The 69,419-nt window shown below is 36.6% G+C and overlaps 2 protein-coding genes across 2 annotated transcripts; both read left to right on the top strand.

Annotated features, from left to right (window-relative positions):
* Positions 1-28,657: 28,657 nt before the first annotated feature.
* Positions 28,658-32,151, top strand: LOC134855142 (26S proteasome non-ATPase regulatory subunit 4-like). The gene is made up of 4 exons (XM_063871558.1): positions 28,658-29,275; positions 29,759-29,911; positions 30,669-30,899; positions 31,578-32,151. Exons 1-4 carry the CDS (start codon positions 28,666-28,668, stop codon positions 31,811-31,813), a joined length of 1,230 nt encoding a protein of 409 aa, XP_063727628.1. The 5' UTR covers positions 28,658-28,665; the 3' UTR covers positions 31,814-32,151.
* A 6,016-nt stretch (positions 32,152-38,167) lies between these two features.
* LOC134855428 (MAP7 domain-containing protein 2-like) lies at positions 38,168-41,262 on the top strand. Its single transcript, XM_063871955.1, has one exon. It carries the CDS (start codon positions 38,171-38,173, stop codon positions 40,970-40,972), a length of 2,802 nt encoding a protein of 933 aa, XP_063728025.1. The 5' UTR covers positions 38,168-38,170; the 3' UTR covers positions 40,973-41,262.
* Positions 41,263-69,419: the final 28,157 nt, after the last annotated feature.

Below are 69,419 nucleotides of genomic sequence, written 5' to 3'. Positions count from 1 at the left end.
AAGAAAATAGGCCGAAGGTTTCGTGGTATTTTTCAAATTATGAAGCGGCAGACTGACATCAAGGTGTCCACAGAAAAAAAATATGTGGTCGACGTATCGAATCTTTTCACAGGGGTGCGGTAGATTTTTTTAGATCCTCAATACAACGCTTTGAAAGAAGTCAACCAAGGTAGCGCCGATTGTTGAATGAGAAGTTCTTAGCCCAAATTGTTTGCTGGTTAGGAGGTGGCAGGATTAGAGGCGGTCATTTGTTTGTTTGCAGAATATATTTTTGAAAAATTTGATAGTGCTTCGTTGATTGAAATTGGTCTGTAGTTCTTCCAATCTTCAGCTTTTTTTTGTAGGTTGTTTCAACAATCACGTTTTTCAGTAACCCTAGACATTGGTTTTTCGGGAATTTGTTTACAATGAACGTCAGATGCATGTAGCAATGTACCCATCTTTCCGAACCCATGCGTGAATCTCTAAGGGACATGACTATTAAGACTCAGCGGTTCTTTTTACTGTCAGCGCTTGTGAAGAACTTGAATAAAAAACTTTTTTTCCGAAAGAAAATCAAAATTTTTTTTACAAGTCTGGCTCATTTTGTTTTTATTAAGGAAAAACCTATTGCTGAACGTTTATAATGCTCTAAGAAGTCTGCAATTTTGAATTTGTTCTTTATTGCTTTTTTTCGAACTAGTGTTAGAAGAAATTTTTTTTTGAAGTTCTTGTGTCATTGATGATGTTCCAGTTTCCCTCTCTTGTGTTCATTGTTTTCTATAGAGATAAACTGTGATATAAAATGATTTTTCGATGATTAATTTCAGTTTAAGATTTATATTATGAATCGTTTTAAGTGGTGCTCATTTTTGTATTGCTTTGACAACTTTGAAACGGAATATTGGAGTGGTTCAATCATCGGTGTTGTCCCAAATTGTCGTTGCTACCGCTGTTTTGCAAATTTCATTCCAGTTTTTTAAATTACCAGACAATATGCGTTTTACATAAATTTTTGATTGAGCAAGTTCTAGGAAGCTAGCCAATTTCCTAATGATTCAAAACATGATAATGGCTTTATTTGGTTTGAAGTTTGATGTTGAGTAATGGTCTTTCACTCTTTTTCGATGATTTTTTTACAACAACCCAGATGCTATCAGCTTTTTGCATTGTTTTCAAGAACTGAAGAATCTTTTGATTCAGGTACCTTGTTACACTTAGGCAAAACCCCTCATTTTATTTTTTTGCTGTTTTTAAAGTTTAATCAGGTCTAAATGCTATAACTTTAGAACGAACTATTGCCCTCAGTTTGCCGTCATTTTCATCTTTAAAGCAGTTTTTCGATCCTAATTTGTTTTCTTTCCTAATTTTTGCACCAATGATTTGGTTTCTCTCTGCTTTCGTTTCAAGTTTCTGCTGTTTAGATTAAAATTTTCAAAAACCTTTGTAGCTCTCCAGTGTTTTGTAATCTTTTCATAAGTTTTTAACGGTCCCGGGTAAGGGTGATTGTCGTCGGCTTGCTGTAGTTTATTTCTAAGAAATATTGATGATCGTCAAGACAATTGAAAGAAAAATTGAAATAAGAACCAAAGCTAAATTAATTGTCAATAACCGAAACTTTTGACAAACAAACTAACAAGAGTGGTGCTGTTTATATAAAACTCTGAGAATAGATTTTAACAGTCTATAAAAAATTAATTTTTGTTATCTTTTCGAAGGATTGCAAAATACAATTCGATCGAGCTCATTCATTGCAGAGATACTAATTTTTTTCTGAAACATTTTGTTGCAAGCAGAGAACAATTACCACGTTTTTGAAGAAATTTATCTCAACTGGTAACCACGGGAATTTAAAGTTGTCAATTGAACCGTTTTCGCAGATTATGAGCATTGTGAGGTTTTTAGAATGAATGTTTTAAAAGCTAAATTGATAAAAGCGTCTTGGTATCTTGAAATTAGCATCGTGATTATTGAAAATGATGGCTATTTCACCTAGTACAAGTATTTCAAAAGTTACCAGCATTTCAAGTGGTACTTTATCTACAAGAATGCGCAATGGTATCATTTAGTGAATTTCTAGTTTTAACGCGAGCTTTTCTGCTCAAACCATAAATTAATTTTTTTTAATTTGGGGATTGGACAAGGCAAAAATCCGTCCTTAAAACGTTTGTCGCGCAAATTCGAACCGTTTTTTTTTTGCTGGAAGCAGACACGCTGATGATTGCCGCTATAAGTTTTAAAGAAACAATATTAAAATGATGAACGTTTTCTGAACTATGTTCATCGTCAGGTTTGCCTTAAAGTGGTTTACAGTGGTTGAAACATCATAGAAGACAATTAATTGGTTATAAACAAAACATAAAATTTATCCACCAAACAAATTCTTATTAGGTAAGATTAGTTTTCACTGTGTAAATTTATCTTTTTTGAACTACCGCCCTCTGGTTTTAAAAGTCTGAATATTTAGTGAAAAAGGGGCATTTAGTGGACATTTTTCTATGCATTCAATGAGCAAATTAATCCCGTATCGATATAAAGTTAAATTTATTCTGTAAATTCTACTTTTTCTATAATCCGAATCTATACAATCTCAAATTTTTTGAAAAACAATATGACGGGCTGCATTTTAAAACTTTAAGGCATTAAAACTGAAATTACGAACACATTTGCACAATTTTTCTCTTTAAATAAAGGAAAAAAATCGCTCGAGATAACTGCTAGGAAAACACATAGTTACTTTGTACAACTCGAACAAGGCGTGTACAAGCAAAAACCGGTTAAAACCTTCGGGACTTTTCAATTGGATTAGAGGTTATTGTTGTTTTAATTGGTATCATATCAATTAAGTAAAAATAATTCCTAGCGACTCTAAGAATATCCAGTAATTTCAATGTTTTATGTGTGAAAATGTGGAATCTGTCAATATTGCCTTAATTGGTAATGACTTAGAGCAAGATAATTATTTAAAAAATTATATCCATTTCTAATATTCGAGGGTTCAAGAGAGTGCCTAAGGACTCGCGTGTTTCCTTGGCAGAAGCTCTTTTGGATAAAATAAATAATGATTTCTACAATGTGGAAATGTTTTCTATTGGCTGGTTTTTCCGACTTTTTCTTGTTTTTCTTGAACAACCCAAAAGAAATGGTCGTAAGCAAACGAGAACTACGAGCTCTTTATAAAACAAAAAATTGAGGGCCAATAACGTTTCACTGCCTAAACCGCTTCATCAAGGGTCAAGACCTCCCTCAACAGATAACGAGCAGACAATTAAGCTAATCAGAGGCGATCTCTGTGAGAAAACTATAATGGGAGGAAAAAGCTGCCTACTTCAGATGACAAAATTGCACTTTGATGACCCTCAACTATTCTCCTGGCATCTAGTTACCCAAAAAGAGCTGATATTCAGGCGTCCTAAACACAGAATATGTCGATAGACTTTTCGTAACGATAAAACTAGTTATATTTTTTACGGAAATTTCATCATTAGGTCGGACGATGGAGCACAACTTTGCTGTAAGAATACAGACGCTCTTACAAAATGCTTGAATCCAAAATAAACGTTCGGTATTTAAACGATGGGAAACTGGCCAAAGACTACAAGGCAGTCCTCCGGGACTTTAAAAAACACTGGTCTCATAAAAACAACTATGACTTAAGACTAAACACAGATAAAATTGAGCTATGTTTTCTAGGACAGACCACAAGTGCGCAGTACACTACTATTATAGGTCAATTTTAGAAAAAAATGTCTGAAATAAAAATCCAATCCAAGGAAGTAACTTTAATAATGATGGGCTCACCAATAGGCGAATCTTGTTGCAAACAAATGCTAAGCAAAAAGATAGCTGAGCTGGAACAAAATTTGGAGCTTATTGATAAACTGGACGCTCATTATGGTTTTTGCCTCCTAAAAATTGCTTCAGCATGGAAAAACTCTTTAAGTCCTTGTTACTTGAGTGCAAGTCCTGTTTTCTTGCAAAAAGATCTTTTGGAAAAAAATTGAACTTCATGAAGCTTTTTATGTAAAGTGACAAATGTAAAAAAAAATGATAGCCAGTTTTTGCCAGCAGTTCCCCCGGCAACCGAAGGTGGTTTGGGTGTTTCTATCGCTCGTCTGCTAGCTTTAGCCGCTTTTTTAGCCTCAGCATTAGAAACGAAAGCTATCTTAAGTGGAATTTTTTGGCTTGGAGCATAAGGATAGAACATACAATGATGCAGTAAAATTTTGGTTTGAGTCAGCAAAACGTGAAGTGGCCTCAAAAAACGAAAAAGAAAAAAGTGGACGGAGGCTATTTTTGATGCAGAAATTTCTCAATTGATTTTCGAACCAGAAACTACTGACGTAAAATGGTTCAATGCTTACCAGAATAAGTTCAATCGCAATGGTTGAATTTCATACCATGTACAACTCTTTTATTGAAATTGTCAGTTCAGCAGATTAAAATTCCAATTTGACTCGGCCTAGAATCAAAGTTTGTGAAAAAATAGATGTGGTTGCGGAAAAGTTGAAACCGAAGACGGATGGCATGACTTTTTTGTCTCAAAAACACGGAGATTCTCAAGTGATTCAAATTTGATTGCACTTATAAAGCAAAGTCTCACTTTTAATCTAATTCCTTCTGTTTTAGAGCCACGACACTTCCACAAGACAGATCAGAAGCGACCAGACGGTTTGACATTTGTCCCAAGAGCTGTTGGTAGGAAGCGCCTGTGGGATGTTACGGTAGTTGACTCCCTAGCCCTTAGTAGAATAATTGAGGACTTGGTTTGTACCCTGAACGTTCGAGGCCGGGGCGGAAGATCAGAAACATGAGAAATATAGAGATTTAATTGATGATGGCAATATTTTTCAACCAATAGCTTTTGAAGTTCAGGATGACGCCGGCCTAGCAATAAATTTGTAAAAACTTGAGCACAGAGGTACCCAGGGCAGGTAGATTTCATAAGCAGAGAATCTCCCTCGCAATACAAGTTGCGAATGCTGCCTGTGTACTCGGTACTTTTAATGATAAAACTAATTTCGAAGAAATTTTTTTACAGCGCCAAGAGAACAAAAGCATAGCTTTATATAATTATTTGATACACCCGTAGTCTCATATCAGGTCAGTCTTTTTGAGTCACTTTCAATTCCGGTGTTTTTCTGCAAGTGTTACTTTTCTCAAATTGGTTAACTTGATCTTCAACCATCTGACTCTTTTTACTTGTATCAACATCATACCTTTATCTTCCATATCTACAAAACTCTTGGGTCTTCTGACTGTAATCTGGTTTTTCATGATATTTTTGAATTCCGATTATAATTTGAAAGAAGATTTTTAAAAAAGAAAAGAAATGAGAAGTTCAAATGACGAGCACAATGTTCTGACGAGCTCGATGTCACAACATCTTTAACCCTACTGAGATTCAAAATGATTAAAAGAATCAGGTTTGAAACAATCATATTTTCTTTCTTAACTTTTGAATGATTGCTAATAATTTTTCCTTCATCTATAAAACCCCATTCCTTTTGTTATGGGTCAGGTCAATTCAGTCCTCCTTTACCGCGCCGTCAAGATGAAGAAAACATCAATGAGTGTACAAGCAAAGAATGCTTAAAACCTTCAGGACTTTCAAATCATATCGATTGCGTAAATATAACTCTTATGACTCTAAGAAAATCCAATGGTTTCAATGTCCTTTGTGTGTTAATGAAAAATCTGCCAATAATGCTTCGATTGGTGACAACTAAGTGCTAGATAATTATGTGAATACAGCTGTTTCTAATCTTCGAGTGCTCAAGAGATAGCCTAAGGACTCAAGAGTGTTCTCGCAGAAAGTCTTTCTGATAAAGTGAATGATATTTTCTACATTGTAGAAAATGTTACTTATTGGCTGTTTTTTAAAAACTTTTTTTTTCTTGAACAACCCAAGAGAAGTAATCGTAAGTAAACGACAGCTATGACCTCTATAAAAAAAAACAAAAATAAATAATGCCAATATTGTTTCACTACCTAAACCCCTTCTCCAAGGGTTAAGCCCGTCCCAAACAGATCGCTAGCAGAGAATAAAGCTACTCATCAGCAAGCTCGACGAAGAAAACATAAAGGGAGGAATAAGGCTGGCCGCTTCAGCTAACAAGGTTGTACCTTTTGCGATTCCTAACTATGAAAAAATGGTATCTGAACACCCAACAAGAGCTGATATAAATGCCCGGGTTACGTCGATAGTTTTTTTTGTAACTGATTTTGATGTGTACAAAGCAGTTATGTCTTTTCCAAATGGTTCCGTACCCCAGTTTTTAAAGACTTTTTTTAGTAAGTCAAAGGGCAATGCGGGTCTCAATGTCTTGAAATGCTTTACATGGCTCCTTAACCTTATAGGTGAAGGGAAAAAAACCCGAAGAGCTAAAATATTTTTCTTGAAGCAAAACGTATCGCCCTCATAAAGATAGATGGAGATTTGTGGCTGATGGCCATCGGCAACACGCTCAGAGCATCAAGTTTAAATGTGCAGGAAGCGAGGTTTTTGCAGATTGACAAAGCTTTTTGAGAAGTTTGAGGCAAGATGTGGTACTAATTGAGGACACGAAATTTTGCACACTCTTTTAGAAACTTGATAGAGTGTGATGACAACCCGAAGTGATCTTTTTTATGTAAGTTAGATGATATCAATGCATCTAATTCGCTTAATGGAGAAACTAGGCTGAATCACGTTTTTTCAAACCGCCCGGAGTTGTACAAATATACTCATTGCGCTTATAGTCAGCCGAGTTAGTTATAAGTAAGTTCCATCATTATGTCCAAGGATCGAGCACAACAATGTGATCCCCAGGCTCCTCCGCTTCTTGCTGAAACAATACAGGCGCTAGTAAAAAATCTTGAATCCAAAATAAACGTGTGGTATTTAATTGATAGAAACCTAGCCGACAACATCAAGATAGTGCTCCGAGACCTTAATAAATACAGAAAAAAAAACTATGGCTTAAGCTTAAACACAGGAAAATGTGACCCTTTCTTAGGACAGACCACAAGTACGCAGTACAAAACAATTATAGGTCAATTTCAAAATCTATGTCTAAAAATTAAAAAAAAAACCAAGGTTAAACTTGTAATCTTGGGCTTCCCCAAAGCCGAATCTTGTCAAATAGAATTGCTAAAAAGAAAAATAGCTGAGTTAGAAAAAATTTCGGAGGTTATTGATAAGCTGGATGCACATTATGGTTTTTACCATGTAAAAAAATGCGTTAGCATGCCAAAAATCTTTATCTTTTGCGTACCAGTCCTTATTTTCGCAAAATGATTTTTCGGAAGAAAAAACGACCGGATTTTAGAAAAATCTTCAAGTAATGTAACAAATGTAAAAATGAATGATGCCCAATTTTTGCAAGCAGTTCTCCCGACAGCCAAAGGTGGATTAGGTGTTTCTTCCGCTCGTTAGCTAGATTTATCCGCTTTTTTAGCCTCAGCATTAGGAGCGAAAGCTACCTAGAGTGAGTTTTTTGGCTTGGAGCATGACGATAAAACATATAATGATAAAAATAAATTTTTAGTTTGATTCAGCCAAATGTGAAGTAGCTCCCGAAAACGAAATTCAAAAAAATGGATGGAGCTAATTTTTGATGAAGAGTTTTCTCAAAGGATTTTGAAACTAGAATCTTCCGGTGTAAAAAGTTTCAAGGCTTACCAGGTATTCTGGTAGCAAGGGTTGAATGTCATACCGCATAAAAATCTACGACTGAAATTGTCGAATTAGCAGCTTAGAATTGCAATTGGACTTTGACATTCAACCAGAATGGCGTCCAAAATGCATGGCAGAATCGAAAAATTATCTGAAGCAATTTAGTGGGAGAATTAGCTGTTTCAGAGAATTAACGATCTTGTATGACCATATGAACAAAGAGGTCGGTTTTAACTGCAATGTAAAAACTTTTTAATTGGTTTGTAAAGACACGTGACTATTTCTATTTTCGCGAACATAAAAAAAAAAACGCGAAAATCAGAACAATGATTTTTGCTAGTAGGAATAAGAACGAAAACTTTTGCGGAGAAAACTAAAAGCAGATGGAGATTTATTATCGAAGATATTAGCGGAAGAGCATTCCAAATTGTAACGATTGTGCAGTTAAAATCGTTACGGAGTAGTTCCCGAGAATTCGGGGGGTAATTGAAATGTTTTACTACTCTTCCTCGGCAACAACAAGACAGCTCTGCGACCGGACTCAAGAATCCGGAATGGTCTTGGGAAGAGTTTTGAAACTCATTTTAAACAATTTTTAGCTTCAAAAATATTCTGAATTGAATTGATTAACATCAATCTGTCTGTCACACCTGATATGTAAAAAGGACTATTACCTTTTTAGCTTTATTCTTATGCATTGTGTGTGACCTAATACGAATTTACCCTGGTAAGCCTTGAAACTTTTTACATCGGAACATCAATCTGTCTGATCAGTCTGTCACACCTAATATTTCACTTGAAGATGTTAATTTAACTGTCGACGACGTGGAAAAGCATTTACATGATATGAAGGACTCTGCTAGTATTGCCGCCGACTATATTCCTCCATTTATTTTTAAAAATTGTGCCTGTTTTCTTGCCTTTCCTGTTTATTAGCTTTATAGCTTTATTCTTATGCATTGTGTGTGGCCACAGCAGTGGAAGTGTGCTTTTATTAGTCCTTTATTTAAATAAGGATGTAAAACGAACGTGGAAAGTTATCGGGTTTTAGTATTCTCCCGCACAATTCAATTATCCTTGAACGAATTTTATTAAATGACATTTATGAACGTGTTCGCCCATTTCTGTTCTTGATTTATATTAATGATTTACCCAATTGTATTGCTCATTCTAGTTGTTTTCTGTTTGCAGATGACTGTAAATTATTATGTAAATAAGCAGATCTTCTTCAATTCGATGTAAATAATATTTTTAATTGGATGAATGATAATTATCTACATATGCACCCCAGTAAAACAAAGCATTTCAGTATTTTTGAAAATAATGTAAATTTGTATCTAGACGTACTGCCAATTGATAAAGTTTCAACTATCAAAGATTTGGGTATTTTTTTTCAAAGAAGCTTTCTTGGTCTAATCATATTAGCAACAAACTTGCTAATTGTAACCGCAGCCTATTTTTTGTCAAGCATAATGTACATTTTAGTGCCCCCGTTAAAACTAAGTTCAACATCTACGTGGCCGGTGTAAAGAGTATCCTATAACACAACTCGTCAATTTGGTGTCCTGCAATTTCTGATTTAAACAAGATGGAAGCCTTACAGAAAATAGCTTTCAAATGGGTGATTGTTCGCCCGGATTATCGCGATAGTCTTATTAGCGTGGGTTCCTTACCTATTTGTTACGAGCTTATTTTATCTGATCTTATTCTATTTAGTAAACTGTTCCAGGGGTTTTATGAATTTGATAGTTCCGATTATGTTACGATGGCTAATACGCGTCCGGGTTTGCGCTCAGATAGTAGAATGGTTTTTCAATTACATCCTTTTAAAAAATTTTGTTCTCGCACTTCTTATTTTTATAGAACTGTAACAAGACTAATTTAATTTTATGTAACTCAGATATAATTTTTTGGGCAATATTTCCTCACTTTAACGTGAACTCAAGAAATCAATATTAAGCCGTGTATCTACTGTTTTAAATTGTAATTATTCTTGTACATATTTCTTAAAATGTCCTTGTTCACATTGCAGAAGCTATCTTTTATTTGTTTCCGTGCAGTTTTAATATTAATTGTAATTCACTGACGGGTAATTCAAGTCATACTCTCTCTCTCTCTCAAATTTGTTTTCATATAATGAGAAGATAGGAGTTGAGGGAAAGGGTTGATCCATCTCCGATGGACTTGATGACTCTTATCTACTGAACAAAAACAATCGTAATATGTTATTAAGTAGAAGCCCTGTTTTTAAGATTGACCTCGAGCTCTGGGGATACTGAAACCCAGCCATGAGCTCACTGTTTTTGCATGTAACTAAGTTAATTTTTCTCAAATAGTAACGACCGTGTGGATCCGATGTTATAAAGGACACTGCTAGTATTGCCGCCGATTATATTCCTTCATTTATTTTTAAAAATTGTGCCAGTTTTCTTGCCTTTTCTTTTTATTACCTTTATAGCTTTATTCTTATGCATTGTGTGTGGCCACAGAGGTGGAAGTGTGCTTTTATTAGTCCTTTATTTAAAAAAGGATGTAAAAGAACGTGGAAAGTTATCGGGGTATTAGTATGCTCCCGCACAATTCAATTATCCTTGAACGAATTTTATTAAATCACATTTATGAACGTGTTCGACCATTTCTGTCTAGTAAACAATTTGGTTTTAGATCTGGTAGAGGTACCACTTTTCAATTTTTGCAATCTGTTGATCAATTATACAAAAGTTTTGATGCCAATGACGATATGCATGTTTTTTATTTCGACGTACAAAAAGCTTTCGATACAGTTTGTCACAAAACATTATTATCTAAATTACAACGTATTGGTTTTGATGATAACTTTTTAGCTATTATTAGTTCGTATCTTGACTGTCGCACTCAACAGGTTAAGATTAACAGGAGCTTGTCTGTCTCTGCGCCTATTATTAGTGGGTTTCCCCAACGTAGTGTCTTAATGCCCTTACTTTTCTTGATTTATATTAATGATTTACCCAATTTTATTGCTCATTCTAGTTGTTTTCTGTTAGCAGATGACTGTAAATTATTTTGTAAATAAGCAGATCTTCTTCAATTCGATGTAAACAATATTTTTAATTGGATGAATGATAATTATCTACATATGCACCCCAGTAAAACAAAGCATTTCAGTATTTTTGAAAATAAGGTAAATTTGTATCTAGACGTACTGCCAATTGATAAAGTTTCAACTATCAAAGATTTGGGTATTTTTTTTCAAAGAAGCTTTCTTGGGGCTAATTGTAACCGCAGCCTACTTTTTGTCAAGCATAATGTACGTTTTAGTGCCCCCGTTAAAACTAAGTTCAACATCTACGTGGCCGGTGTAAAGAGTATCCTATAACACAACTCGTCAATTTGGTGTCCTGCGATTTCTGATTTAAACAAGATGGAAGACTTACAGAAAAGAGCTTTCAAATGGGTGATTGTTTTCCCGGATTATCGCGATAGTCTTATTAGCGTGGGTTCCTTACCTATTTGTTACGAGCTTATTTTATCTGATCTTATTCTATTTAGTAAACTGCTCCAGGGGTTTTATGAATTTGATAGTTCCGATTATGTTACGATGGCTAAAACGCGTCCGGGTTTGCGCTCAGATAGTAGAATGGTTTTTCAATTACAACCTTTTAAAAAATTTTACTCTCGCACTTCTTATTTTTATAGAACTGTAAACAAGACTAATTTAATTTTATGTAACTCAGATATAATTTTTTTGGGCAATATTTCCTCACTTTAACGTGAACTCAAGAAATCACTATTAAGCCGGGTATCTACTGTTTTAAATTGTAATTATTCTTGTACATATTTCTTAAAATGTCCTTGTTCACATTGCAGAAGCTATCTTTTATTTTTTTCCGTGCAGTTTTAATATTAATTGCAATTCCCTGACGGGTTATTCAAGTCATTCTCTCTCTCTCTCAAATTTGTTTTCAGATAATGAGAAGATAGGAGTTGAGGGAAAGACTTGATGACTCTTATCTACTGAACAAAAACAGTCGTAATATGTTATTAAGTAGAAGCCCTGTTTTTAAGATTGACCTCGAGCCCTGGGGATACTGAAACCCAGCCATGAGCTCACTATTTTTGCATCTAACTAAGTTAATTTTTCTCAAATAGTAACAACCGTGTGGATCCGATGTTATGAAGGACTCTGCTAGTATTGCCGCCGATCATATTCCTCCATTTATTTTTAAAAATTGTGCCAGTTTTCTTGCCTTTCCTTTTTATTACCTTTATAGCTTTATTCTTATGCATTGTGTGTGGCCACAGCAGTGGAAGTGTGCTTTTTTTAGTCCTTTATTTAAAAAAGGATGTAAAACGAACTTGGAAAGTTATCGGGGTTTTAGTATTCTCCCGCACAATTCAATTATCCTTGAACGAATTTTATTAAATCACATTTATGAACGTGTTCGCCCATTTTTGTCTAGTAAACAATTTGGTTTAAGATCTGGTAGAGGTACCACTATTCAAGTTTTGCAATCTGTTGATCAATTATACAAAATTTTGATGCCAATGACGATATTCATGCTATTTATTTCGACGTACAAAAAGCTTTCGATACAGTTTGTCACAAAACATTATTACCTAAATTACAACGTATTGGTTTTGATGATAACTTTTTAGCTAATATTAGTTCGTATCTTGACTTTCGCACTCAACAGGTTAAGATTAACAGGAGCTTGTCTGTCTCTGCGCCTATTATTAGTGGGGTTCCCCACTGTAGTGTCTTAATGCCCTTACTTTTCTTGATTTATATTAATGATTTACCCAATTGTATTGCTCATTCTAGTTGTTTTCTGTTTGCAGATGACTGTAAATTATAATGTAAATAAGCAGATCTTCTTCAATTCGATGTAAATAATATTTTTAATTGGATGAATGATAATTATCTACATATGCACCCCAGTAAAACAAAGCATTTCAGTATTTTTGAAAATAATGTAAATTTGTATCTAGACGTACTGCCAATTGATAAAGTTTCAACTATCAAAGATTTGGGTATTTATTTTTCAAAGAAGCTTTCTTGGTCTAATCATATTAACAACAAACTTGCTAATTGTAACCGCAGCCTATTTTTTGTCAAGCATAATGTACGTTTTAGTGCCCCCGTTAAAACTAAGTTCAACATCTACGTGGCCTGTGTAAAGAGTATCCTATAACACAACTCGTCAATTTGGTATCCTGCTATTTCTGATTTAAACAAGATGGAAGCCTTACAGAAAAGAGCTTTCAAATGGGTGATTGTTCGCCCGGATTATCGCGATAGTCTTATTATGGTGGGTTCCTTACCTATTTGTTACGAGCTTATTTTATCTGATCTTATTCTATTTAGTAAACTGCTCCAGGGGTTTTATGAATTTGATAGTTCCGATTATGTTACGATGTCTAAAACGCGTCCGGGTTTGCGCTCAGATAGTAGAATGGTTTTTCAATTACATCCTTTTAAAAAATTTTACTCTCGCACTTCTTATTTTTATAGAACTGTAAATAAGACTAATTTAATTTTATGTAACTCAGATATAATTTTTTTGGGCAATATTTCCTCACTTTAACGTGAACTCAAGAAATCACTATTAAGCCGTGTATCTACTGTTTTAAATCGTAATTATTCTTGTACATATTTCTTAAAATGTCCTTGTTCACATTGCAGAAGCTATCTTTTATTTTTTTCCGTGCAGTTTTAATATTAATTGTAATTCCCTGACGGGTTATTCAAGTCATTCTCTCTCTCTCTCAAATTTGTTTTCAGATAATGAGAAGATAGGAGTTGAGGGAAAGGGTTGATCCATCTCCGATGGACTTGATGACTCTTATCTACTGAACAAAAACAATCGTAATATGTTATTAAGAAGAAGCACTGTTATTAAGATTGACCTCGAGCCCTGGGGATACTGAAACCCAGCCATGAGCTCACTGTTTTTGCATGTAACTAAGTTAATTTTTCTCAAATAGTAACGACCGTGTGGATCCGATGTTATGAAGGACTCTGCTAGTATTGCCGCCGATCATATTCCTCCATTTATTTTTAAAAATTGTGCCAGTTTTCTTGCCTTTCCTTTTTATTACCTTTATAGCTTTATTCTTATGCATTGTGTGTGGCCACAGCAGTGGAAGTGTGCTTTTATTAGTCCTTTATTTAAAAAAGGATGTAAAAAGAACGTGGAAAGTTATCGGGGTATTAGTATTCTCCCGCACAATTCAATTATCCTTGAACGAATTTTTTTAAATCACATTTATGAATGTGTTCGCCCATTTTTGTCTAGTAAACAATTTGGTTTAAGATCTGGTAGAGGTACCACTATTCAAGTTTTGCAATCTATTGATCAATTATACAAAAGTTTGATGCCAATGACGATATTCATGCTATTTATTTTGACGTACAAAAAGCTTTCGATACAGTTTGTCACAAAGCATTATTATCTAAATTACAACGTATTGGTCTTGATGATAACTTTTTAGCTATTATTAGTTCGTATCTTGACTGTCGCACTCAACAGGTTAAGATTAACAGGAGCTTGTCTGTCTCTGCGCCTATTATTAGTGGGGTTCCCCACTGTAGTGTCTTAATGCCCTTACTTTTCTTGATTTATATTAATGATTTACCCAATTGTATTGCTCATTCTAGTTGTTTTCTCTTTGCAGATGACTGTAAATTATTATGTAAATAAGCAGATCTTCTTCAATTCGATGTAAATAATATTTTTAATTGGATGAATGGTAATTATCTACATATGCACCCCAGTAAAACAAAGCATTTCAGTATTTTTGAAAATAATGTAACTTTGTATCAAGACGTACTGCCAATTGATAAAGTTTCAACTATCAAAGATTTGGGTATTTATTTTTCAAAGAAGCTCTCTTGGTCTAACCATATTAACAACAAACTTGCTAATTGTAACCGCAGCCTATTGTCAAGCATAATGTACGTTTTAGTGCCCCCGTTAAAACTAAGTTCAACATCTACGTGGCCGGTGTAAAGAGTATCCTATAACACAACTCGTCAATTTGGTGTCCTGCAATTTCTGATTTAAACAAGATGGAAGCCTTACAGAAAAGAGCTTTCAAATGGGTGATTGTTCGCCCGGATTATCGCGATAGTCTTATTAGCGTGGGTTCCTTACCTATTTGTTACGAGCTTATTTTATCTGATCTTATTCTATTTAGTAAACTGCTCCAGGGGTTTTATGAAATTGATAGTTCCGATTATGTTACGATGGCTAAAACGCGTCCGGGTTTGCGCTCAGATAGTAGAATGGTTTTTCAATTACATCCTTTTAAAAAATTTTACTCTCGCACTTCTTATTTTTATAGAACTGTAAATAAGACTAATTTAATTTTATGTAACTCAGATATAATTTTTTTGGGCAATATTTCCTCACTTTAACGTGAACTCAAGAAATCACTATTAAGCCGTGTATCTACTGTTTTAAATCGTAATTATTCTTGTACATATTTCTTAAAATGTCCTTGTTCACATTGCAGAAGCTATCTTTTATTTTTTTCCGTGCAGTTTTAATATTAATTGTAATTCCCTGACGGGTTATTCAAGTCATTCTCTCTCTCTCTCAAATTTGTTTTCAGATAATGAGAAGATAGGAGTTGAGGAAAAGGGTTGATCCATCTCCGATGGACTTGATGACTCTTATCTAATGAACAAAAACAATCGTAATATGTTATTAAGTAGAAGCCCTGTTTTTAAGATTGACCTCGAGACCTCGGGTTCCCAAACGTAGTGTCTTAATGCCCTTACTTTTCTTGATTTATATTAATGATTTACCCAATTGTATTGCTCATTCTAGTTGTTTTCTGTTTGCAGATGACTGTAAATTATTATGTAAATAAGCAGATCTTCTTCAATTCGATGTAAATAATATTTTTAATTGGATGAATGATAATTATCTACATATGCACCCCAGTAAAACAAAGCATTTCAGTATTTTTGAAAATAATGTAAATTTGTATCTAGACGTACTGCCAATTGATAAAGTTTCAACTATCAAAGATTTGGGTATTTACTTTTTCAAAGAAGCGTTCTTGGTCTAATCATATTAACAACAAACTTGCTAATTGTAACCGCAGCCTTTTTTTTGTCAAGCATAATGTACGTTTTAGTGCCCCCATTAAAACTAAGTTCAACATCTACGTGGCCTGTGTAAAGAGTATCCTATAACACAACTCGTCAATTTGGTATCCTGATATTTCTGATTTAAACAAGATGGAAGCCTTACAGAAAAGAGCTTTCAAATGGGCGATTGTTCGCCCGGATTATCGCGATAGTCTTATTAGCGTGGGTTCCTTACCTATATGTTACGAGCTTATTTTATCTGATCTTATTCTATTTAGTAAACTGTTCTAGGGGTTTTATGAATTTGATAGTTCCTATTATGTTACGATGGCTAATACGCGTCCGGGTTTGCGCTCAGATAGTAGAATGGTTTTTCAATTACATCCTTTTAAAAAATTTTGTTCTCGCACTTCTTATTTTTATAGAACTGTAAACAAGACTAATTTAATTTTATGTAACTCAGATATAATTTTTTTGGGCAATATTTCCTCACTTTAACGTAAACTCAAGAAATCACTATTAAGCCGTGTATCTACTGTTTTAAATTGTAATTTTTCTTGTACATATTTCTTAAAATGTCCTTGTTCACATTGCAGAAGCTATCTTTTATTTGTTTCCGTGCAGTTTTAATATTAATTGTAATTCCCTGACGGGTAATTCAAGTCATTCTCTCTCTCTCTCAAATTTGTTTTCAGATAATGAGAAGATAGGAGTTGAGGGAAAGGGTTGATCCATCTCCGATGGACTTGATGACTCTTATCTACTGAACAAAAACAATCGTAATATGTTATTAAGTAGAAGCCCTGTTTTTAAGATTGACCACGAGTTCTGGGGATACTGAAACCCAGCCATGAGCTCACTATTTTTGCATGTAACTAAGTTAAGCTTTCTCAAATAGTAACGACCGTGTGAATCCGATGTTAATGGACCACATACGGAACTGGCTTTGGTAGAGACGGTTAAAAGCATAAGAAGCTGTGTTTAGACGCGAGCCAGTCGTGTCAGGACCTAGCTTAATTTTCCGTCGGTTTTTACTTGCGGGCGAATGTTACAGACTCCGCCTACATTCGAAACTTTGCAAAAAACAGAGATGCGTTTGCGGAAAAGATGTAACCAAAGATGGATGGCATGGCCTATCTTCAATCAAAACTGCGCGGAGATTCCCCAGGCATTTAAACTTGAATGCCCTTATAAAACAAAGTCTCACCTTCTCTCACATTCCTTCTGTTTGAGAGCCACGACACCTCCACAGCACAGATCAGAAGCGACCAGACTGTTTGTCGCTCGTCCCATGGGCTGTTGGTAGGCAGCTCCTGTGGGATATAATGGTAGTTGATTACGTAGTCCCTGGTAGAAAAAGGGCAGGTTTGGTTTGTACCCCGGAACGGCAGCAGAAGATTTTTTTTAAAGAGCCAAGGGAACAAAAGCGCAGCTTTATATAATTATATGATAGACCCGTAGCCTCATATCAGGTCAGTCTTTTGGAGTCAATATCAACTCCGGTTTATCTGTGCAGGTGTTAGTTTTCTCAATTTGATTGGCTTGATTCCCAACCATCTGGCTCTCTTTTCTTTTATCCACAATATACTTTACCCTTCCATATCACGAAAATTCCGAGAATTTTGACTTGATAATGTGATGAAGGGACTCCTTACTGTAACCTCGATTGCTATACTTTCGACGGAGTGCATCCAGTATTTAGACAGCCGCGTATTCATACTCGTCAGTATTTATACAGATACTGTATGAACCAATCAGAATCGAGAAAAGACATAAACAATGCAAAATAAATAATTAATTAGGCTTTTAGCCTAATTGTTGTGATAAACTTATTAAATAGATTTGTTATGTTTGATGTTTGTGCCTGTTTGTGGAGCGCCCTCTGAGGGATTTTAGAGACATGTCTGTCAAGTGGCTTTCTGTGGGGAGTTGGGAAACTGGAACTGGCTTGAGGAGACTGATGGTGCGCCGTTGGACCTACTGAGCTCGGGTGAGATGGTTCCTTGTTTTTGATTTTAATAATTCAATTTTAAAATTTAAATTAATTTAATCGTCTTTTATTTTTTTTATTTGTTGATTTGTAAAATTCCCACTAACCGCTTATCATGGGTTATTTCAGTCCCCTAAAATCCAGTCAAAATCCTTTTTTTAACCTTTATGCTGCGTCAAGATGAGGAAAAACAACAAAGAGTGTACAAGCAAAGATTGCTTAAAACCTTCAGGACTGATAAATTGGATTAGATATGATTGTTGTTCTAGTTGGTATCATATCAGTTGTGTAAATATTCCTCTTAGCGACTCTAAGAAAACCCAATGGTTTCATTGTCCTTTAAAAAAGTAACAATAGGTAATGATTTAGTGCTAGACAATTTTGTTAATACAGCCATCTCAAATGTCCGAGTACTCAAGAGAGTACCAAAAGACTCGCGTGTTCTCTTGGCGGAAAGTCTGTCGGACAAAATAAATGACATCGTCTACAATGTAGAAGATGTTAGAAAATGGCTAATTTTTTTAACGTCGTTCTTGTTTTTTTTGGAGCAACCGAAAAGAAGTGGACGCAGACAGACCACAAGCATGAGCTCTTTGATAAATAAAAAAATTCGAGCAAATGACGTGTCACTTCCAAAACCCCATCCCCAAGTTTCAAGCCCGCCTCTGAGTGACCTCGAGCAGAGAATAAAGTTAATAAGTACTAAGCTCGATGAAGGAAATGTAAAGGGAGGAATAAGGCTTGCTGCTTCGGATGACAAAATTGCTCCTTTTTCAACTGATAAATATCAAAAATTGTTGTCTAAGCAGCCTCAGCGAGCAAATTTGCAGCTCTAAATCCAGAAAAGTTGGATCGTTTTTTCGTAACCGATTTCGACCTATACAAAGCGATAATGTCCTTCCCGAACGGATCAACAGCAGGTCCTGATAAAATAGTTCCTCATATTTTTAAAGATCTTGCTAGTAAGTTGAATGGCAGTGCAGGACTTAATTTTTTGAAATCGCTTACTAAGCTGATAAACCTCATTGGAGATGGCAAAATACCCGAACCACTAAGACCTTTCTTTTTTGGCGCAAAGCTTATCGCCCTCATAAATATAGACGGAGGGTTGAGACCGATTGCCATAGGCAACACGTTGAGACGTATTGCGTCTAAATGCGCTGGAAGCAAAGTCCTCTCCGAGCGACAAAATTTTTTCGGAAACGTACAGGTAGGTTGCGGTACCAAACGAGGAGCAGACATAGCTGCGCACTCGTTTCGAAACCTAATTGAACGCGACGACAATCCAAAAAGCACTGTTCTCTTAAAACTAGATTTTAAGAATGCCTTAATCTCTCTAAACAGAGAAACAATGCTGAATCATGTTTATTCAAATCGCCCCGAATTGTAAAATTATACCCAGTGCGCGTATGGTAAACCTAGTAACCTTTTTTACGGAAGCTCCGTCATAATGTCAGAAGACGGAACTCAGCAAGGTGATCCTGAAGCACCACCCCTTTTGCAGAAACAATGCATACACTATTCAAACAGTTGGAGTCGAAAATTAACATCTGGTATTTAGATGATGGGAATTTAGCCGACGACTATAAGGTAGTACTCCACCACCTTAAAAACATTCTGAAATCGGAACAAATTTACGGCCTGAGCTTGAACTCTGAGAAGTGCGAACTTTATTTTTTGGGACCGACTACTAGTACGTACACAGTATATTCTATTTAACACAATTTTGAAAATATGCCCCAAAATAAAAATAAAAACAAAAGAAGAACTCCTCATTTTAGGATCTCCAATCGGCGAACTTTGCCGAAAAGAATTACTCGACGAAAAAATTAAAGAGCTTGAAAAAATCTCGGATGTCATTGACAAACTAGACGCCCATTATGGTTTTTACCTCCTGAAAAATTGCTTTAGCATGCCAAAACTCCTATATTTTTTGCGTACGAGCCCTTGTTTGTTGCAAAATGATTTTTTTGGAACGCTACGATAAATTACTAAGAAATTCGTTAAGCAATGTCACTAACGTGAAAATGGATGATAACCAGTTTTTACAAGCAGTTCTCCCAACAGCCAAAGGTGGCTCGGGCGTTTCTTCCGCTCGTCTTTTCGCTTTACCCGCTTTCTTAGCCTCAGCAGTAGGAGCAAAAGATGCCTTGAGCGAAATCTTTGGTTTGGAGCATGTGGATGGAACCTATGATGATGCGCTTAAACGGTGGTTTGAACTTTGAAAAATTGAAATGTCTCCGGAAAATTGGACGGAGCCAATTTTTGACAGCGAATATGCAGACTTGATTTTACGACTTTAACCAACGGACGTAAAAAGATTCAACGCGTTCCAAGATTGATTTGGCTCCCAGTGGTTGAACCTCATCCCGTGCAAAAATTTAAGGTTAAAACTGTCGAACCAACAACTCAGATTTGCGATAGAACTTTGATTAGGCTCAAAAATATGCGAACGGCATAAATGCGTGTGCGGCAAAGACGTTACCGAGGATGGTTGGCATGGTCTTTCTTGCCTCAAAAGTGCAGGGAGATTCTCTAGGCATTCAAATCTGAATGCCCTTATAAAGCAGATTTTATCATCTACTCATATTCCGTCTGTTTTAGAACCACGACACCTCTACAGGACCGATCAGAAGCGACCAGACGGTTTGACGCTCGTTCCATGGGCTGTTGGTAAGCAGCTTTTGTGGGATGTAACGGTAGTAGACTCCTTAGCTCCTTGTAGAATTATTGCCGGGTCTGTTTGTAACCCTGGTACGGCTGCCGCTGAAGCGGAAGAGCAAAAAATTGACAAGTATAAAGTTCTTGTAAATGATGGATATCTTTTTCAACCGCTAGATTTTGAAATTCAGGGCGCGGCCGGCCCCAGCACAGAATTTTTTTGAGCAAGCTTTGTAAGAACCTAATCATATGTACTGAGGAACCCAGAGCAGGCAGCTTTTTAAAACAGAGAATCTCCCTGGCAATACAGATTGCGAACGCCGCTTGCGTACTCGGAACAATAAATAGCAAAATAACTTTCGACGAAATTTTTTATGTAACATTCGCCCGGAAGATACATATCGACGGAAAATAAAAATAGGTTCTAAGACGACTGGCTAACGTCTAAACAGAGCTCTACATGCTTTTCACCGTCTCTACCAAGCCAGTTCTTTTGGTGGTCTTTCTAACATCGGGTCGACAAAAACGTTAATGCTTTCGACTTCGGTCAAAACACTCAAATTAACTAGATTACATGCAGAAATAGTGAGCTCATGGCTGGGTCTCAGTATCCCCAGACCACGAGGTCACTTCTAAAAACAGGGCTACTACTATTTATTGAATTATTATTGTTTTTGCTCAGTAGATAAAAAAAATCATCTCCATCGAAGATGGATCAACCCTTTCCCCCAACTCCTAGCTTCCCATCCTAGCAAAATGAATTCAGATGTTAATGAAATTCAATTCAGGACATAATAGGGAAGCTAAAAATTTATGTAAAACAATTTCAGTCCAAATCCCGAGACCCCTCTGGATTCTTGAATCCAGGGAAATAAGACTCTTCTTCTCCTTCCAGAAGGGTGTCTTCCACCCTTCACCGTTGTTCGCAACGGCCTTGCAACTATTGTAGCGACACAATAGTTGCAACTCGGAGCGGTCTCTGTTACTTCTGTTTTTTTGTTGTTGTTTTCCAATCACAATTTTCGTCGTTATCGCTATCGTAACTAATGTTGTTGTGTCCAGGCATTTCGGGTTCGGGTTCGGGTTTTTGGGTATCGGGTCGGGTTTTCGGGTTTTGAGACAAATTTCGGGTTTCGGGTCGGGTTTCGGGTTCAACAAATTTTCGGGTTCGGGTTCGGGTTCGGGTATTCAATTATGTCGGATTTCTAAAACCCGACTTTTGTTTGCTGTTTTCGGTTTCGACAAAAACTTTCCCAATTTTTCTTTTGTTTGAGGTTTTTTACTTTTTTAATTTTTATTTCTATTTCATTTCTGAACGCGATTGCATTGTACGATGAAGGAAGAGTGGCGGATATTTGAAACCAAAAATCCAAAGTTGAAAGACAAGTTTCTGTGCGGTTTCACAAGATAGCAACAACGAGAACGACACCGACAAGGCCGATGAAGACTTTGACACATTGAATACCCGTAGCATCGAACCGTTTGATTTTTCCAATTTTGTGAATGAAATACGACAAGCTGTAAAAGACATCCGCACACCCAACAATAATGCAACCTTCATGTTTATGCAAAAACAGTTCCAGAAATCAGAACTAGATGTTGTCCTTGACAACGAAACACGATGGAACTCCACTTATTTGATGCTAGAACGTTTTCTCAAACTTCGCGGGTCAGTGGAAAAGTTTTACCACGAACGACGTTTTGTTTGGCAACATTTAGACTGTTTAGTTAAGGTGTTGAAACCATTTTACGAAGTAACACTAGAGCTGCAAAAGAAAGAAATACCGAAGGACTTTGACTTCTATCTCAAGACCGTCGAATATGTGCGAACATTTGTCGAACGTGAAAGTGGTTTGGAGATGGTCCGTGATGACATGTTACAACTACTTGACAAATGGTGTGGTTCCAAAAACGCAGTTGTCCAGGCGTTTAACAAACGCGGTAATTTATACAAGCGGTTGGCGAAAGAAATTGATGACAATATTGAAAACTTGCAACAGACCGAGCATACTTATGCAACGCCGAATGTCGAATGTCACATTATTTGTAACACTTGTATATTTTATTATTTCGTGTCGAGTTGCGTGTTCTTATTGAAGAAACGTAACACGTATCGATTTTAATTGAAAAGGACTTAAACACTTGTCATCTTCTTTTATCATTATCACTTCCATATCTAGAAAATTCCAAGGATTTTGACTGGAATACGTGATGAAGGGACTCCTGACTGTAACCTCGGTTACTATGATACGTTTGACCATAATTGTTTCTTAATTTCTTCTTTGTCTCGTTTCTGAATGGTTGAAACAGTATTTTTCTAAATACTGACCAGTCTGAATACGCGGTTGTCTAACTACTACTACTACTACTAAAAGAATTTATTCCCTTTAAAATATAAAGGCATCAAACAAAAGAAATGGTATGATTATGTACACAAGACATCACGAACGGCAATTTATGCAATGGCAACAAAGTAGCATTGAACAAGAGTTGTTTAAGTTGAACATATCAATTCTATTTTTCAGATAGATTTTCAATTTTGCTTTGAAAATTTCAGGCGATGAGAAAATGTCGGCTATGTTGTTTGCTGAAATCATGTTGGCATACCGACAGACGCGATAGAAGAAAAATTGCTCTGTAAAGAAGAGTCGACAATTCTGGGTTGTTGAAAGCTTAGGGCGTGAGCTATTGCGAAGGTCTTTGGCTGCAAAGGTAAAATTTATGTATCTGTAAAGGTTGAAATCAAATTGATCAGTCAGGACTCGATTAAGAAAACACATATCATGTAAAGCTATAGTGAAGGAAATTGGCAAGGAATTCGTTTTTCTAAGTTGTTCTGTATAGTCGTTGACTCCCGTTACCCATTTCAAACATTTTCTGTTAAATAATTCTAGTTTGCGGCGATATGTTAAAGATGGAAACCAGACCTGACTACCGTATAATAAAATACTCACAATACATAGCTGGTAATATTTGAATTTGGTTCTCATGGATACTCCATAAGGGATTGAACGTTTCAAGAAATGGAAAGCTTTGTTAACTGCAACCAGTTTGGTTTTAATGTGGATGTCCCACTTTAAATCACTAGATATCGTTACTCCGAGATCTTTGATAGATGAAACTGACGGAATTGGGTAATCATTAAGGCAAAGTGTAGATTTGGGGGAAGTTGAGTTAAAACAAATAACTTTGCATTTATCAGAATTAAATGTCATTTCGTTTTCAAGCGTCCAATTGATAAATAGATCAATGTCTATTTGAACTAAGGAAAGGTCATATTTTGAATAGAGTTTGCTGTCATCAGCAAACAGAAAACATTTAGAGGTTTTCAAGACAGCTGGCATGTCATTAATGAAGAGTATAAATAGTAAAGGGCCGAGTACACTTCCTTGCGGAACACCACTTGTTACATGGCCTTTTGGAGATGCTTCATTGTTAATTAAGACATTTTGCGTGCGGTTTGTGAGATAGGAAGCAAAAAGTTCAAGAAAGCTAACGTCAAAGCCTAAATTACCAAGTTTCAAAATAAGTATATGATGAGGAACTTGATCAAAAGCCTTGCGAAAATCGAAGTACACAGAAAGACATTCGCTTTTTGCCTCGACGTCGTTATAAATCTGATCTAGGTATTCAAGAAGCTGAGTAACAGTCGATCGCTTGGTCATAAAACCATGTTGAGCAGGTGTAACTTTAGCCCGAATTTTAGGATAAATGAAATCGAAGATCATTCTCTCCAGAACAATCGATAATTGAGGCAATATGCTAATCGGGCGATAATTTTCAACATTTTCGGGATTACTAGATTTAAGAACTGGCGTAATAAACGCACATTTCCAAAGTTCTGGCCACGTTTTAGTTTCCAAAACCTTGACAAAGAGCTGCACGACTAGAGGAGATATTAATTCACTGCAGTAGTTAAGAATAAAGGTTGGGAGGCGGTCGTTGGTAATACAAGAAGTTTTAGCAAATTTGAGAGCTTTCTCGACCTTTTTAAGGTTGACATGGAGATCGGATAGAAAAATGGTGGGTTTTTCGGGTTGTAAGATTTGAATTTCATGCTTTTCTAGAAACACTGAACAGAAGTAATCGTTCAAAAGAATGGCTATTTCAATAGAAGTGGATGCTTTTCTATTCATCCAGTGCATTTGGTTTGGTAGTTTCCTTCTGGTAAAAGATCGAAGGTATTTAAAGCAATCACGGGTAGAATTTGGTCTTAAAGATTCAAGGAGACAAGTTTTATCCAATTCGATTGAATTGTTAAGGTCTTGTTGGATCGAAGCTAAATGATTTGTGTTGGCTGTCCGTTTAGATATGGAATGATGCTTATTCAGTAAATGAACTGTATGCGACGAATAATAATAGGGAAGTTGCTGGCGTCTTTTAGTTTTCTGAGCGCATGATGAAAGAATTGCATGATTGATCTGAGCGTACCAGCTATCTACATAATCATTAGTGGTGGATATGGAATAACATGAGTTTTGTTCCACAATGAGTTTGGTAAAGCAAGGGCTGATGTTAGTATTGAAGATCGAATGAGAAAAAGATGATTTAGATAGAGAGGTTTTCATAAAATTCCCACTCACAGTAGGCGCTGCTTCAGGAATGGTAAAAAAAGCAAATAAAGGAAAATGGTCTGAGTAAAGCACTTCATTTACAAATGCAGTGAACAATTCTGTGTGCGAAGTTAAAATGATATCAAGAGTGTTGCCTGAGCGATGTGTGGGTTCATATATAAGGGGCATTAAGCTATGATCCTCAATAACCTCTAGGAACAGTTTCGAGTAATCACAGCCACCATCAGAAGATGCCCAACAGATATCCGGCAGATTTAGGTCACCTAAGATTGTGTACGAACTAGAACCATTAATCAATTTGGAGTTAAAATAACGTATTGAATCAGTAAGCATTTTGGCAGGTATCCGAAACTGCGACGAAGCGGGGGGGTTGTAAATAAGGAGGAAAATATGATTAACTGCACCCGAATATATTGAAAGTCCGATGCAGTAATCTGCATCGTATGATAGAGTTGAATAATTTAGAGCAAAACTCCTTTTTGTAGCAATGAGAACACCTCCGTGTTCTCCAGAAGTGCGGTCTTTTCGAGCAATAACCGAATAGGGAGAATTCATAGGAAAAATTTCGGGATCAGTAACTTCTGGTTTAAGCCATGTTTCAGTAATGAACACGATATCAGGAGAATGTAAAGAAAGAAAATTGATTAACTTCAGACGCTGATTTATGCTCAAGAGACTTTGTGCGTTGATAAGGCATAACTTTGATTGTAGTCAGTCAAGATTGATCTTGATACCATTTCGTTCGAGGGTCAGACCACGAATTTTTAGCTCATCGCGTGGAACTTTTTCATTGTTAATCATGTCGTACCGTTTCTTGAAGATTTTACGTTTCAGAATCTGTTCTTCTTGGTTCAGGGACTTCGATATGAAAATCTTTTCTTTGAAATTCTTCAGTTTGTAAGATTTTGCCAGGCATTTTCTAGCATTCCATTCGGATGACAGACGAACAAGTAAAGGACGCGGTCTTCGTTGTTGGGGATTAGCTTTACCAAGTCTATACATTTGGCAGATACTGAGATTTTCTTCGCCTATATGATCAAAAATTTCGGCCACTTTGGCTTCTTCGGCCTCTATATTGGATGTAAACTGTCCGTTGTCTTCGCAGACCCCGTCGATGATTATCTCGTTTTCACATGTGTTGGCCCGGTGACTGTTATTAATACGACTATTAACCGGTACATTCGATGATGTTGTCTTGGTTGGATCAACATTTTCAACAGTTTCTTTAATGCTTTTTGTAATTTCGATTAAGCTTTCTTGTCTTTGAATAATCAGTTCAAACTTAGCTTGGGATGTGAAGATGTTCCCCTCAAGGCAGCCAGAGCACAGCCAGAAGCATCCTCGAATTTTGCCCATTGTAGCTACATCATCAGGAGACAATCCAACACATTGCCCATGGAACCACGCGCTGCACTTTTCACATCCTATAGCAGTTGAGTCGTTGTCCTTCACTGTTTTGTTGCATGGTCCACATCTAGTAGCTTTTGCTTGAGACATATCAAACCGGAAACTATTTAATAAGTTTATCACAACAATTAGGCTAAATACTGATATGTAACCACTTTCGACCTTCTGATTATTTTAGAAACAAACTTTTGTTGCCTTTTGCTGTCGAGATATAATTTTTGTTGCCTGAAAAAAATTGACCTGATCACCCTTTTCTAGGTTACAAATGTCTTCGGTGAAACATAATCAATTGGGCCAGAAAGCCAACATTATTAAAAAAGATTCCTTTCACGGTCAGACAACATCGAGATCGTCTACAAATAAATCAACCCTATCATCCAAGAGTTTCAGTACTAAACACCCATTAGTCGAACCTCATATCACGAAACCAACTAATAATTTCTCAGCAGCAATAAAAAAGGATGTTTCCGGCTTACCAAGTGTGAAGAAAGGCTCAAATAAAACCGTAGTTTCAACGCCAAGTGAAAGACCTTTATCTGTTAGTGCAAATGAGCAGTTTCCTGCAAGTCCGAAGCTATCCCTTTTTGAAGCTTTGGAACTGGCGGACAATATAGAAAAAAATAAGCATAAAGCGGACACTGATTCGGTAGCAAGTGAGGCAGCAGTAAGTCAGATTGAACATAGCAGTTCAAATGTACCTGAGTTAGGACATGCTGCTCAAACTGTTCGAGATGCATCAATCAATTATGATCATGAAAGTGTAGTACCGGCGAGATCTCAAACCGACAGCAAATCAACACCAAGAGAAATCAAAAATAGCGACTCTCTGAAACGAAAAGTCTTGACGAAGAGTACTTTCAAGGAGGAAAAGTCAGGTTTGAAGCCCGCTGAAATTAATTACCACCGATATTTGCGAGCTCATTATTTAAATCTATCGCTTCAGAAAGCATACGAGAAACGACAAGAATCGGCTTTTATGCAACTCTATTCTTTAACTGCTGAAAATTGTCGTATTGAAAACGAAATAGCTGATTTCAAAAGTTGCGCCGATCATAATTATGTTAAAGGAGTTTTGAATAAATGCATTGGAGTTTTGAATGACTCGTTATTGCATGTGGTTACACTTTTGAAACAGTTTTTACCGCTATTTGTAAATTTTGCCCTGAGTGTGGATGCAACTAGACATCGTTTTTACCTGAAAGATGTAAAAATTCCTCTCGGAGATGATTTGAGAGTTCCTTTAGATTACTGTAATGAACTTTCTCAGAGTCTAGCTATGCAAGTCGGAATAATTCAAGAAATTTTGAACTCCAATCAAAGTATGGGTAGTGAAAAACTGGAACTGTTTTGCGTCACTGCCGAAAAGTTTGTAACGAAGTCTGACAAAATAGAAAAATCTCTGAAAAAATGTCAGAAAAGGTGTGACATGTTTTTCAGACTAATGAACCAATCTGCAACGAAAACAGTTCCTTCGATTTTGAGCAATGTCAATGCAGCCGATAATTTAGATTTGTCGGTTTTCAAATTTTGAATGTTTCATTTGTAATTGGATTTGTTTTTTGTGTAAATGAGTTTCTGATTTACTAATTAATAGATTTTGTAGATTGACTATCTCTTACCCAAAAGCGAAGATCTAGGTCAGCGCATCCGCATTATTGTTTCAATCACCGAAAATTGGTAGTAGATAAAGTTCAGATGCTTTCTCCGCCTAATGTGGTACCACTAATGAAGAACGGACCCAGAGAGTTATCCTAATAAAGGCGAATGGTCGATGGTCTGTTGTTTATGCCGTAAACATAATTAGGATGTTATTTTGAGTTCAGATATTTTCATTAAAAAAATCAAGCACTTACGAAAAAACATCCATGTGTCGAGAAAATTTATTCAAAATTACCATTTTGTGAACCAATTATGTGTCTAACTTAAATAAGAAATTTCTGTGCTGCTTGCATGGCAACCGATTATTCTTGCCAATTTAGCCTTTGATTCAAAAATTGTTTGTTGCTACCGGCCGCTTTTATTTCTGATTGCAGCCATTTTTTTAAAACCTAATGAGAAGCAAGCGTGTTACAATCAAGAACTAGACTTTGCTACAACTGTTTCTCTTGAAAATGGTTGTCTTTCCTAACATTTGAGTCGCACAACTGTCTTTAAGCTTGAGTTTTTGTTGTAAACGAAAATTCACGGTTTTTGGCTGGCTTTGTGCAGCAGTGAAAAACAGGACTATTGAAATGGGGGTGGATAATGAGTTGCTACATACAATTTTTTTTTCTTCTTGCATACCAGTCCCTTTTATATATGATGGATTTCAGAAACAAAAATGGTGCTCGAATCGACTGTGATCTGCATTGACAACAGCGAGTTCATGCGAAACGGAGACTTCATCCCGTCTCGTTTACACGCACAGCAAGATGCAGTCCAGCTAGTCTGTAACGCCAAAACACGCGGAAATCCAGAAAACAACGTCGCCTTAATGTCTATGGCTGCAGAAAGCCATCCTAAAGTATACAGCACTCTAACTACGGATGTGAACCGAATTATCAGTCACCTAAGTCAGATCCAACCAGATGGTGATTATAAGTTCCTAACGGGCCTCAAAGTTGCCCAAATTGTGTTAAGAAATCGACAGGGCAAAAATCACAGACAAAGAATTGTGGCTTTTATTGGGAGTCCAATTGAAGAAAACGACAAAGAACTGACAACGTTGGCAAAAAAATTGAAGAAAAATAACGTGAATGTGAATATCATCAATTTTGGCGAAGAGGCCAATTGTGAGAAACTGCAGACATTTGTTTCTACTTTAAACCAGGGCAAAGATGAACCGGGATCCCATTTTGTGAATGTTCCCAGTGGTTCGAAACTGAATGAAGCCCTGATGCAGAGTCCGGTGATTTCAGAGGACGGAGGGATGGGCGGCGGAGCTGGTGGAGGTAAAGATTACATATTACCAGACTATTTTGAAGTATCTTGATAATAATTTAGTTAATCATGTTGAATGTGAGGCTGTGAGTTTTTGAAGTAGCTCTGAGAAAGAAAATGGTGGCAAAAGAATTGCGAGGTTGAGCTTCTGATAGAAATTTATTCAGTTGAAAGCTAGAAAATAAGCCAGTCAGTGGTTTTCCACCCTCTTTTGGATTCGAAGGGGTCCATAAGTGCCGTTATAATTCTTTTTGCCTCTCGTTGTTAAAATACTTGTTATTTTCCAGAGACTTTCGTTGCAGCCTGAAGCGGCTTGCATATGAAAAGAGACTTTCCATGTTAGACTCAAAATTTTTGATAAATTCAAATCAAATGATAGTTGTTGTATGACAAAGGTTAACAATCGTGCATGCATGATAAAAATTTGCCCCGTTTTGAAAATTAACGCTTTTCACCGAGAAAGTTTTTTTAGTCACTAGTTTTTGTGTTGGCAGGCATGGATCCGTCTGCGTTTGACCCGAACGAGGATCCCGAACTGGCGCTGGCTCTGAGGGTCTCGATGGAGGAGCAGAGAAAGGCACAGCAGGAAGAGGAGAGGGCGGGAGGGGCACCCATGGAAACAACTGTGGGCCTGGAAACGCCGGCTGGTAAATAATTCTTACTTTGACCTTCAAGTCTTCAATTTGTTTTGTTATTTACCTAATTATTACCAGGAAGCTCGTGCTCATTTTGCCTTGAAAAAGCTCTGATTGGTTAAACAATACCAGCATCTAATTGATTAGTATCTTGAAGAGCAGATGTAGTGACTTGAAATCGGGAACTTTTTTTTTTCCGGTAAACAACTTTTCTTGTATTTTCTGCCGACATGCGCAAAGGCTGATTCTTGAACATACAAATATAAAAATGAAAAAATGTTTACTTTTTCGGATTTATGGTTTGCATCCTAATTTCTGTAGGCAGATTTCCCGTTTTTTTAATGCACTTTATATTAGTAGGTAAGATTTTCAAACAGTTCCTTTTCAAAGATGGGGTTTTAAGTTTTTGATTCAAACAGTTTTTACTTAAAATCAACGTTGCTCTAGTTTTTTTTTCAATTGAACGGGTTTGGGGTATATATCGGGTCGGCTTACTTAATTTATTTTGAGAATTTTTAAGGGAGAATTTTTTAAATGCTTTTGCCTGTTCCAGGAGAGATGGGTCGTAAAAATTTTACTTCAAAAAGTTTTAACGGCTTGCATATTTTTGTAGAGAGTTTCTTTCGACTTTTTTCAATTTATTTTTTCTGCTTAATTTTTTTTTGAAAAAGCTTAAATGGAAACCTTTGCAATAAAAACCGCTTCTTTGTTTTTTTATTGATTTAGATGAACGGTTAAATTAAAATGGTTCACATCTGGTTATTTATAGGTGCCCCTGCAGTAGCTACTCCAGTTGCAGGCCCCCCTGCTTCATCAACTGGGGGTGCTGGCGGGGGTCAGTCGGAAGACGCTCTTCTTCAGCAGGCGCTGAGTCTGTCGATGGGAGGGGTTCCTCTGCAGAAGGATCTGAGTCAGATGACGGAGGATGAGCAGATCGAATTGGCACTCAGGATGTCCATGCAACAGGACGAAGCAGCAGCTGCAGCAGGAACTGCAGATGGTATGTTTATTTCAGTCATTCACAGAACTGCTTTTTTGAGTGCCTTTAATTTATATCCCTTTGCCCAATAGCTGATTCAGGGAAGGACAGATGCCCCTCATCTCAGGTATTCGACCCACTGGCCACCCTAAATTTTTTCTTTGGCACTTTTAGGGCATCAATTTATCAACCAATTTACCAACTGTGGGGGGAAGGGGGGAGAGAAGTGGTTCTAAAATGAAAATGTTTCGCGCCAACATACCAACATATACTAACTTTGAGTGATGTAAAATTAGCAAATTAGGGTCTGTATAGTGATTTGGGAGAGCAGTTTGAAAAATCAACTTTTTGGATGATCTCAAAAAACGATTGACAAAATTTTCAGTTTTTTTTAAATCCACCTGTTGTGTCTGTTATATATTGGGCTATTTAACATTGTAATTGCTACTTAATAAAACGTTTGTGACTCAGTTGAAAGGCGATCACTCATTTTGTATATCAAATGACAGTTTCTCACCATTATCGGATCGATAAAAAATCAATCTGTTTGGATAAAACTGAAAATTATCTAGATTCGGTTAGTCATTCAGCGAAATATTGCACTCTCAATAGTGGTTAGAGCCTATTCCTTGTTAAGCTTTTATTTGTGCTATACTATCCTGGTGTTTCGATTATTTTTTGAAGACCAATTTTTTACAGCCGCAGCAGTAGAAACTTCCTCACAACCTATGGACGCCACGCCATCCTCAACAGCAGCCGCCGGAGGATCAGATTCGAAGACGGAAAAGGACGACCAGGAAGACGAAGAGGAATTGGACGCCGAGAGCCTCCAGGCAGTTCTGGCATCACTTCCTGGCGTGAACCCCGATGACCCCCAGATTAAGGAACTTCAGGAGCAGCAGAGGAAAAATAAAAAGGGAGAGGGAGAGAAATGAAGTGGAATCATTTTTAAATAGTTGATTGAAGAGATAAAGATAACATTGGCAATAATGTGTTGTATAGTCGATAGATCATATCGGTCATATTTTGCTCCCTATTTGAATAAATTGATAACTGGAAAACAAGTTTAAAAATGAAAAGTCAATGTTTATCTTGCTATCGTCCCAAGTTTTGTTAGCAGCCTCCATTTCATTTTTTTTGGCTAGGTAAGCAAGGGCGCAAATTTTTTTCTGAGTCAAAATTATATGTGAATTGATTGTAGTTTTTTTCGCAATGTTGAAGCTGGGATGTTTACTTTGAAAGTGTTAACTTTAATTTTACAGATTTGTCATTTTCTGTTTTGACGCCGCAGCCAAGACATAATTTAACTCGAGTTCGTGCTGTGGTTGAAAAAGATTCATCTTAGTAGCTTAAGGATTTTATTATTCTGTTCAAAGCAATACAAGCAACATCTGGTTAACCGAGTGAAAACATTAGGCGGCTGAGGTTTTAAAAACTTAGATCGAGAGTATTGTTTAAAATTTGATGAATTTTATTTACGGATTTGATGTTTGCCGATTATATGATCATGATTGGAGTCTTTTTATCTAGATCTTTTTTTAGTAACTTCCCAAATGGCATAATTCCCAAATGGCTTAAAAATGAAACTTTTCCCAAATGGAATACGTTTCAAGTTTTCATTGTAATTCAAACGTTTTCAATCAATTTCTAAGGAGCTTGTCAGGAACGAAAACATGTGAACAAGATTTTGAATTATTTGCTTTCAAGCAAATGTTAAGCAACAAATTTGTCGGAAAAATTGACCACTTGACTACTTGACTAATTTTCTCACATTATTGTTCACGAAAAATTTGTTCCCGATTCTTTTAATGCACCTGTTGCATCAAATTATGGCATTTGGGAAATTTTTCATTTTATGCCATTTGAGACGTAATTTTTTTTTTCATGAACTTGTTCAACCTCATTATCGTATTTTAGTGTCACTTCTGATTTTGTTAAGCCAATGGAAGGCAAATTACGATCTCTGTTACGAAATTGCAGATTGTGCGAAACATCAAATTGATTTCAAATTCCAAAGGTCGATTTGATTTAAAGAATCGCTTGATGACTAAGAAAAATACCTATTCCTTCAGTGTTCTCGTATTGGGTGTTTTTATAAAGCGTAAAAGAATGAAGTTGTTTTTATTTTTATAGATCTTGATTTTTTCCAGGATTTGTTTTTCTTTGTCAGGAAAAAAATCTTGTTTACGCTCAGATTTGCTTTTTCGCTGTTGGATTTTTGATTTCTTTTTAAGTTCATTTCGTTGCTAAAAGGAAGGCAGACTCTACTATCCCTCAGCAAAAGGGTACAGGTTAAAAACGTGATCGATTTCTATTTTTGACAATTGAAATTTAACTTTCAGATTTTCCAGCGGATTAAAAAGTTTATCAATCGAGAAGTTCTTCAAATGCAAATTTCTGAGATATTTTTTTCTTCAATAGTTGAAAAATTTTCAATCAACTTTTTCGGTTCTGAAAAACTAGATCTAATATTGTTTTCTTTGAAAGTTGAAAAGTTTTCAGAATAATTTTTTATAAATTTCCCTGTTCTGTAAACTTTCTCCATTCTTGTTAGGCCATGTTTTTTCTCCTTGTGATTAGCAAGGGTATTTTTGCAACAAAGTTTTTGGCTTTTTTATATTATCGGTTGTCTGATTATTACTGTAGGCATGATTCCCTCTGAATTAACTTCGGAAGGTTCGATTTCGTTCTAGCATACCGAAAGCTCCTTGTGAAGTTTCTTATGGCGCAAGTATTTTTGATCCAGGATTTTTTGAACTTTTTACGCTTGCAATTAGCAAGCGTTAGCAAACGGGAATATAGACTTTTTGTATATAGACAAATATAGACAAATTGTTTGACAGAATCAATTGTATCTTGATTCATAATGAATTCAAATTTCTAAGCGTCTCCGGCACACTTAGTATGGAGGCAACAAATGCGCCTGGGAAGGCAAAGGTCCTGGTTTGAATCTGAGCAAGACCTGTTTTTTTTTTCAAATGGTAAATCCTCCGTTTCTAAAAGATTGTCGGCTTATTTGTCTGCTTATGTCTTGTTGGCTTAGTTGCCACATCTTAGAATTTTTTCCTCTATGCAGTTTTGTTTTCATTGTAGTTGCTTTTTTGTTTTATTTTACTCCTGCAATTTGTAATTCTACTAGCCTTGAATTCGTATGTTTTCCTTTTTTTGCCGCAAAAATTTTTACGACTTAAATGATTTTGGCTTTTATTTTACCGATTTACTCACCTAATTTTGGGCCGTTCGAAGGAAACATAATTTTTATGCTTTCATCCGGATTGCTTTCAACGTTAAAGGTCTCAGAATAGAATTTATTCAAAGTTTTTCATGAAAACAGTTTTGTTTTCGCTCATGAGTTGTTTTTGAGTTTTCATTCAACGCCGTCGACTGTGTTTCTGGACGTGTTTTCCGCAAAGAGAACATCATTCCAGATTGAAGTTTCATTGTTTTCGAAAAGTTTTCGTTTTGGACTTAGTGGATCTCTTTTCCGTTCCCGTCTGCTAGCTTGCAATGTTATTTTTGGTAGCGCAAGAGATGCGAAGCTCTGCTTCGCCTCTGTGTTCATATTTTCTTTTCAGTTGCTTTTAATCATAGTCGATCATTTTTTAAAATTGCTTGTGTAACACTTGCGATTGCAGTTACTTTATTTCAACATGACTAAGAGTCGATGAACGTAGTTCATACTCTTATATAGGTCGCGATGATTTTTTTCAGTACTCAATTTTACTTTGTTCAGGCTCAAATCTACATTTTTGGGATTTGACTTTTGATTTTTTCACTTCATTTCCGTTGTTAAAAGGAAGGCAAACTCCACTATCGAACAGCCAAAGTGTAAACGAAAAAAGTGATCGACTTCTAGTTTCGAAAGTGGAGTTCAATTATCAGATTTCCCAGCGAAATAAAATGTTTACTGATTGATCCTGTCTTCTCAAATTGGGTTAATTTAATCAAAAAAGTGCCAATCATAAATTAATCTGGAAATTGAAACAGGTTTAACGGCTTCTATTTTTTTCAAACTGCGAAATTCATTATTTTTTTCTGTTTCTTGCGTTCAATGACGCTTTGAATATTGAATAAACAAATAGTGTTATGATTTTTGGAGTTCGTAACCACCAATTGTCGGTTGGCTTCGTTTTTAGTTAACCGAGTTGATTGATGGTTTGGTATCGAAATCAAAATATTTGGGATGTTGATGATACTTGCTTCAAATAAATTTAGTGTATGAAAACTCAGCTATACTGTTTTCTTAGTTTTCCTATCACTGAAAGTGGGAAAAAGCTTTGTATCGGCTGTTTTTTATGATGTTTCTGTTTTTTTCTCTGGTAACACATTTAGGTTCAGATAGGGTTGAGTGGTATATCTCTATGCAAAGCCTTTTGAGTAGCAGTTCGATTGATTTTTACAATTGAACCGGTGTCGAGAAATAGCTTGATTTTTTAGCGACAACCGGCTGCACTTGTCTTGCTTACGATATTAGTTGGTTTTATCTGGTAGGGGGAAACGGTAAAAAAAGTCCGGGTTTCTGTGCAAGTAGCGCAGAATATTCCGACCAGTATTTTGTTTTCAAATTTGTTTCGTTTTTTTTTGTGCGTGCATGGACAAGGGAGATAGTCAGCGTCTAAGCTTAAAATCATCAGGAATAGCTTCAGTTGGCTTTAGTTATCTTTGCACAAATTATAACGAAGGCCTTTATTTCAGGTATTTTTACGTGTCTGTTTTTCAGAAATTGTGTTTTGATTTGCACTGGCAAAGCGTTAAATTAATCTTCGAAAAATGCTTTTTAAAGCTTAAATTTTTTTTAGCCTAATGAAATACGTTTTGCTCTACTCGTTCGAGCGATCGAATCATGATTTACAGGGCTTTAATATAATATATTTTGCTTGCTTTTATTTGTTGTATCTGATATCTGATTTTGGTGGCAAAAAACTAAAAAAAAGACAAATTTCCTCCCGGAACAACAGTCATTGATAGCTCAATTAGAAATTACCCACTTGTTAATTCCTTGTCCATATTGCTTGTAAAGTTTAAAACGTCTGGTCGGATGGCTGGCTCAGAAAAAAGTCAAAATATCTCCTCCCATAGCACAAGCGAAGTTCATTGTACTCGATAGGTTGAAATTTCGAGCATAGTAACTTAACCTCTACCAAGGGAAAATAGGTAAGATGCTGCTAAATTGATCCGAAATTTATTCAACCCACATTCAGGAGTTTTGTAAGCATTGGCATTTTAAAGTGAAGAGACGAAGAGTCATATTTTTATCGAATTGTTGTCTGTTGTTTAATGCAGTTTGGCGCTAGAAATGTTAAGATTCAGTACGGGTCGTAGAAATTGTAAGTTTTTGATTTTAACGAGTAAATGAACGTGTTTTTATACTCGTTTTTGAGTTTTCTCTGCATTTATGTAGAATATAGGGTTGAAATTTTGATACAACCCTATAAAACAATTTAAAGATGAAACAATCTAGATGAAACACTTTAGAAGATGCTAGCTGGATCAAAGTTTGAGAAATACTGTTTCGAAGGACTAAAATATGCAGTAAATCTTATTTAGTTTCATGGTGTTATTGCTGAGAAAATATCGTCCCAATAAAGATAAGCAAATTAGACGGATGCTACAAAAACGAAATTAGACGGAATTTAGTTTTTGCAGATCTGGCATTTTAGACGAAAAAACTATGAAAAAAGAAAGGGCCAACAAAATTTTTTCTTAAGAGTCAAGTTTCACAAAAACAAAAAGAGCATAAAATGTCAATACCTATCAAGGCAATTAGTTTAAATGAACAATAAATATCAAATCCGAATATTACAAGAGAGTTTTGAATTGAATAAATTATGCATGATTGACTTTTAAAGTTTTTGGCCACGGAAATTTAACTGTTGTCTACAAACAATTATATTTTTCTCGCGCAATTTGTCTGCAAACAAATTTGATCTCACTCATTTTCGTCTATTTTCTTACAATTGCAGTTTTGCAAAATCGTCTATATTCCTTTTAAGTACCTCCGTCTAATTTGCTTATCGTCTAATTTCTCAACCCCCGAAATTTCAATTTATGGTATCAAGTTGGTTCTTTGGGAAGATTAAAAGCTTGACTCAGATTTAATGCCGCCGAAAATTTATAGACAAAACAATTGAAAAAGTTTACTGGTCCGGCGTCAATGAACTGCCAACTAATTTTCAGTTATTTTGCGCTGATGATCGGAATAAGCCATCTAAAGAACTGTTCCGGCAAATATTTTGGTAAAATGAGTCTTACGATCCATGTTTATACAATTCGCTTAATCAGAAGCAGTTATTTTGTCTCTACATTTTTTTTTGTCGAAATTTCTGGTTTAAGCGCCGAAAACCTTTTAATATCTGTATCATCAAAACAGCACCGTTTTTTGACGCCTGACCAGGTAACTTTTCAATTGTCGTTTTTCTGCTTCGTAAAACGAAGTCAAGCTCATCTGCTTCACAAAGAACCAATTTGAGCCCATTTATTCAAATTCATTTTGTTTTTGCTGGTATGTTTCTGTGGCAAAAACACCAGAAACTAATTGTAAAGCTATTTTACGCCTTCAAAACAAGATTTTTCAAATTTTGATCCAGGTAACTCCTTCCAAATGGTTTTATCTAACATGTGTCAAAACTTCATTCCTTAATCTTTAATGGTTGCAGAAACGAAAACGACACAAACGTGAAGAAACATTTGCGCGTTGAAAGAAAAAAGTTGTAATTTTTTTTTCCTGTGATTGTATGTTTTACTGAATATGCGATTTATCGGACACAATTTATAAAGGATTCCCATTTAGCCCACGTGTAGAAACAAAAAAAGGATAAGATACTGACAGGATTAAGGTTTTGTGATCATCGCATTCATGGAAAAAGATTTTGAAGCGTTTTCTGAATTGTTAAAAGGGAAATTGAAAACATAACAAAGCAGTCAGTTCACTGCGTTTATCCGCGGGAAAACCTGTGAGCGCCAGAAAGTTTACACGATCAATCGAATATGGCTCTATTCATGCGCTGCGGTTGTCTGGTGAATTGTCTTAATATCCAACTTGTCTGGTAATTCTTTCTTAAGATACTGCAGGCCAAGAATATGTTTGTTCATGTTTCTGCTCCATGAAAATGAGGGCTTGAGTTTACTTTTAAATAAACTCTTCTATATTAATGTAATCAAGACAGGAAACATATTGCGTATTGAAAGCTCTAAAAGTTTGAAGATTCCGTGCGCAATAAAGTTAACTTAAGTCTGGTTTCTCATTTTTTTCCTGGTAAAACTCAATTCGATTATTCATCTTCAGGTACAACATGGTGCAGAAAAGCGGGAATCCGAAACCAAGTGACAAACCGACCAGACGAGACAAGGACAGCCCCATGGCATCATACGAAGACAGACTGAAGGCGGTGCTCACTCGCAAAACACAAATAGAAGAGGAGCGAAAGGCGGCTGCTAAAAAACGCATGCTCGAAAGCACTTTGAAACACCAGAAGCTAGTCGAACAGAAGCGCAAAGAGTTCGAAGAGAGAAATCAGCATAATAACTCAAGGATCGCTTCGGTGTTGCAACGAAAACAAGAGATTATGCTGGAAACTCACGCTAGAAAGGTTGCAATTCTGAGAAAAGTGGAACTGCGATGCATTAAGGCGGCCGAAACCAAGACTAAAACAGTTGGCAAAGTGTCCAAGAGAAAAACGTCTCTTTCTCAAGCTATATTTCATCAACTTGAGTTACCTAAGAGCAGGTTCAATATGGGCAGAAAGGCAAGGTCATCTGCTGTTGCGCCTAAAAGGTTGGTTAATTCAAGTCGCGCTGTTGCTCCGAAGTCGCCAGTTCCGATGTCACCAAAACGAACGAGATCGGCTTCGGGAACAAGAGCTGCTTCGAGTGCATCTCACTCCGCGTCTAATTTTATGAACGATCCCGCACGGTCGAAGACTTTAACGAGGGACAAAAAACCGAAAACACCGGCACAGCGAACATCGTCTAAAGATTCGAGAGATATAAGAAAGTCAGAGCCCTTGTTGATGCAAAAGAAATCAGCACCCAAGACTTCGCTTTTTGCAAATGACGCCAAAAATGTTGCTGCTAAAGAAAAGGAAACTTCATCTGCCAAAACTGATTCTGAAAATGAAAATGACAAGTCGAAAAAAGATTCGGAAATTGAGTTTTACAAGCAGAAAATGGCGGAACATAGGCGAGCGATGCGAGAAAAAATGAACGCTACAAAAGCGCCACAAAGTGCTAAGATAAAAGTTGCGCCAAGTAGTTCAGCTGCCAAATTGGAAAATGCTTTAGACAGTAAGCTCAATACAAAGGATTTGGACTCTTCTCTGAATCAGATTCTGTCAATTACGAGTTCTAATGCCAACTCTGCTAACAAACAAGCTGCAATTATGGTATCCGATTTCGATGATTTTAATGGCGAATTGGTGACAAAAGACGGTAATAATGACGGACAGGAAAGCGGCGAGGTTCTGGGAACTGTTCATGTTACGGATCCGAAAGTGGGTAAGTCTGGAATCGAAACTCCGGATCGATACTCGGCGACCAACTCTGGAAGTCATACTCCGCCGAACGCTCTTGAGGAACAAAAACTGACGTTCTTCGAAAAAGAGGAAAAGTTTATAATGGACCAGGAAAAGATACGCCAGGAAGCTGAGAAGGAAAAACTTCGAGAGCAAGAAGAGTTCGAAAGAATGCAGGAAGAAAGAAGGAAGGCCGAAGAGCAAGAACGTGCGGAAAGACGAGCGAGGTTGGAAGCGATTATGAAACGAACTAGAACGACGCCAACTAAACCTACATCTGGAGATGAAGAAAAACCGGAACAGCCGAAACCAGAAGAGGCATCTTCAGCTGTCGAATCGGTCAATTCGAATCAAGAAATCGGATCGAAGCAAGAAATGGAACAGGATACTAAGCTTGCTGAAAATAACGATGTCATTTCCAATGAAAATGGGATTGGTTCAACCAAAGTTATTGATGAAAAGCCGACAATTGCTGATCAGATTTTGATTGATGAAGAAAAGTCAGGCGCTATGGTATCGAAGGAGAAATTGGACACTATTGCCTATGTTGGAGAAAAATTCGCTGAAAATGAAGTAAAACCAACTGATCAATTTTCTGCTGAAGGTGAAGCAAGCATTAACTTCACTGATACTGTTTTGACTCTAAGTGCACAAAACTCGAATGTTAATGACAACATCTCAAGTTTGGCTGAACAAAAGAAAGATGTTCTTACCGATGGATCTCAAGACGAAGAATCTCGTGAGCCAGAACCGAATGAAGAGTCGCACAGAGAAGTCGTTGGCACTGACCAATCAGCTCAAGCTGAAAATACACGAGTTGAATCGAGTCGTGAAAACTCACGGGAACACAGTGTGAGTCCCGAGCCGGTAGTGGAATCGGCAAGCGCTGTTTTGACACCTTCTGAGGAAAACGTTAAGTCTGCAAGTTTGGTTCGAGAAAGCAACAAGGAACCTCTCAATTCTGAATTTGCTACTGATGATTCTCATATTTTTCTTAAAAATGCTTCAAACTACGAATCTATTGTTCCTGGAACTAACAAAGATTATAGTAATGATGAAGATTTGCAAAACAATGAGTCTGGATTTTTTGGTCTCGAAGATTCAGGTATAAGTCTAGATACCACTATAGGCCAAGATACTTCAGCTAATGATTTGCTTTCGCTTTGCAGTGCTTCAACTATGCCTAATAATTCTCAGTCTCAATTGCCAACTGTTGTGTTCGAAAATCGAAATCAAATGGATGATAATCAAAAAGCGAACAGTCACAATCAAGGTTCGACAATTACGTCATTCAGTGAAAATGAAAGTTCAGTTTCAGCTTTGGCCACTGATTCAGTTTTGCTTGACTTTTCAGACAACACTTCCAAGAAATTAGTTGATGATTCAATGCAACAATTGACTGATAATTTCGATAAGTTCTTCACTGATCAACAAGGGTTAGATGATACAGGATTTGGTTTGGAGATGGATTCTGGAAATCATAATCTGGAAGAGATTTCACAGAGAAATGAAGAAGCCCTATTGGTCGATATGCAAAATTTCGAAAACCGAAACGAGGAATCTCCAGTAGAGCATGTTTCATAAATCAGAAAAAACTCAAATCTCATAAACTGTCTGAAAAAAATTAATGAAAAATTCTATAAAAACTAAACTATCGTGAATTCTCTGAAATAAGTCCGAACTATCTGATAGTTGCAAAAAAGCAAATTTTTTATGCTGCCGCGGCTGCTTATGTATAAAAAGTTTTAAATCTATTTTGTGCAATATTCATAGTGGAATCTGGGTCTTGCATTGCAGTTATGTAATTTAAGGGGGTGTTTTTGGTGCCAGAAGGACCGAATAACAGAATTTTATTTAAGCCAATCAAATTTCTGAAAGAAAGCATACCATGGCAATTCAATCAGTTTTTAACAAAAACTTTTGATAGGATTTCGATTGATAGAAAATACTTTCTGACATTTGGACTTTCTGTCATAAGATCATCTCCTCTATTTTAGGACTGCTGAGCATTCTGTTATATTATACACTGCCCATATATATGCGTAATAGTTTTGCTTTGATTTTCAAAAATCTTCATTATTTCTGTGACAATATTCGTAAAAATTTCTCAAGTCATGGTTTTTTGCTGGTTTCTAGATCCATTTGCTTTTTATTTATCTGCATTCGTAGACGTTTTTCAGTTGACCAATATAAACAATTTCACCCTGTGCTACCCTGCTGCTTTTTTGGTTTTTGATCTCAACTTTTCAAATAAAGTTCCGAAGGGTGAATTTGTTTATTGGGTGTGTTTTTCAATTGAAGCAGTTTGTAATTGTCATCACGCAGTTTCAGCCAAAATCCTAATTTCATTTGCCAAAACTCACAATCACTCTGAGGTTTGTGACATCTTTTCTCTATCCTTTTTGCTGCATCAAATTCTAATTTGTAGTGCCATTTTAATTCAATCCTAATAACCAATTGCTTGTAAATTTCTGTGAATAATTAACCTCTAGTGTTTTATTTTTACATAGAAGTGTCGTACAACTGACAAACTTTGGTGCTAGTCACATTAAGAATGTTAATAGTGAATTTTTATTCAAAAATTGGCTTGAATGAATAGTTGAATTTGAGTATTTAGTGATTGTGTTTTTGAAAGCAGCCTTAGGTGAGATCTTGAGTCGATCCCCTGCCATGGCCATGATAGTGTGTGACGAGTAGATGACCTTGGATTTTGATTTACAACGACCTGACCGATTTCGGCTGCAATAGGTGATACCACGTGAAAGCTCTAGACAAAAAAACGGCCTTGAGCAGCGAAAAAGAGCTTCACTCAACAAAATATCTGTCTGCAATGTGGGGAAAAATGCTATGGAATATGCTTAGACAGTGTTATTAATAATATCAAGATTTAATCATGGTGACTACTCTTGTTTCGAGTCAGAGTGTTTCTCACACGAGTCATACTTTTTCTGGTAGACAACTTTTCTATCAAAATACGTGAGTAAATTGATAGCTTGGTTTCTAATCGATAGAAGTTCAGTCGATTGATTTTGCACATTAAGCGCAGAAATTATGTCTGTGTAGTCTCGACAGCTGTAGGGGTTGCAGCGTATACAAATCGAGAGTTTTGCAGGCTGTAATTTTTCTGCTTCAAACAAACCTTTTTCAGTTTATTGTGTCAGCTTGCCACAACACGGATTTTGAAATAAAATTTAATCAATATTTTCTCAATATGAACCTCACTACTTGTTTTTATCTGCAAAAGCAAAGTAATGAGTTTTCTATCGACAAACTTTTTCAAACAAAAAAAGAAAGCATTGATATGAGCCTTTTTCAATACAAATTATTGCGAACCTATTGTTTCAATTATAATTAATTTTTGCTTACTAAATTAGTTATTCTTTGCATTATTACCCTTGCAATAAGTAAGGGTCTGGCAAACAGGTACTAGACTTTTTCCCGTAAACAACTTAATCCACATTTCATCATGATCATGCATGCAGTACACGACAGGTATGCATATTTGCTCTCATTGGTCTATTACTCCTACTGTGCATCTTTAAGTGTTTTGTCCAATAAATTTGAAGTTCAAATTTTTTCAATGATTTTTTTGCTATTTTTTGAATTTTCCACTTCGTCGCTTTCGGTTTATTTTTTGTCGGCTTGGTTTCCACTTTGTCGTCCAACTAAATCGCTTATTTGATTTCACTTTTTTCTACGTTATAGTTTTTGTAGGATCGAATTTTGTTCGGATTTACCTCTTGACATTGGTAAATAATTTTTAAACTCTTGACGTTGTTTGTATTTATTTTTTAAAATATTTTTTTTTCGTTCAAAAGTTTAAGTCAGCCAAAACGATTTCAGTCAATATTATATCGGCTTAGTGACATAATTTCAAGCCGTTTCAATGTGCAAATGTTTTTCATGCTCACTTCTGATTTGCTTAAAACGTTACACGTCTTAATTACCCTTGCGATAAGCAAGGGTATTGCAATCGTGTACTAGACTTTTTTTCATGTGAACAACTTTGTCCACAGGACTCCTTGGAATCGTGGTGATACTTTGGTTCATAGTAAATTCAAATTTTCTAGTGTCTCTTGCACACTTACCTTGGTGGTAAAAATTACACCTGGAATGGCAAAGGTCCTGGGTTTGAATCTGACTTAGACCAGTTGTTTTTAATTGGTAAGTATTTCGGTTTAAAATAATTTCCGTCTATTATTTGTCTGCTTATGTTTTGTCCGCTTAGTTTCCACATATAAGAAGAGTTTTTATTAGCTGTAAACAGTTATTTTAAGATTTTGAACAGTTTTTTAAGCATCACTGCATTTATTTAAGCTTTTTAAAAATCCAGCCGAATCGAAGTGTTTGTTTTTGTACCTAGGTTTTAATTTTACCAGCTCGATTTGTCAAAATTTCACCTTTTTTTGTCTTTTTATCAGCTTAATAAAATTCGGCTGAAAAAGTATTGGCTCAGTGGCCTTTTATTGCGTTGTTATGTTCGATAAAAATTTTTGTGCGCGTGTGCGCTCTGAGGAGAAAAAGGACTTAGTATTTTGTATCAGTTCAAAATTTTTTTGAATTTTTTTTCGACTTTTTCGGCTTTTTTTACCGCTTGATAATTACAATTTTAAATCCAATCAAACATCCGGTGCATCTCGATTAGGTGTAACACAACTGCTTTAAATGGCAAAGATTTGCGGTTCGAATCCGGCCGAGCCCTTTTTTGCATGCTAAATTTTTTATTGCGAACTATCGTCCGTCTGCTTAGTTTTGTCGGCTCTGTTCCCGTAGCTCAATTGTTCAGCTTTGATCCAAGTTGCTGTAACTCCTATGCTTGAGACAACAAAACCCGGGAGTTCGATTCCCATGAGACCTGTTTTTCTTGCGCATAGAAATTTTCGACTAAATTAGATTATTGTCTGTCTAATTATTTTTGTCTGATTATTTCCGCAGAAACCTTGGCTTCTGTATAGCCTTCTCAAAGCTCTTTGTAGAGTTTCTAATGGTGCAGGAAATTTTGTTCCGGATCTTTTGGGCTTTTGTTTCATTTTTATTGACAAAAACCATTTTTTTTTTTCATTTTTTTCTTAATTTAATCATAGTCATTCATAAGTGTATCACAAGTGTTGCAAAGGTCAGCTTCGCCGTAGAACTAATGGTTCAAGTTTTTCATCACAATAATTTTTTGGCTTTTTTGTTTTTTTTTTCTTTTTTCGGCTTGATAGGTTTCGGTCTATAATATATCGGCTTATTGACTTCATATTGCGTCTTTCGACGTGCGAAAAAGTGCATGTCTGCGTGTCTGTTTTCTGTGTTTTGAGGGCGAGAGGGGCTTAAAATTTTTTTGTTAGTTTTGAGTTTTGCAATTTTCTTCAGCTTATTTTTTTATATCGGCTTACTTGTCTCATATTGTTTCTTTTGACGAGCAGATAAAGCTTTTTGAGTGTTTTGAGGGCGAGGAGGACTTATTAACTTTTCATAAGTTTTAAGTTTTGTTAACTTTTTTCGGCTTAAAACTTTTCTGTCGAGTTATTTTGGGTTTTGTTACCGCTCGGTAAAAAAATTCCGACGCTGAATTCACATTCTATTGTCTCGGCAGGTTTTTGTTTTAAAACTAGCCTTATTTACTATGATAAATCTAGTTTTTTGACATTTTCGCTTTTTTCGTTATTGTTTCTGGTGTTGTATTGCAAGTGGTGCGAAGCTCAGCTTCGCCTCTGCTTAGAAAATTCTCACTTTTTATGTTCGGCAAACAATTTTTCGTTCAATTTTGAAGTATTTGTGATTTTTGTTATGCGTATCTACAATGTTCTGTTGTTGTTGCTTAAATTTCTGCAAAAGAGCTTCGCCGCGGAGTAAGAATAAGCATTTTTTGTTTTCACAATTGAATTGTTTGCTGGGGTTGCTCTAGGCAACTGAGCATTTCTAGATTTCAAATGCGATAAAAAATGGGACGTGACAACTCTCGAAAATTTAATTTAGCAAATTTGGCAATTTGTGGCATGTTTGTTCCGAGCTTTGAACTTTGTAATGAAGTGTGTTTCAGTTTTTTTTTCCAATTTTTTTGTTTTCCACGAAAAATCAAATACACAAATAATTATCAGATAAGGTTGAATGATATATCATTTAAAACCTTTTCAGTCGTTATTCGAGCCGCTTTAAAAAATTTCCAAAAAAAAATCTCAGTTCGTGAAAAATCGGTCTAAATATTTTAATTTTTTGTCTTATTTCAGGTAAAGCAGGCAGGTTTATTAGAACAAACTAGTAGTAAATCAGCTATAATTTTTTCATTCAAGCCCTAAAAAGTTTAGTAGAACTGGATGTCTTTTTTTTCGGCGCCATCTCAGGAATGAAAAAAAAACTTCAAAGATATAATAATTTTTTTTATTCCTATTCTTTGATGAAAACGGTTATCCAATTTGCCCATTTTTTATTGATTTTTAGAAACTTCCAAAACCTAATCTTTCGTTCAGATACTTTCATCATACCACGCACAAAAAAAAGAAAAGTTACAAAAATGAACTTTTTATAAATATGATCAGAACATTCTGAGCCAACTGCAACGCAACCGGCTATCTTTGTTGACAAACAAATGTTCTATTGTTGTTCTGACCATTTGAAAATTAGAAATTAGAAACTTTATCTTCGGGTGTGTTTTAGTTTTTATACCTTTTCTTTTGTTTTTCATGCAAGATCAGTTGCCACAAATTATCATCGGAGTCAATTGAGTGATAAATCGTCATAAAGCTCTTTGAGTCGTTATTCGAACGGTATGAAAAAATATATTAAGTTCTTTTCCACTGTCGAGGAACGTGTATTAAATTTTGATTTTTCGTCTAATTCCGAGCGAGTAAAGCAAGCAAGCAGGCTTACAATAGCTTAATTCGATAGCTTGAAAGCTTACAATATCTCAATTTGAGACTTAAGTTAAAATTTTTGAGCTCAGATCTTTTTTTATCATACCAGGCAACAGAAAAAACTTTTTTGTTGTATTTCTTAAGACTATTATTGAAACATTCTGTGCTATCTGCACAGTAACTGGCTATTCTTGCTGTCTTTGCTAACTTTTGATAGATCACTTGCAACTTGTTTGCTTTACTTTTTTCGTTTTAAATGATTAAATGACATCTTTTTCTGGTATCACAAGTGGTGCATGAAAGAATCGATTTTTTGCTTTAAACGATTTTCACTGGGAATGTTTTAGTGTTTTGGAACTTCAAAGATCCGGTCGAATCAAGTTTTGTTTTTACATAGAACGTAATTATACCAGTTTGATTTGTTGAACCTTCGAATTAAATAAGAAAATTTTTTCGGCTCAATCAGTTAAGATATTATATCAATTTAGTGGCCTCTTATTGCGTCGTTTGATGACCGAAAAATTTATTTTGTGTTCGTGAAAATATATTTTGTTCTGAGTGAAGGGTACTTGAATTTTTTTGGTTTTATCAAAACTTGTTTGAACTTTTTCTGGCATAAAGAATTTCTGTTTTTTTTTGGTTTTTTTTACCGCTTGGTAAGTTTTTGTTCCGATGCTAATTTTACCTTTATTGTCTTTATTTTAAAAAATATCTTCATTCATTTTGTTAGATGTATGTATAGTGATTTAAAAAATCGTTTTTTTTTGCTGATGGTTTTCGTCTTTATGGTTGTCGATTAAGCTCTTGATTTAATTTACGAGTTGTGTATACTACCTTGCATTCAGTACATATATGGCTTTGTTGGATGCTATTTTGGCATAACATGGTTTTTGTTGTCCTATACGAATTTGCCGATTAGTTGTCGGCTCTAAATCTGTCGCCCATTTACCTAATATTGTTCCTAAAATAATCCAATATTGTTTATGAGATCGATAAAATTTTGGGACTTTGGCCCCAATTTTAAATTTTCAAATGCTCAATTTCAACCTTTATTGTGACTCTTTTGAAAAATTTCATAATGTTAAACAAAAAAAACTATGAGTTTTTGCTTTTTTCTTTTTCTAGATCTTTCTCTAAGGATAATAACGTTCGAAGTCATCTATAATGCTTCTTGAGTCTCTGGTTGTTTTAATCATATACTTTGTATTGCAAGTGGTGCGAAGCTCAGCTTTGCTTCTGTGTTTTTTGTTCCGACAACCTGTAGAGCTAAAGAATTATGGCATAGGGTATTTTTTCGGCCCCCCCCCCCCCACTCCCCACCACCTGCAAAAGTTTACAAATAAACACTCTGTTTACATTGTTCGATTGTTAAGAAAATTGACATACAGACTAATAAGGCCACGGCAAACATATTTGGTCTTCATAATCAACCTCGTAAAACCACTCGTTACACTAAAAAATTGAAGCTCGTTTGAGGTGGAGGGGGGAAGGAAAAAGAGCCTTTTTTTCTTCCTGTTTTGACTATCTCAAGGAAAACGCATATGGGTCAAATATAATATCATCTTACAGCCCTTTCCCATTTGTTTGTTTTATATGGCTCAATTTTCCTTCAAATTCAGAGTTTGTCTTAAAAATTTAGTTGACGGAATTCGCCATATTGCAGATTTTGCCCCTTTTTAAAACATATTCTCCCAGTGGCCTGGCGTTGAGCGCGCTAGTTCTTTTTCCTTTTCCCCCCAACTGCAAATTTTTATACTTGAAAATTCTGTTCACATTGTCCAGTTGTCGTGAAAATTGACATACAGACTAATTAGGCCATGGCAAAGATGTTTAGTCTTCATAATTAACCTTGTAAAACTGCTCCTTAGATCATAAAAATGATGCTCGTGTGAGGTGGGGGGAAAAGGAAAAAGAGCCAGCGCGCTTTGTTCGCATTGGCGCAAACGCGCCAATAAACGCCATATTTTTTTCATATCAAGTCTCTGGACTGGCAAGCTTGCAAGATGTATAAGCACGGATGTAGGTTTTAGGCCTTGCGAATTAATTAAGTAAACATCGCCAGTTGTTTCAGTATGTAGGATGGAATCAGCTGATATATGAAAATTGAAGCAACTCGATTAAAATAGGAACAATTCTAGCACTCTATACAAGACACCAAAAAAGGCAGTAAAAAACCAGTTACCTCAACCTGCAAACTCACAATAACTCTGTACAGGTATTAATTAGCACGTGCATATTTGTGAGAAAATATCCAATTCTTCAGAAATAAAATAACCCGATTTTAACCACGATTTAAGCAACCAAGCAAATTTAAAATTAACCAACAAAATCAATTACTTCAGCCAATAAATGGATATGAACTCAATTGGCTGGACAGTTATATAATAAGTATTCGGGGTAGGATTTGGGAAGTCGCTCGTTTCCAGAAATAACGCAATTTGAAGCCATGTAAGTGAGAATTAAAAGTCAACTTAGAAGTCTAAATTTACACAAACTTCCAAGTTCTTGTATAGTGTTGTAAGAAATTGTTTTTTCAATTACTGAATTACAGTAATAAAAAAATAAACAATTACAAACCTAGAATTTTTATATTTTGTTGGTTATTTTTTAGTTTTTGGCCTTAAATAATGTGTAACTGGAATAGAGCTAAAAGTTATCAGTTTCCGAAAAAGATTCCTGAATTATGAACAACTTTGAAACGATCAACGAAAATGAGGCAACCAAGTTTGACACTGGCACGGAAAAAGATGAAACCCCGGGCGGATCGGGAGCAGGAGGAGGGGGAGGAGCCTCTACCACTGGTGGGGTGAAAAAAGTAGCGGGAAGTGCCACAAGTAATGATCAACAAAAAGGTCAGCAATCGTCAGTGGGGGGAGGCGTGATTGTGAGTGAGTCAGACAAGAAAAGTGAAGGTGGAGAGATACTAGGTGTGAATTCGGAGACCGACTCCAATCGGGCTAGAAGTAAGTAAGAGCTTCGTCAGTGTCGTCCACATTGTCATCACGGTAAGCACCAGCGGATTTAGGGGGCTGGAGCGGGGTGGACGCCCCCCCCCTTCCTTAGGGATTCGACCCCTTGCCGACCCAAAGGGTCCAACTATGTTTTATTTTGAGATATCCAGTTTTGGCTGACTGACCCTAAAATTTTTCTAAAGGTGCCATCGGCGCCAAAATATATCTAATTTTGAGATAAAACGTGCGCCGTGCGCCAAAAAACGCAAATTTCTGGTTAAAATTTTTCAAGACGCCTTTTTTGGCCTGTTTTTTTTTTCAAAAATTTGCCTGCGGTTTTTGCAAAAATTTATCAAAATGATATCTTTATACTGATTTGGGAGAACTCAAAAAATCAATTTGGTGGTTCTAAAAAAATGTCGACAAAATCCGAACCCCCCCCCCCTGTCGAGAAAATCCTAAATCCGCCCCTGACTGTAAATATGTGATTTTGAGGTTTTCGACCCGCCCCTTCTTCCACAATTTTATTTTTATTATGTAAATTTTTCGGTTCTTTTCACTTAGGCTCCTTTCCAGCTCTCGCTTTCCACTTTGCCGAAAAAAACTCCTCCAAAACAAACTTGCGCTGTTAAATTATCTGCAAATTGGGCTCTTTTCCAGTTTCTCACTCTCGTAAAGTTACGATAAAAACCTAGAGATAATGTTCGTACGAAATTTTTGTAATAATCTCTGTGTCATTTCTTTTTGCGGTATGAACAGTTTTCAAGGTTTCTATTTTGTAACTTTTTAAAATAAGGGGTTGAGAAACAGTACAAGGGCCCAATTTGCATCTAACTTAACAGGGCAAGTCATTTTAGGAAGTATTTTGTTTTTTTTTCAACAAAATAAATAAGAGAGTTGGAAAGGAGCCTAGGAACATTTTTTTAGCAGATTGAAACGTCAAATTTATTTTTACAAAGTGTTATCTAAACGAGTCTCCAAAAAATCAAGGCAGAGAACTAAACAAGAGCCAAAAATCGCCGTATATTTATTTTAGAAATTGCCGTATGAGCAGTTCATAGACAGTTTTAAATGTTTCGGTTTCACGGAAAATTGAAAAAAGAACTTTACTTTCATGTTGTCGAATTTTGATGAAGTTTGGAATTTAGTCTAATTAACCGATTCCCCTATTTTAAGTCTTAAAACGCAAGTAACTTAAGACTCTGGTCTTAAAAGTCAGTTTGAGTAACTATCTTAAAAAGATTGTTACTTGCACTCTAAGAGCTTCAACAAATTTCAGGAACTGAAAATAATTTTTAAAAAAAAAGCGATGTCAAATACTTTGACAAACAGTTAACTGCCTCAGCATCGTTAGAAAGGTGTAAATGGAACCTTATTTAGGAAATAATAAACAACAAAAAAGCGTCAACTATTGTAAAATGCCTTAGGAGTTATTTCAATGATATTCTAGATGTGCGCTCAATCTGAAAAAACTGTATAAGACAAATTAAATTATGAGTATTTTTCGGTAAACACACATAACAAGAAATAAGCAATGTCAACGGTTTGCATAATCAAGATCACAAAATCAACTTGTTTCGGTACTACTCGTTTTTGAGATAATTTCGCGCAAGCTAGCCACAAGAACCGGTCGGTAATGTCCTTGAGACAAATTGCTCTTTTTGGCGGTCAGCCTTAATCAAGGCTGAACCGAATTAGAACCAAAAAACAGTTAAAATAGGATGTAACCCCCGTTTTTAGTATATTAATACATGGGCAGGTGGGGGACTCGAACCTACGTCAACTGTTATTTCACACATATAATCGGCGTTAGCTTACTTTGTCTTAGTCCGCTTGGCCAACTGTGCTTATTTTATATGCATCTATACTTGTTTTATTCTATACTCTTGTTTTGCATTGCAACATCCTCCCCCCTGAAGAAGGAAGAACCGGAGCGAGCTTAACGGTCGGCCGCGTGACTTCACGGGTTGCGGTCCTGACAAGGGCGGACCGGGCGCAACCGTCCTGTCCGTAGTTTAGCTTGACGATTCGGGCGAGAGGGTAGTACCCACGCGGACTATCGGGCTCAATCACCCATACGAGATCGCCTGTTTTAAGAGTGAAGTCAGAATGAGTGTGCCACTTGACACGCTTATTCAGCGAGGGAACATATTCTCGAAGCCAACGAGACCAAATCGCGTTAGCATATGACTGCGCTCGCACGTACCTTTTCTTGTGATCGAAGTGCTCCCCGGGTAAAAGCGAAGGAAAGCTTGTGGCATGTTGTCCAAGCAAAAAATGGTTTGGGGTTAACGCTTCTAACTCACGTGAATCGGTACTAACGGGAGTGATTGGCCTCGAATTCAAAGCCTGTTCAACTAAGCAGAGTGTTGTTCCTAACACCTCTTCAGTGACTCGCCTACTGCCTAGGATATCGTACAGCACGCGCTTCACGCTTCGGACGAGGCGTTCCCAGGAGCCGCCATGATGGGGTGCGCCTGGCGGGTTAAATTTCCAAGTAACACCTTTGTGTGCAAAAATGGTCGGAGCCATGCCATTCCAGCTCTTGATGCAGGCAAGTAATTCATTTTCCGCACCAACGAAGTTCGTGCCATTATCCGACCAGATTGTGCTTGGCGTACCACGGCGCGCAACGAACCGTTCAATTCCCATGACACACGAACTGGTGTCCAGAGACGGTACAATCTCAAGGTGTACAGCCCTGGTGGTGAGGCAAGTAAAAGAAATCCCCATCTTTTTTCCGTGCTTCTGCGAACCGGAACGTAAAGCGGTCCAAAGTAATCCACACCCGTATGATTGAAGTTGATTGATTCGACCGGTAAATCGGACATAATTGGCTGGATGGTGCTTGCTTTGCGTTTACGGCATGTTACACATTGATTTTCGATAGACCGAAGTAGTCGACGCAACCCAAGTATTGCATATTTCATATTTAAAACGGAGCGCATGTAATCTAATCCTTGATGAAAATGCTTATGGTGGAGGCTGCGGGCCAACAAACGAACTAAGGTATGTCGGGCGTCGAGTATTATTGGGTGCTTAGTATCAAACTCGGTATTCACTAAGCGCACAATCCGTCCGGTGGAACGAATGATTCCAGCGGGACCGATAAATGGCGAGTATGTGGCAATTTTACTACTATTATTAATAGGTTTGCTAGCGGTGAGTGTTTTTAACTCAACGGGAAAGGATTCCATCTGAGCAAGATGAATCAGTTTGCTTTCTGCAATATCAAGTTCAGTGGGGTCGGTGATTCGTAAGTCCTTACCACGAAAATGCTTATGTGAAGTCAACATCCTCAACATAAAAGCGACTACTCGTTTATATCTTGTAAAGGAACTGAACCTTTCCCAATTGAACCCGTGTTCGGGATGTTTGATGGATGTGACATCGGTGACGAAGGAAGATGATGTCTCCAAGCAATTATCAACATCACAAGAAGGACCCTTCAAACGAATTTTATTGAATACACGTTCGTCGGGTATAAACGGCCACTCAGTAGTCCTGAGAATGCTCGGACCAATAACCCAGCTGCTATCCTTGAGGGTTTCCGAAGAAATCCCCCGCGTACCGGTATCAGCTGGATTATCGCCGCTCAGAACATGGTGCCACTCATCAATAGTGGTCGACTCGAGGATTTCGCCGACACGATTAGCGACGAATACAGGTAATTTTTCAGTGGAGTTTAGCCACTGCAAAACTGTTGTACTATCTGTCCACATAAAGACATGATTAATAGAGACGGTAAGTGCGGTCAGTATATCATCTTTTAGTCGTGTGGCGAGCAGAGCAGCTTGAAGCTCTAGCTTCGGTATAGATAGCGCTTTCATCGGCGCAACGCGAGCTTTACCAAAGATGAAGGATATTTGAGTTTTATGCGAGCTCGCGAGTCGCGCACGCAAAAATTCAACAGCACAGAAAACGTCCTGCGAGCTATCACCGAACATGTGGAGCTCAATTTGATCAACAGGCTCTGTGAAGTAACAACGGGGAATAGTCAATTGTCCTAAGAGAGGGAGACCGGAGTGCCACTCGAGAAACTTATCTCTTATGTCTTCTGGCAATTCGTCGTCCCAACTTTGACCACTGATTTTCCAAATATCTTTCAGTAGAAGACGGGCCCTAACTGTGTATGGAGCTACTAACCCAACAGGGTCAAACACAGAAGAGACGAAACTCAAGACGGTTCGTTGAGTTATTGCTTTATCGAGAGGACGATCCATGCCTCTGCTTACAACCAATGTGTCTTTCACATGGTCCCACTTAAGACCTAAGACGTGTGATGATTTTTCGGCACCGTTACAAATTTCCTTGATGGTTGAAAACGAGGTTTCGGATTCCTCGGGGTTCATTGCTGAAGTGATTTCATCAGCATTACTGACAAATTTAGTCAAATTAAATCCTCCTAATTTTAGTAAGGAAACCAAATCGCGACTAGTTTTAATTGCTTGGGTAACGTTCTCGAATGAATCCAAGTAATCGTCCATGAAAAATTTTTCATTTACGACTGAGGCGGCCTCAGGGTATGTGGACATATTATCAGTTGCTGTTTTTTGCAACGCGAAATTGGCGCACGTAGGCGAATCCCGTGCACCGAATATATGGCGAGTGTACTGATGAACTACCACATCGGAAGTGGTATCCTCCCGCCACAAAAAAACGGAGCGAAATTTGATCGCGGGCAAGGACTCCTACCTGGAGGAACATACCCTCTATATCCGCGGAGACGGCGTACTTGTGTTGACGGAATCGCAAAAGCACAAAAATTAAATTTTGGAGTAGGTCAGGACCCACCAATAAGGACTTATTTAAGGATGTGCCGTGAAACTTAGAAGCCCCATTAAGGACTCGGCGCACCTTACCCGGCTTATTCGGATTTACGACGGATTGTGCGGAAGATACCACTCGCGATCGGAACGCTTACGTGGATCATGCGGTTCGACGGTAACGACATAGCCTTTCCTAATGTCCTCTCTAATTGTTTCTGCGTATCTTTCGCGCAGCTCAGGGTCTTTACTTAACCTTCTCTCCAATGATTTAAATTGGGCGAGTGACGAGTAATAATTGTTTGGTAGACTGACATTACTATCAATCCAAAGCATAAGCACAATGTATCTTTCGCCATTGTGAACGGTTTCAGAATTTAGGATGGATGAAGCATGTTTATCCGCGGCGGAACGGGCATCGACTTGTTTGAAAGCACCATACGATTCCAACTCGTACCAGGATTTTATCTGTTCGGTCAGAGAAGAATCTTCAACAACACACTTAAAACACGAAGAAGTAGAATTACCGGACGGCGGCAACGGACCAATTAAGACCCAATCTATCGGTAGGCGAACGGAACACGGTGAGTTTTTATCAGCTCCCAAGATGAACTCAATGGGTCTAACGGCGGGGTAGTAGTCTTGTCCGATAATAACTTCAACGTCCTCATAAGTATATTGAATGGGCTTAATAGGTGCTAATTGTGGATATTTATTCTGCAAATCAGCAATATTGATTAATTCGGAACCAATCCGAATATTGTCTTTAACATATGCACAGAGAGAAAATACGAAATCACTATTATTCGGCTCGGAGGAAACTGTAAACTTGACCCTCTGTGTCTCAACAACGGTGGTTGAATTGAAACCACTAATCGACAAGTTAACGGGCTCCCCTACTAAGCCGAGACGGTTTACGAGTGACGAAGACACCCAGGAATGAGTCGATGCACTATCACAAAGAACCAACGCCAGGAGACTGGTTACATCCGAGGATACACCAAGTGTTGCAATTGGCAACAACCCTTTAGAAGATTCAATGTCATGTACATCACTAACAGCGGCATGGGTGGAAGTGTTTGTATTCTCCTTGGATTTGTTTGTTCCAGCCTTATTCGAGACATTTGAATTTTCCTTCCGAGGAAATATTCTTTCGGCTCCATGGAGCAAGACATTATGTGTGCTATCACACTCTGGCTTCGGGCATTTTTTTGCTCTAGAACATTGCCGGAAACTATGATTGCCATTGAGACAAGCGAAGCAAAGTTTCTGTTCAGCTACGTATTTTGCTCGCTGAGTAGCATTCTTTTCCTTAAAAACAGCACAATTCCACAATGCATGACTACCCTTACACAAAACGCACGGCGGAAACTTAGACTTATCCTGAGCCTTACTAGTTACCTGGCTATTGGCTGCAAAAACTTTGGTTGTTTTTGGTTTAACCGGTTCCTCGTTTTTTGCCTTAGAGTTGAGTAAACGTAATCTTTCATGCCCCTCGGCCTTTTCATTCAACCAGTTGTTAAAGTCTAAGAGTGTTGGTCGCTGCCACTTATGTCTAACAGTATGCATTGACCAAGCCTCCTTGAGGTTAGGCGGAAGTTTACTAACAGCTTGGTTTAACAGGTTAACACTCTTTAGATCATCGTTGAAAGACAATGATTTGAAAACTGCTACGAGGCCAGATATGGCAGAGGAGGAACTAATGACATTTTCCGAATTGTGCATCTTAAGTGGAGGAAAAGTATTCAGCTTATCAAGATGCGCACCAACAATGGCATGTGGTTGCCCAAACTTCCGTTGCAAGGTGGCCAGTGCATCCTTGTACATAACGCCACTATAACTAAACTCCGCAATTGCGGTTTTTGCTTTGCCTGTGACGAGCGTTTTTAAGTATGTCAGTTTCGTATCATCGGTGAGAACAGCGGAATCAACGGTGGACTTAAACTGACCAAACCATTCGTGCCAGTTTAACGGGTTGCCGTCAAACTGGGCTAACTTCCATTCAGGAAGATGATCTTTGCGGCTATGCATCAATAATTCCGCCAATTCACGAGCGGAGAGAGGTCGATCCGATGAACAACCTTGGTTCGGATAAGCAGAAGACGGTGCGTAGTCTTCGTTGACTGGCTGATAACCAGTATTAGTATGATTGACGAAATGCGGAACATGTTGTGGATGAACTGGGGGAGTATTAAAATACACAGTCCCACCACTAGTATAAGGAGGGGCGGTGTTACACGATGGGACAACAGTTGTCACATTAGAAAAAATGTTTCCAGCATTACAGCACTGAGCAGGCGTGACGATTGGATTTGTAGCAGCCAATCGCCATAAGTTTGCATCACTTGTGTAGTAATCGTTGATACTAGGTGACACAGTATGCGGAACAAAGGGAAGATTATGTTGCGTCTGGACTGGTGCTGCATGGCAATTAGGTGCCGAAAAGAAAACTGCCGTTGGGTTTACTCCAGAAGATGAGAAGCCACCACCAGCAAATGCAGGCGACAAAGAAACAAAACCAGAACCGGGTTGGGCCAGTAACATTGGGACAGGTAATGATTCCGGTTGCGCGATGGCAAAACTACCATTAGTTATGTTTGAACTCATGGTCTGTAAAGGAACAGCAGACGGTGGTGGTAACACGTGTGCACTAGAATGCATATTGTTAACTGGGAATGGAACAGAGGCTGGGAATGAAACAGAAGCTTGCAATGGCAAAAGGCTTGCACTGCCAAATTGAGGCATAGCCCGATGTCCATAACTATGGATTCCAGGGTCACTCAATGCTGTGTGCTCATGGTTATGACTATTACTGGTGTGAATTGCATGAGCAAGGAGGGCGGAAGTCGTCGGTCCTGACGAAATGGGTACATGAGTGAAGGCCTGCAAACCTGGCGCACTAGCTACGTCGGGAGCTGCTTGTGAACTAACAGAGTCTACCCGATCATTAGTTCGATCGGTTGCTACCTTTGAAATAGGTTGACTTACTCCTGTCAAGTTACTTTCCGCTACCTTCTCGCTAACCTCAGATGAACTGTCCTCAAGTTCAAACGCTTTCAATTCCATTTCAATTAGTTGCTTTTTATGATTGTCAGCCAATTGCTCTAGTTCCAGCTGACTTTGTTCAAATTTAAGACGGTTCTCTTGCTCTTTAAGTCTTAAAGATACTTGATACTGCTTTTCCAGCTCATCATGGCGCCGTTTTACTAAAGCTAACTCATGCCGTTTCTCACTTGATGACATAGTGCGAACAGTCGACGTATGACGAGTGGAAGCAGATTTATCAGACTTATGTGAGTCAAGCTTTCTACTATCCTTAGACTTATTAGAGACCTTAGACCTGTTTTCAGATACTCGTGCTGCTGAATCACTTGTTTTGTGCGAGCGTGAGGATGTCTCAGACCTAGTTTGTTGTAAAGATCCCTTGCTCCCTGTAATGCCGGCTGCTGGAAATGACGAAGGTTCAAGGCTCATCTTGTAACTCTGAGCTTCGCGCATTACTTTATTGTTCATTTCGGTTACTTTCTTAAGCCAAAGGTCTTGCTGAGCAATAATTTTTTCAGGATTTTCCGTTTTTCCCGCTAACCTAATTAATTGCTCATTGACGTCGACAGCTTTTTCCAACGCAATTTTACATTTGTAAACAGCATTATCAATTTTTGTAGTGCGACTATTATTCTCAATGTACTCAAGTAATAATGAGTGACCTTTAAGCAGCTCATTTTCTAGATTTAGACGGGTTTCGAATAACTTGCGTATCTTACTTTGGAATTTTTTGTCCATGCTTTTCACAAATTGACAATATTCTACGGATGCTCAATTATAGAAAACAATCAATAAAATGAGAAACTGTTTTGGTACGTAATTAAATTTGCATTAACAAATCAACATTAGCTTACAAGATGGGGGAACTTGACGTCTCAAAGCTTCTGCCTGAAGCCTATTTTTTATAGCTTTCCGAGCTTTGAGGGGTAAGCGATTCCGCTTCTTACGTGTCTTAAGGATGTTAAGATTAGCACTATATCGCCTTAGAAGGAGGAGAGTCTTTAACTCAAGGGAAGGAGGCTGGTGAAGCTCTTTGTACTTCTCAATTAGTACCTGGTCCTTAGCCTTACGCTTAGAAATAAAGTCTTTAACGACGTTGAGAACGAGAATACCTGTTGAACCTAAACTTTCCTCTATATCCTCGGTTCCGTTCCGTCTACAGTATACGATCGCACAAATGTTTGTCCTATACCTTAATAACAAATTGACAAGTTGCTCACTACTCAGCTTGCGGTTATTGTTGCTGCGGTGCCTACTTATCGAGTTATTAATGGCGTCGTGCCAAATTACAAGATCGTTACGGTGCGACAAGTAGTGATGAAGGTAGTACTGTATTGTTTTCTGAGAGTCCCTAGCGTTAAAAGTCAAACTTAAACCTGGCTTCGTAAAGCAAGTATCTTTGACGCGCTTCTGGGACGGAGCGGGAAGTTTTCGGAGCGCGTGATCCAAAGAACTAGCTCCGAGAATGAATACCATACACTTAGTGGACCTATGCGACGGCTACGTTACGTTTACGTACCAATGGGGTTGGAAAATTCAGTAGGTCGGTTGAACTCCAACAACACACACGGAGTAAACCTGAGGATGAAAGAGTTCAACTTAACTCACTTAATATCACCCTACCTGACCACTTATCTAACTGTCACGCAACGAAGTCAATAATCGGACGGGCTGAAACGGCTTTGTTTTATTTGAAGCGCACTGGCTTTCAGTTTCACCAATGGTGGGTGGGGTGTCAGGCAAATTGGTTAAGTTCCAACAACACACGCGGAAGAAACCTGAGGATGAAAAAACTCAACTTAATTTGCCTGATATTTCGCTACCAGATCACTTAACATAAGGTTGGTGTAATCTTACAGCACAGTTTCGCGGAATTCTGGAGGCGTTTTGAGGATTTTTTGCCAGTTTTTTTACTTTTTTCACAAAATTTTTCAGAAAATTTTGATCAGCAGGTTCGAGTCATAAACCAATCCAAAAACTAGTCCAGTACCTCTGGTCTATGTTCCGATTTCACTGATTAATATTCCGTTCACATATATCCAAAAATGTTTGGTATCGAGAAAAAATGTCAAGTCAGTTTGTCTATGTACCCACTGTAAGATATTTCAGTTCAACGGAACTGTCCAAAATTTTTTGGGTATTGAGAAAAATTACCGGGGGCTAGCTTGCGGGGAAATTTCTAGCATATATGACATCGTGAATCAATTTTATAGCACAATTTGAAAGTTTTAAACTAGTCGAGTCTTACAGTTTTAATTGGAGATTGGCGACACCCGGAAAAAACCAAAACTTTGGTTGTCGAGAAAAATACAGCTCCACTTCGCCCAAAAGTCAACAATCAGGACACCTGAACAGGCCTCTCTTCCGCCAGTCTGCTCTTTCGCGTGTCTGCTGTATCGTCTGTCGGCTCTTTTGGCCAATCGCCCACTTTCGTCAAGTAAACTCTTTGACGAGTTTCGGCCAATTCGGTACTCTGATGTTTCGTATTTTCGACCAAACGCCCACTTTCGGCCAAACGCCCAATTTCGGCCAACTGGTATCTGGTATTTTCGGTTAAACGCCCACTTTCGGCCAACTTCATGTGGTGTTTTCGGCCAAACGCCCACTTTCGGCCAACTGGTTATGTGGTATTTTCGGCCAAACGCTCACTTTCGGCCAACTGGTTATGTGGTATTTTCGGCCAAACACACAATTCAGCCTGGTGATCACTGATGATTTCGGGTCCCTTGTTGAAATAGGCCAAATAAAACACTCGTCGTGTCTCTCGTGTTGCAATACTACTCTCGTGTTGCAATACTCGTGTTGCAATCTAGAAAGGGAATTATCAACGAGTCCCTTGTGTCCCTTTGTCTCTTGTGTCTCGAGTACCTTGTCGTGGAAAAAACAAAAGACTTCGTATCCTCGTCTGTCTCAGAATAACACGGTCCCTTGTGGGGCGCCAAAATGTGCGCTCAATCTGAAAAAACTGTATAAGACAAATTAAGTTATGAGTATTTTTCGGTAAACACACATAACAAGAAATAAGCAATGTCAACGGTTTGCATAATCAAGATCACAAAATCAACTTGTTTCGGTACTACTCGTTTTTGAGATAATTTCGCGCAAGCTAGCCACAAGAACCGGTCGGTAATGTCCTTGAGACAAATTGCTCTTTTTGGCGGTCAGCCTTAATCAAGGCTGAACCGAATTAGAACCAAAAAACAGTTAAAGTAGGATGTAACCCCCGTTTTTAGTATATTAATACATGGGCAGGTGGGGGACTCGAACCTACGTCAACTGTTATTTCACACATATAATCGGCGTTAGCTTACTTTGTCTTAGTCCGCTTGGCCAACTGTGCTTATTTTATATGCATCTATACTTGTTTTATTCTATACTCTTGTTTTGCATTGCAACACTAGACGAGCCCAAGATAAATGCGAACTTGCTCAATTTTACATTCAGTAGGCTGAGTGAACTTGTTTCCCCAAAAAAAAACTTATATTTGAATAGCCACCCTAGTGAGGTTACCATGTTCTTTTGCTTTCCATTTTGTTACATCATTCAAATGTCAAACAATTTGTTCTTGCACTTGAAAAAACGAAGAAAAACCTGTGTTCATCTTGTATTTCAGCTAGGTTTCTCAAAGTTGCCGCTGATGAAATATCTCAACCAATTAGTTTTTCATTTATAAAAGCATAATCACAAAACTTTCTCCACATTATTTTAAGCTGGCAAATGTTACCTGTTTACATAAAAACGGATGCACTGAAGATCCATTTAAAAACAGGCCAATTTCGATTACTCCAAAAGTGTCAAATTTATTTGAAAAAATGATAGTATTTAAAAATACGCAAAATCAAAATCGTAATATTTTTCTTATCATGCTCAAATCGATTTCAGAGAAAAAAGTCAATCATGGATGCTCTAGTATAATTGACTGCAACAATTCGAGGTAAAGTTTGTAAAGATGAAAATTACTAGACTTATTGAGAGTCTTTGATTTGATTCCTGAATAGTTTTTGATTAGATCATCAATTTTTATTTGAAAACTACAAAATACAGAGTTCGAGAGGTCTTCACTTGATCTGATAAAAACTACTTAATCAATAGTTATTAAAAAATAGTGATGACAGATGCTGAATCCGATTGGGTTGTTTTAAGTAGAGGCGTGCCACAAGGGTTGCTTCTAGGTCCCCTCTTCTTATTTTTTTACGTTCACGATTTGAAGTCTACCTTATTTTGTCAGATTATACATGACGCAGTTGAGAAAACTTTACTCTCGTGTGGCAAAAAGTTGGAATTATGCATTTAGAAAATTGAAGATCCAGTTAGAAACTTAAGAGAAAACTGAAAACTAGCTCAGACAAAATTTAATTTTTATTTTTTGGTGACGAAAACAAAGATTCGAAAAAACCTTAACTTCAGATTGATGGACAGCTTATAGAAGAAAGAAGTGTTTAGGTGCAGTTTTTGATAAGTTCTGACATAACAATAACATATCAGAGTGCTATTCTTGAAAAAGGCACAGGATTTTAAAACCTTGTATTTAGTCAGAGACTGTATACAAAAAAAAATGAAAAGCATGATTATCAATGCTCTCGTTTTAGCTCAACTGCTAAGTTCAGCAACAATTTTTGCATTATTAGACCAAAAACAATTAAACCTTAACTAATTTGGGCCGTCAAAGCCTGCTTTCATAGACGCAAATGTGATCCTTTGGTTAAATTTAAGGACAATAAAAGCATATTACCAATTAGAATTTTCGTGGACAATAGAAAATTGAAAATTTTGTTTAAAAATATGTGTCAGCAACAACCCGCCTTCAACCCGAAAAAGGTTCTAACCCTAACGGACTCATAGTTTTTTTGTCATCTTCAAACCTGAGAAGTTCTTCTGCATCACACACCCTCACAATGTCATAGTTGATAAAATTGGATAGTACAACGAATAAGATAAAACGAAAAAAACTCCTTGATCAACTTAAAAAATCCCCGGCAATGTGATTTTTGATAGAATTTGATGAAAAGATTTTAGGTTCATCTAATATACGTATAATTTTGACAAAACATTTCATAAACTACCCTTGAACTGCACACTACTTGTTATCGTGTCATTTCAACAACTGTTACACAAGGTGGTACACCGAGGTGGTAAAAATTGAAAAACAAAAGTTATTGAAATTTATTTTCAATTGAGCTATTCAATTTGGCATACGATTTGCTTAACCATTTGAAACCTCACGTGTTTATTATATACAACCATCAAAAATCAAGTTTAATACATCAAAAAGGTGTTTATACCTGGTGGGGTGAAACGACAGAAGAGTCAAACTGCAATTTACAGCCATAAAAGACTGTTTTTAACCAGCATAGTTAAAATTTTAAAAACAAAAATGGCATATTACCAGTTCAGTTTTTTCAAAAATATTGTGAACAAATTATGTGTCAGCAAAAACTCGAAGTATGATATTTAATAAAATTGTTACTCCGAATGCTACACAACATTATCCCAAACGAATACGTAAACAATTGTGGTTCTATGAATAATACAACGAATAAGATAAAACACAAAAAAGTTCTCGATCAATTTAAAAAACATCCCGCGCATGTGATTTATGATAGTTTTTTTGGAAAGAATTTTTGTTCATCTAATATACGTATAATTTTGAAATAACATTTAATGAACTACCCTAAAATTGTACACTATCTGTTATTGTGTCATTTCTTCAGTTGTTACATACACCAACGGGAAATTCAGTAATTAAAAAAAAACAGCACAATTAGTTCACAATATGTCGAACAAAAAAAATTCAAGAGAAGAATTTGCTGCCAAAATAAAAATGCGCATTCAATAAAAAAAATTTTGCTAAAACTTAATTTACGGAATTTGATTTTATTATTTTACCCTAAAAAATCTGCGTAAACAATGAACAAATTTTTCCAACAACCTTTTCAAGCGTGTTTTCGTACGAACAGTGTTTGAACAACTTTACTTTGTAATTTTACCGAGGTTTTAAAAACTGGAAAATAACTTTTGTAAATCTAATTTTCAATTTGCCTGATGATTTGCTTAAACATTTACAAACTCGCGTGTTTATCTCATACAACTTTGAAAAATCAAGTTTAATACACAAAAAGATGTTTCTACCTGGTGGTATAAAACGACAGAAGAGTCAAACTGCAACCAACTGCCAAAAAAGACTGTTTTGAGCAGCATAATTTAAAAATTACAGACAAAATGGCATACTACCAAATAGGTTTTTTCTGGACAAAAAAGTCAAAAACTTGTAAACAAATATTTTGTCAGCAAAAACCCGCAGTATGATACTTGATAAAATTCTTATTGGGGGGAAGGCTTTCTGCTGCACAATATTATCCCATTCAAATACTTAAACAATTGTGGTTCTGTGAATAGTAGAACGAATAGAACAAAACACAAAAAAATTTTCTTGATCAATTTAAGAAGCACTCAGGCAATGTGATTTATGGTATAGTATGTTGGAAAGAATTTAGGTTCATCTAATTTACGTATAATTTTGACAGTACCTTTTATAAACTACCCTAAAATTGTACAATGCCTGTTCTTGTGTCATTTGTATATTTTTGCACACCAGCGGGTTATTCAGTGTTTTGAAAAACAGAACATTAGTTCACAAAATGTTGAACAAAAAAATGGCAGGAACGAAGTTTGTTGCCAAAATTAAAAATGCGGATACTGATATTTTTTTTGAAATTCGAGATACGAATATTTATTTCTATATATTTTTGAAAACTCAAACTTATGAGAAAGTTGTCAGCATAAGCAGTAAACAAAATTTTAAAAGAGTTCCTTCAATCAAATTGTCGTATAAACAGTCTTTGAACAATTTTACCTTAACATTTTACCGAGTTGTCAAAAACTGGAAGGTAATTTTTTAATTATTACTTTTCAATCGAGCTATTCAATTTGGCATAAAATTTGTTTAAACCATAACAAACTCACGTGGTTATCATATACAACTTTCGAAAACCAAAATTAATGCATAAAAAATATGTTGATACCTGGCGTGGTGAAACTACAGAAGAGTCAAACTACAGTCATGCAATCAGCAGCCAAAATGACTGTTTTTTGACGCGCATATAAGATGCATATAAGCTTGGTTTCAAGTAGCTCAATTTTCCAATTGTCGCAATTACACGAACAAAAATTCAGAAAAAAAAATTGCAGTTTAAACGATTATCATAAGACGTTAGTCGACTAATCGACTACAAGGACTAGAAAGATCTTTGATTTGAGCCGGGAAGAAAAATTTCAGATTGCAGTTTTTGTTGTACTGGCTTACAGAAAAGCTGGATTATTCCCCTTCCTCCTAAGATAGCTTGTTGAAAAAAGCCGGCAAAAACTTTATTGTTCCGACTTTTGAAGAAAATGACAAATATTTCTGCTCGAGTGGTTTTTTCTTTTTACAAATTTTTTCTAATTTTTGAAATATCATCATTTGTTATGAAGTGAACACTGCCTCATAAAACTTATCAGGAAACCGGAACATTTAGGCCTTCGCCCTGATGCAAGCATTCTTGTTGTTCCGGCTTTCGAAGAAAACGAAACATTTGAGCTCGGTGTGGTTTCTTTGTTCAATCAATTTTCGCCGATCGAAATAATAGCTTCAACAAAAATTTTTGCTACCCCATTAAAGATGTCTACTTCTTGAGTTCAAATTCAAAAAGATTTTCAGCACCGGTTATTTTTTGTGAAGTTTTATGCGTTTGAAAATTGCCAAATTGGCCATGTTTTGGACTAAATTATGCGGGCTTTGAAGAGTTTATTCATAACGCTGAGAGCGTAACGCGAATTGTTCATGCGTGACAAACTATCCCGCGCAACAAAAATGTTCCAAACTGAATTGAAGCTAGCTAATTGGTATTAATTTCATACGACTCAAAATTCCACACTTTGATATTGTCAAAACTTTATAGGTTTTTTTTCCCAAACGTTTTTCGATATGGATTAATGACAGCCGGAAAAATCAGTGCTTTGCCCTGATATACAAGCGGTCTTGTTTATTTTTATAAAACTCCCTTCTTATTTCGAAGGGAATTTAAATATACTGTCCACGCAGTAAAAAATGTTCGATGAAAAGCCGAAAAAACTTGAAAAGACGCTGAATTAATACATATATTAAATTTATTGCAAACACTTCAAGGTAAACATTTGTCAGAGTCACAAATTAGGGAACCATGCAAAAATTGAATTAGCGTATCAGATTTCGGAATTAAAAATCTGAAAGAAATTAGCGTAAATGTTAATAATTTTTGAACATTTCAAAGGACGTGTATTTGTGTAAATTTTTTGGGCATTCGGTTCTCCGCCATGGAAAAAACTTTCAACGTACTCATTATATTATTGGGATTTTCTACCGTTTTCCTGCCAGTTGACCTTTTTCTGTGTTTCTAAATTTTGTCCACGCAATTCCGATAATCATGAAATATGGCACGCGGCTGCTTTACACAATAACAAACATAATTTTTTCTCATATAAAACTGGGTCAAATAAATGATTACACTGTAAATCAGGAAATCAGGTGTTTATGTACGAAAATGGTACGCGGGGATGGCGGTGTTAGAAGAGCCTTTTGCTGTTTTAGCCCCATATCGGGAGGAGAGCATGCTTGACCAGACGAGTAGAGCCAGTCATGATAGGAACTACATCACACAGTATGCCAGAGCCCATCATCAAGACACAGGTTAGTGTGGAAACTGCTATGAAAGGTAGAAACTTCACAGACTGTGGAAGCGACAGATATTAGATAAACAAGAACAATCAGAGACGTCTGAAAACAGGCATAATTTGCCTAACGACAATCTCCCAGACTGGGTTCTTCAAGTGATAATTTATACAATTCCTTTCAATCATTGTGAACCTAAACTGGAAACAATTTACGAAAAAATAGTTTTAAAAAAATAATAATTGATTTTTGTTTTATCACAATTTTGCAGACAGCATTTGTGTGAAAATAGTTGCCTGAAAGCTCAAACTTGAATCATTATTTCGTGGAACTGACCGATTGTTCTTTTTAATAATTAATTCCTCGTTTTACTTTTGGCAATTCTCGATAGATTTAATTTTGGTTCATGCAATAGCACAGAATACTTCAAAAGCTTTTAAACTTCCAAAAGCTCATACCTGACAGTATTTTACAACGGAAACTAACTATCATTATAACAAAGGCAAGACATCACTAAAATAATTTGATTCTTAGACAAGCCAAGCGTAGTGTTTAGTACAAAGATTTTTTTTAAATCTAATTCGCAAATCAAAGGACTCAATTGATGGTAGTTTTGGTATATTTCAAATTAATCCTGCTTAAGTCTTTTTAAGCATAAGAAATTTATTGTTTTTGGCTATTGTTAAGTATTGTTTGAGAAAAAAAAATTGCATGGGTTTTATTTTTTTGTTGTTGTTTTGTCTGCAACACTTTGAAAAATTTTTATTTTATTTTGCAGAAATTTAAATTTTTCTCAGAAGCAACAGTACCATTTTTTAAAAACAGGTACCAATGGAAAAACCGGCTGCTCTTCTACATGCCTGTTTATTTCGCTAGTCTCATTTCATTTTACCCCACGTTCTACGGCATTCAAAAACTTCAGTAGAAAGTCCTTTGACCTATTTGTCATGAATTTTTCATTTTCTCAAAAAACAAATGCACAGACGCACATAAGATTTCAATCTGAAAAACAATTTATGGGGTTGTCCCCTTCTCAAGCGGCTATTCTCTAAATTTGGTAGAAAAAAATACGGCATCAAACAAGCCCATTTTTTGACATTTTTTTCATGTTTAAAACTAGTTCATTTTTCTCAAAAACTACTCTGCCAAATCTTAGATAAAGGGCTTAAGCGAAAGAGAAACAATCAGTTATTTGCATCTTTGAAAAAAGTTTAGAATGTCTTTTTCAGAAATATATATAAATTTTTAAATTTAACCTGCTGATTCTGAAGTTGATAGTCCATTCAAACTAACATGGTGCTTAAATTCTCTGCGCAACCTATTTTGACTGACTTTTTTTTCGAAAATTTGGATTTTTCCTAGTATTTTTCAGAAATTTCAACAGCATTATCAAAACTATTTGCTAAATCCTATATCAAGGGTTCAATCTAAAAATCAAGAGGTTGAATTCTTCCCTGCGTAAGAGGCTATTTCCATGTTTCCCATTGGGAAAAATCAAATTTTTGAAATTTTTTTTTGGTTTTGAATTTTTTCACCTTAACTACCTAGCCAAATCTGAGATAAAGACCTAATTGAAAGAGCCAGGATTAGATTTTTCCTTTAAATAAGCGGCTAATTCCCTACTTACGCAGAAAAATTACAAAAGTTGTGCGTAAAGTCCATTTTTTGAAAATTACGTATTTCCATATCAGTACAGTAGAAAGGGCTAACCACCCCCTCAGTTTTTGCACTGTAAATTTATTATAACGATCATAATAATATTGAAACAGGTGGATCCAGCATAAGCTTGGCCACTAGTTTACTTCTAAGCTACCATGGCGCAGATACCAGGTCGTTAGACTCCTACTCACATGGTCGGAGATTCAAATACAGAACATTGAATGATAGTTTTATTTTTTTGGTCGAATTTTTGCTGCGTAGAATTGGCAATTTGATAGAAACTGTAGCTGCTTTATTGTTGGCTAGTAATAATAAAAATACAAGCTGTCGTGAAGCAGATGCAAGGACGTGATCACTAAAAAAATTCCTGACTTGTGTTTACGATGCGCAGCTTCGCTTCTGTGTTAAGGCTCAAAAAAGTGCAAAAAAGTGCTAGGCAACCTTATATCTTCGCGATTTTTGAAAAAAAAAATGACGAAAACTTCCCAGGATTCTTAGAAAAACTATAAAAGCAACAAGACTGCTCGTATATCAGGAGACGAAGCTTTGAATGTTCCGACTCTAGTTTAAAGCTCGTTAAAAAAATTTTGGTCGTAAAATTGAAGAAATAAACAAAAAGTCGAAAGTAAACTAGAAAGGGATGTATTTAGAGTCTCGTTTCCTAACAAAAAGGGCAAATGACCTGCCTCATTTCATTTTGAAAGGCATAAGTTTGCCGCTTACGCATGTTATTAGAACCCAAAATATTGGGCGTTATATATCCCAAATTAGACCAGTTATCAATCTTCAAGCCACCATAACTTTACGAAACTTGATCATAGGTGAAGAATCTTTTTAAAATTGAGCTCCAGAAAACAATGTTTCTGGTGGTAAGAAAATTTGCCAGAGATGTTCAGTTAATATAGCGAAAAATGACTGAAAAAAAAACACCCCAAGCTTAAATATTCCACACTTTTTTCAAAAATTGGAACAACATTTTCATAAATTAGCTTGGAAAATAAAAATATGTCAAAAAAGAAGAGCTCAGAAAAAAAAACTGTTCTTATATCAGGGGCAAAGCCCTGAATGTTCTGACAGCCCCGTAATCCATATCGAATGGTTTTTGGGAAAAGAAAAAATTGAAAAACTGTAAGTTTCGGACAATTTCAAACATCAACTGTGAAAATGCGAAAGCATGAATTGAAGTGAAAAAATCTCAAAGATACCGGATGAGTAAAAACTGTGAGATAGTAGTTCACAGATCACTTAGAACTATGAGCAAAAAGCTCAAAGTTTTGTATATGGCAAGAAATTTTTCAAATATTTTTTTTCAGCCAAAAACTATTTCAGGCTATTTTGTTTCTGTGGTATGAACAATTCAGCCTAGACTACCTTATAGGCAAAAATAATCAATTTTGGCATGCATTTTTGTTTTGTTTTTTGAAAAATGCTTGCTTGAGCCTAAAAATGATATTGCAACTGAAAATTAAAAAAAGAATCCTTGGCATTTTGTTTTTTCTTTTTCGAAGTTTTTATTCAGCACTGTAAAAAAGTTTATCATACAATTTTCATATATAGAAATTGTATGATAAACAACATTTTTTCTTTTTCCATACACTCCGTGTTTTAAATTGTACGACAAGCGTTTTTCTTTTATCGAATTGTATGGTAAGCATTTTTTGTGTATGGATGTCAACCTGGGTTGCCAGCTAAATGAAACTGCGGGAAAAGTTAATTTTTTGTCACCTTAGGATGTATTATAATTTCAGCGCAAATAACACTGGTGAATTTTTTTTTATTTCATTGTAGTAAGCAATTTAGAACTTTCCAATACTTCACTTTACAAAACCTTTGACTAGTCCTAACAAAACCGAGATTTAAGCAGCGAAACAGCCAGCGGTGAAAGACAAAATTAACTTTTCACTGGCAGCAATAACTAAGCGCTTGAAAGATGTAGCCAATCGTATTAAAGAATACTCTAATTTTCGGCTAACTGAAGCACTTGATAAATTAGGCAAACTGTCTTTTCGCCACGCGGACATGCTGCCGCCCAATCGATTTGGAACAAAAGATGTTAAATTTGAAAAATTTAAAATTTTTGTTAAA

The sequence above is a fragment of the Symsagittifera roscoffensis genome, chromosome 10 (assembly GCF_963678635.1).
Source record: "Symsagittifera roscoffensis chromosome 10, txSymRosc1.1, whole genome shotgun sequence".
NCBI lineage: Eukaryota > Metazoa > Xenacoelomorpha > Acoela > Convolutidae > Symsagittifera > Symsagittifera roscoffensis.
This window is presented reverse-complemented; position numbering and strand designations above follow the sequence as displayed.

Coding starts and splice junctions, on each gene's coding strand:
- LOC134855142 (XM_063871558.1), top strand. CDS start 28,666: ATGGTGCTCGAATCGACTGTGATCTGCATTGACAACAGCGAGTTCATG. Junction 29,276..29,758: donor GGGCGGCGGAGCTGGTGGAG/GTAAAGATTACA, acceptor TTGTGTTGGCAG/GCATGGATCCGTCTGCGTTT. Junction 30,900..31,577: donor TGCAGCAGGAACTGCAGATG/GTATGTTTATTT, acceptor AATTTTTTACAG/CCGCAGCAGTAGAAACTTCC.
- LOC134855428 (XM_063871955.1), top strand. CDS start 38,171: ATGGTGCAGAAAAGCGGGAATCCGAAACCAAGTGACAAACCGACCAGA.